Source organism: Bemisia tabaci, chromosome 9, assembly GCF_918797505.1.
Source record: "Bemisia tabaci chromosome 9, PGI_BMITA_v3".
Lineage (NCBI taxonomy): Eukaryota > Metazoa > Arthropoda > Insecta > Hemiptera > Aleyrodidae > Bemisia > Bemisia tabaci.
Genome location: NC_092801.1, coordinates 1,317,211 through 1,388,843, shown reverse-complemented (window position 1 = coordinate 1,388,843; position 71,633 = coordinate 1,317,211). Strand labels below are relative to the sequence as shown.

The 71,633-nt window shown below is 40.2% G+C and overlaps 2 protein-coding genes across 4 annotated transcripts; both read right to left on the bottom strand.

Annotated features, from left to right (window-relative positions):
* Positions 1–15,432: 15,432 nt before the first annotated feature.
* Positions 15,433–38,578, bottom strand: LOC109038242 (uncharacterized). 3 transcript variants are annotated; one of them, XM_019053241.2, is made up of 8 exons: positions 38,256–38,578; positions 37,074–37,281; positions 35,891–36,070; positions 33,885–34,033; positions 32,322–32,412; positions 28,562–28,744; positions 27,371–27,482; positions 15,433–17,526 (listed from the first exon to the last, which is right to left on the bottom strand). In XM_019053241.2, exon 8 carries the CDS (start codon positions 16,897–16,899, stop codon positions 15,802–15,804), a length of 1,098 nt encoding a protein of 365 aa, XP_018908786.2. In that variant the 5' UTR covers positions 16,900–17,526; positions 27,371–27,482; positions 28,562–28,744; positions 32,322–32,412; positions 33,885–34,033; positions 35,891–36,070; positions 37,074–37,281; positions 38,256–38,578; the 3' UTR covers positions 15,433–15,801. The 3 variants fall into 3 exon arrangements, with proteins under 3 accessions (XP_018908786.2, XP_018908785.2, XP_072160738.1); XM_019053240.2 differs by lacking the exons at positions 27,371–27,482; positions 28,562–28,744; positions 32,322–32,412; ... (2 more) ...; positions 37,074–37,281; positions 38,256–38,578 and adding an exon at positions 18,949–19,347; XM_072304637.1 differs by lacking the exons at positions 27,371–27,482; positions 28,562–28,744; positions 32,322–32,412; ... (2 more) ...; positions 37,074–37,281; positions 38,256–38,578 and adding an exon at positions 19,155–19,347.
* Positions 38,579–40,398: 1,820 nt separating this feature from the next.
* LOC109038942 (uncharacterized) lies at positions 40,399–54,560 on the bottom strand. Its single transcript, XM_072304374.1, has 5 exons — positions 53,142–54,560; positions 49,306–49,527; positions 45,944–46,226; positions 44,417–44,854; positions 40,399–43,639 (listed from the first exon to the last, which is right to left on the bottom strand). Exons 1-5 carry the CDS (start codon positions 53,638–53,640, stop codon positions 43,279–43,281), a joined length of 1,803 nt encoding a protein of 600 aa, XP_072160475.1. The 5' UTR covers positions 53,641–54,560; the 3' UTR covers positions 40,399–43,278.
* Between the last annotated feature and the right edge of the window lie 17,073 nt (positions 54,561–71,633).

Below are 71,633 nucleotides of genomic sequence, written 5' to 3'. Positions count from 1 at the left end.
CAAATAGAGGCGTTTCTTAAGAAACTAGCTCCGCTTCAGATAAGCGGTTATTGTTGATGCGCCGCAAAACATTTTTGTTTCAACAGTTTACAGTTCCGTATCGTAGCTAACCTAAGCTAACCCAACATTGTGGTTTTGTGTAAATTGTGCACTGAGTTAGGCACTATGACGGAAAATTGGAGTCCCGCGTGTGAGGGGCGCCGTGCAGGTCTCGCGCCCGGAAAATCGTCCGGACTCGCTACTTTACGTGACGCAGCGTGCCGCATCCGGCGGACTCTTGCGAGGTGACATCACTAGACAAGGCCGTTGTCAGATAGCCCGAGGAATCTTTCAATTTCGTACATCCTAGCCTCGGGAGTCGAACGGCCGAAATCCAAAGAACGGCGACAGAGCCTGCACTTTCCTGGATTTCGATATTTTGATGCCACCACGACGGATGCGACATGCTGAACTCAGGCAGGAGGTTTCTGGCGAGCGAACCGTGGGAAATGACGCCAAGTTCGCAGGCCTGAGGACCCTCGGAGAACCCGCTGAATCCTCCTGAAGTCGGTCGTTTTGCCTCCTTTGCCAGTGATCTGTGTGATAGTTGTAAGTTGTTGTAACCCGTGTGAGAGTTATTATTATTTGCTATATTTTAACCACTCAATACATCAAGTGGCTACCTCCTAGCTCTGGAGATATCTTTCCCTTAGGATACTACTCTGAGGTAGGTGACCGCTTGGTGCGAGGTTTTCGCTTGCGTAGAGGTTACGTGATCAAAGAAGTGGCCGCGGTGGGATGTGACGGTTCTACTATTCACACGTGGGTGTTTCGACCACCGCAGCCATGGACGAGTCTAACTGATGAAGATAAATCATCGGTCAGACGAAGTGAAATCGGTCTCGTTCGGAACGATGGAACGCTTCCCCATTCATCGGTGGAGAGAGTCTTCAAGATATTGGCTCGACAGTATACGGTGTAGGTTGTCGGATCGCAGACCACCAGAGATTTATTTTTACCCCTTCGACGAGTCATCTTTTAATTACAACCTGTTTCAGCTAGGCTAATATGAATAACGCCCCGGAGACTCTCTTATGCACTACCATCATCTCGTTAGACCCATGGGAACTCCTCCGTATTACGAAAACGTACGACCTTAATCTAAAAGTCATAATAAAGTTCATGCAAAAATAATGTTAATGTTTTTCGGGGCAACCGGTTATTTCAGTGTAAAATATTTTCAAAATTCCACCCCCAGAGATCCAATGTACGAATTCAGATTCGGTCACTATATCCCCACAAAGAAATGGTTGAATTTCTTGAAAGCGTAATGCATCGACACGATTTTCGTATTTTCTTTTAGCAATGCTCGATTCTTTCGCCCCTCAGAGAGTGGGCCATTTGTTGGACGAACGAGCATTTCGATTCCAAAAATTTGTAGTACACCAAATTTTGCTAAGAAAACACCCCGACTATCCGTATCGGCTATACGAGGATATCGTGGATAATACTCCGTGGACCGATTCAAATTTTGAAAATCCTGGTAAGACGTTCGATACATATCTATGCGAGCTGAGGAAGGAACCATGGTATAGAGAGCTGTGATATCGAAACGTCCAAAATACCCTTTTATTCGGACAAAAAACTTTTCAAAAATTACAAATAAAAAGTTGAACATTCCATCTAAAGCTACCGGAGTCGACTACCGCTCAAAAAAGGCCAGTTTATCGACTGAAGAAAGCCTACCTATACCTATAAATTACCTTATTCCCATAGCATCCAAACCAAACCTAGGAAAGGGATCATACTTTTTTACATTAAAAAAAGCACTTTATAAATCACGTATATTCAGTGTACACATGCCCACGTTTTCCATAGGGGGCTTCATTAGTGATGGTCAGTCTCATCTATTGAACCACCATCAAATTTCATCGTTTACCGAGCCTTTATACCAATGGACTAATTATCATGGCAAAAATATCATGCACGAATATTGTAATAGCCCGTCAAAAGATTCATTTTCATTCCAAACTCTAGTCCAATTGTCAACGAGGACGAAATGTAGAAGGATGATGGCAAAGAAGACGCGGTAAGACAACGATTCCAGAGAATAGAGAGCTCACTAAAAGAGCTCGAATATTATTTCCGTCTAGTTGATTTAGCGCGCAACAAAATAGCCCCATCCTCTAGGAAGCAAACAAATTCTCGGTACGATTATATTCATATTTTAGATTCATTATGCTTGTTCGCTATATTCGTTATGTTTGTGTTTTTTAGAGTTCGCTAAAAGAGCTCAAATATTATGCTCCCTTGTCCCAATTAACGCGTAATGAAATAGCGCAATACTCAAAAAGACAAACAACTTCTGAGTATGATTATATTCACAGGTGTTATGCTAGAAATAAATATTTAATGCATATAATACTAATACCCTGAATTTATTAAAACAGGATAGCAGGATATCTAGTCTAAATTTTATTAAATCAGAAATATGAAATGGAGTCAAAGAACAACTATGAAACCTATACTTTATTATGTATGGCGGGAGAAAATGATCTAGTAAGACAAAGGTTTAACAAATTAAAGAGTTCGCTAAAAGAACTTAAATATTATACCCCCTTATTGCAATTAGTGCGCGATAAAATTACGCAATATTCAAAAACGCGAACGACTTCAGAGTACGATTATATACATAGGTGCTATGCTAGAAATAAAAATTTAACAAAAATTACTGATCCGCTGAACTTATTAAAAACAGGATAGAAGGAAATCTAGTCACCACAAAAAACTTGATTCTTCGATGAATCAACTAAGAAGACCGACACGCCTCACTCCTCTTGGAAGATACAAAAAAGAGTAATATGGCTGAAGAGACGAGCACCAGAACACACCCGACTGGCGGAGATGATGCTCAAGTCCACCATGATTATTATATAAGAGATAGATTATTATATAAGAGATTATTTCTTCTGTTGTGTCTTGACATGTTTCGATTTCAGGTGTATTCCTGGACACTGATTCATTCCTGATCCACCTGTTTTCACTCCCATGAAGACAAGTGAAATTCAAACGTCCAGAATACCCTCTCTTTCGGACAAAAAACTTTTCAGTGCAAGAGTCACAATTACAAAATTGAACTTGCCGTCCAGCGCTATAGGAATCAATTATCGCTCAAGCAAACCAATTTACCGTCTGAGGAACGCTACGTATAAATCACCCTTTTCCAGTCTTTTCCGAACTTTCATAAAGAAAGGGATCATAGTGATCATAACATTGGTGAGTTTGGGGAGCATAAATTAGTATACCCTGTTTCAGTTAAGGAATTTGATTTTTTGAAGACTGTTGAAAATACCTACAATAATGTTAAAAATTATATAATAGAATATATTTCATATTGGAAGTACTTATTTTTCATTGGTTGTGCAATGTTTTTTCTTATTGTAATCTTGTATATAAAAGGGGCTATATCTTCTAATTATAAGTATCATATTATATAATCAATTGTAGTTATAAGTATAGTATATAATCATAGATATGTGCCGAAAGTTCTAATCAGGCTTGCTTGCTTAGGTTCCCCAAAGCCGCGGTAAGCATTTTTGTGTGGAGTAGGCCCAAAAAAATTGTGAAATCACGCTTATTCGCCCGTTACATGCCCATATTTTCGCTCGAAGGCTCGATTGGCAGTGGTATATCATAACTATTGAATTTATTGAACCGTCAACAAATTTCATCCTTCACTGAACCTTTAGAGGACTGGACTAATTATCACGGCGAAAATATCTTACATTGATATTATAATAACCCGTCAAAATATTCATTTTCGTTTCAAACTTTAGTCCAATTGTCTATTGTAAAAATTTACACTAATTTAAAGAATCTAGACAGCAGTAAAACCTTTGTCGTCGAAAGACCTTTAGATTCTGCAATTTTTGTGTTTAATGAATTAAATTACAAGTATAATAATTTAAAAAAAGTTGAATACTTTTTATTGCAAGATTTGTATAAAACGTAAACAGCTACTTTACCTCAATTAAAACCTGATTTTTACATTTACTTGAAAACAGAACCAGAAGTCTGTTTCACAAGGATCAGGAATCGGGGACGACCGGAAGAAAGGTACACAACTCTTAACTTTTTAGATCAAATCTCAGAACTTCACAATCGCTGGTTGGAAAATCAAAAAAACGTTTTTGTAATCACCAACAATACAGACAAAGAATTGGAGAACGGTCTAAATTTTATTAAATCAAAAATATAAAATGGAGTCAAAGAACAACTATCAAACATATACTCTATTATGTGTGGCGGGAGAAAATGATATAGTACGACAAAGGTTTAACAAATTAAAGAGTTCGCTAAAAGAACTTAAATATTATACCCCCTTATTGCAATTAGTGCGCGATAAAATTACGCAATATTCAAAAACGCGAACGACTTCAGAGTACGATTATATACATAGGTGCTATGCTAGAAATAAAAATTTAAGAAAAAAATACTGATCCCCTGAATTTATTAAAAACAGGATAGAAGGAAATCTAGTCACCACAAAAGACTTGATTCTTCGACGAATCAACTAAGAAGACCCACACGCCTTACTCCTCTTAGAAGATACAAAAAAGAGTAATATGGCTGAAGAGACGAGCACCAGAACACACCCGACTGGCGAACATGATGCTCAAGTCCACCAATACTTGAATGCTCACAAAAAACCAGCTCATCCGGACTTTATTGACTACGAGAAACGGTTGGAGTCATTCAACTTTTGGCTACCAGGACTCAATCAAACAGCAGAGGAAATGGCTGCGTCAGGCTTTTTTTATGCAAATTTTCAGGACATGGTGATTTGCTATTCGTGTGGGATTTATCTCGGAGAATTTGAACGTTGTGACGTGCCAATCATTGAGAATACACGTTACTCTAAAGACTGCTATTTTCTACAAACAGATATAGTAGCGAGTGTATAGAGAAAATACTAAAAAGCTTAAAAGAAATCAAACCGCTACCGAAAATAAACAATGAAATAAAAATAACGGAAAACGGAATGATTTGTGCGGTGTGTATGGATAGAGAGGAAAACATTATTTTTTATCCGTGTAAGCATTTGGCTACTTGTGCAGAGTGCACAATGACTCTACAAGACTGCGTATTTTGTCAGAGAAAAATTGAATTGACTTCTAAATAGTATTTATCTTAGTGAAATTTTACCAAAAGACATTACCGTCGGAGTGAATCGTCTGTATAAATTCGAACTCTCGAAAAGTAAACATTTCAAACAGCACGTAAGAATGAGCTATATCCGCTTGGATTTTGTCTCAAACATTTCTTCCCAATTCGGGCAATGTAGCACTTCAATGTAGCACTCCCGCAGAACATAAGCTCTGATTTGCCGAAGTTGATGAAGGGTTGCAACTTGCATGATGGGGATATAGCCAAAACGTTAAAGGCGTTAAATGATAAACTTGGAGTATACTTACAACATTTACCCCGGTTATTCAATCACTTGGACGATCATCACTGCGCAAATGAACAGTTGGATTGTCATCCTCCTAGAACCAGAACTACCGCATTGAGGCAGAGACGTTTTATTCCGCTAATGTATGTAGTAGGAGGAATTGCAGCATCTGGTTACCTTATCTATTCGGAATTCGAACGTAGACGGATAGAAGAACATTAGAGAGAAGCAGATCAAGCTAGCTCTGCTAATCAGGAATGGTTGTCTTTAGTTTCAGACTCCACTAATAGATTCAAACAATTGAGCTCTAGTGTTTTCCAAAAGCTGTATCATGGCGAACTGAATGATGAATTGATATTCGCTGAAACCATCAGCAAGGAGGCAGATACATCTATGAAAAGGAGCGAATATTATCACTTTTCTCAATGGTTGGATCGAACCAGATATTCTATTGATCAGTGTATTCAGGGTAGAGTAACGGATTTCGGATGAGAATGACCTATATCTGCTTGGATATTGACTCAAAAACTTCTTTCCATTTCGAGCGTTCACGTCGTCAGTGAATGCTTCAAAGTTGTATTTTTAATTTCAATAAAAAATGAGCGAGGTAAAAAAAGTACTCAGACTCGTTTAACATTATTTAAGGACGCATCAAAATTTTCCATACATAAAAGTGAATACGAGTTTTCTGTAATGTGATGATATGGTTTTCGCAACACGGAAGGGCATAAGACTCGTCACCACCGTGGTCCAAACAAAGAGCATATCGGGTGAGACAAGGACGGCTGCAGCCTGGCCGAGCGTGAGAGGGAGATAGGTGATCACTCGCTTCACAGGCCAAACCACCCCAATTCCTCTCGCAACAACCCGGCCGAGATCCGCGTCTCACCTCCGGCAAGTTTTATGGGTCGTTATCGCCGCCCCCTACACCGAGCATTCTCGCTTCCAGGGCCACGGGGGGTCTCAAGGAGCCTTTTTCTTGGCTCCTTCGAGCTACGGGGCCCGCACGGGTCAGTCTAGACTGACCAGTCACAAACCGTGTCCTTGCGGTGTCCCCAAATCAGCCTGTCGGCCAAGGGCCAACTTGTTTAGCCCGCGGCAACAGCCACACCGAGTTGCAACGCCATTAGGAAGTCGTTAGGTGTTCAGGTGATGATTGGGAGACTACGAGGCAAACTCTTTTCGAGATATACGGTGAGAAAAAGTCAATAACCGAAATAGAGAGGAGCCTCATAGAGGCCCGGCAAGATCCTGGAGAGCAGGTCGATGCCTTCGCCACCAGGATGCGCGAGGTAGGTATAAAGTATTTAACGTTGCTTAAGAAAACCTATAAATCAGTGGATAGGAGGATGATAATGGACCGAGTGAAAGATAATTTTGTCAGGGGGCTTAATTTTAGATTATACCAGACACTTGCTAATAGCAAATTTGCAGATTTGTCTGAAGCTAAGGCCGCTGCTTCGCGAACAGAGCGGGACCTGATGGCCAGAGCTGACCTTTATGCCATGTCTGATGGCTCGACCCAACCAAATTCTCGAAATTCGGGGGCACCAAGATTGGGCATAGGGAGAGCGCGACAATTTTCGAAACAGGAGGAACAGGGGGCCAGCTCGAGCCCAGATTATAGACAATCCGCGCCAGGTTATCGCCGCATGAAACCCGGCATGCATCGCGATCCTGACGCAGATGTTAGATGTTATTTTTGCAATGAACTTGGACATATTTTCGCAGTTTGCCGTTACAAGGGGCAACGTCGCCCTTTCGAATCGCGATTTTCGCTGCCATCAGCGAAATTGTTCAAAGGTGACGTGGGCTCCCCCCTTTTCCTTTTTGCAATTCATCGTTCTCACTATGTCTGCCAGTAAGGGAGAAGTTGTTTCTGAAACTACTTCTGAACCACCTGCAAAGGTGTTTCGCGGCGGCCGATCAGGCCGTGGAGGTAGAGGGGCTCGTAATCGTCGTCAAGACGAGTACAGAGTCAAAGCAAATGAGGCCTTTCTTAAAGGTCCCAACGCCACGCGTGGTCGCGTGGGAATGGAAAAGAAATGGAACATCTCTGATCTCCCAGAAATCAGCCAAGGTGAGGTGGTTAGGCAACCTGCACCAGTAATACTACGACGCTACGCAGTATTAAAAACCGCATCCTCACGAAGGACGCACTAAAGTAAAATGAGATGGGAGTGAGACCACCTAACACGCGTCTGCGCTGGAGCGGGGGGAAGGGGGGAGGCTGCGGCGACGCTAAAGAGAGCCATCTGATCTCCTCGCTGCGAGCCAAAAAGTGACCTGCTGTTTTTTTACGAGGCTCTACAAAAACACGTTTTGACGTCACAACTAGCCCTTGAGGAGCGTACGAAGACGCTATAAATACGCGAACTGAGCAGTAGCAAAGAAGAGGCTGCAGGTTGTTGACTTTTTACCGCAGGAAAAACGAAGGAGAGTACAAAACAAACTGGGATTGCACCTGGCATTATTATGCAAAGTGACCGGCGCCTAGAACACAACGCAGTACGTTCAACAACGCAACAGCTTGCCTAGACAAGCTACCTCGCACCCTCAAAACAGCTGTGCATACATCTGCGTTCGCCGAACTGGTTTCTGCGATGCACCTTCCGCACCCATAAAGACCTTGACCGTACTGAGCAGTTCATACCCTCGGAACAACATTTTAACCCACCAAAGTAAAGAGCAAATACCTACGTTGCCGAACTGCAAGTTAGATAAAGTTTAGTGATTTAATTATTTCTATTTCCCATTCCAGGATGTCGGATTCGAAGCCTGAGGGGCCGAGTATGCCGAGTGCCTCGAGTACCTTAAGCCCAAACCTGTCAAGATACGAGGACAACCTCACGAAGGCAATCTGCCTGCAGCCAGACGCTTACAAGAGGGGGGACGTGTCCCTGGGGGACTCCTTATCCCCCACAATTGCAATGCTGTTGGAAGCGTCTACCGAGCGGGCGAAAGCCCTGAAGCGGAACTCATCGACGAGCAGTGAACCTAACTCGACGCCTGGAACGTAAGTTGAATACATAGTTTTGTGCACGTAGAGACTTCGGCGAACGTAGTCGGTAAAGGGACAGGATAAGGTTGCGTGACTGTCGAGAGAATTATCCCTTATTAATCGATCCTTATTATAATATAAGATTATTATATAAGGGATTATTTCTTCTGTTGTGTCTTGACATGTTTCGATTTCAGGTGTATTCCTGGACACTGATTCATTCCTTGAAGGAGCCGGGCATCAAGTCGGAGTTTTTGTTTTTTCTTTCTCGCTCGCTCCGCTCGGATTCGGGGTGTGTCGGCCCCTCGCTCCGCTCGGTTCCTCGGATAGGGGTGGGATTTTTAGAAAGTGGTCACTGCCGGTATCCGCGCTGCACCCATACGAAAGGTATTATTGTGAATCCGGTATTGCAAAAAATGGATTAATTTCTCTGATTTTTGATGAGAGGAGTTATTCAATTGGATATCGACAAGTGAGGAAGACTCGACAACCACCCAGCATCCTGCTTCCGAGTTCAACGAAATTCATCAAACCCACGCTATCTGAGAGGAGACCCACGCCATCCGCTGATATAAATACTCCGCTTGCGTCCCTACGAAATCATAGTCCTGCCGCAGAAGTCCTTAAGTCTCCATTGTGTCCACCTCTTTTCATTGCTACGCTTAAGCTTCTACAAGCTAACTAGTCTTGGTGTGAAAAAACCTCTCGGGTAGTGCGAATCTCTGATCCACCTGTTTTCACTCCCGTGAAGACAAGTGAAATTCAAACGTCCAGAATACCCTCTCTTTCGGACAAAACACTTTTCAGTGCAAGAGTCACAATTACAAAATTGAACTTGCCGTCCAGCGCTATATGAATCAATTATCGCTCAAGCATACCAATATACCGTCTGAGAAACGCTACGTATAAATCACCCTTTTCCAGTCTTTTCCGAACTTCCATAAAGAAAGGGATCATAGTTTTATAAAATTTGTGAAATCACGCTTATTCGCCCGTTACATGCCCATATTTTCGCTCGAAGGCTCGATTGGCAGTGGTATATCATAACTATTGAATTTATTGAACCGTCAACAAATTTCATCCTTCACTGAACCTTTAGAGGACTGGACTAATTATCACGGCGAAAATATCTTACATTGATATTATAATAACCTGTCAAAATATTCATTTTCGTTTCAAACTTTAGTCCAATTGTCTATTGTAAAAATTTACACTAATTTAAAAAATCTCGACAGCAGTAAATCCTTTGTCGTCGAAAGACCTTTAGATTCTGCAATTTTTGTGTTTAATGAATTAAATTACAAGTATAATAATTTAAAAAAAGTTGAATACTTTTTATTGCAAGATTTGTATAAAACGTTAACAGCTACTTTACCTCAATTAAAACCTGATTTTTACATTTACTTGAAAACAGAACCAGAAGTCTGTTTCACAAGGATCAGGAATCGGGGACTACCGGAAGAAAGGTACACAACTCTTAACTTTTTAGATCAAATCTCAGAACTTAACAATCGCTGGTTGGAAAATCAAACTAACGTTTTTATAATCACCAACAATACAGACAAAGAATTGGAGAACTGTCTAAATGTTATTAAATCAAAAATATAAAACGGAACCAAAGAGCAACTATGAAACATATACTCTATTATGTGTGGCGGGAGAAAATGATATAGTAAGACAAAGGTTTAACAAATTAAAGAGTTCGCTAAAAGAACTTAAATATTATACCCCCTTATTGCAATTAGTGCGCGATAAAATTACGTAATATTCAAAAACGCGAACGACTTCAAAGTACGATTATATACATAGGTGCTATGCTAGAAATAAAAATTTAACAAAAAATACTGATCCGCTGAACATATTAAAAACAGGATAGAAGGAAGTCTAGTCACCACAAAAGACTTGATTCTTCGACGAATCAACTAAGAAGACCCACACGCCTCACTCCTCTTAGAAGATACAAAAAAGAGTAATATGGCTGAAGAGACGAGCACCAGAACACACCCGACTGGCGAACATGATGCTCAAGTCCACCAATACTTGAATGCTCACAAAAAACCAGCTCATCCGGACTTTATTGACTACGAGAAACGGTTGGAGTCATTCAACTTTTGGCTACCAGGACTCAATCAAACAGCAGAGGAAATGGCTGCGTCAGGCTTTTTTTATGCAAATTTTCAGGACATGGTGATTTGCTTTTCGTGTGGGATTTATCTCGGAGAATTTGAACGTTGTGACGTGTCAATCATTGAGCATACACGTTACTCAAATGACTGCTATTTTCTACAAACAGATATAGTAGCGAGTGTATAGAGAAAACACTAGAAAGCTTAAAAGAAATCAAACCGCTACCGAAAAAAAACAATGAAATAAAAATAACGGAAAACGGAATGATTTGTGCAGTGTGTATGGAAAAAGAGGGACACATTATTTTTTAATCCGTGTAAGCATTTGGCTACTTGTACAGAGTGCGCGATGACTGTACAAGACTGCGTGATTTGTCAGAGAAAAATTGAATTGACTTCTAAAATGTATTTATCTTAGTGAAATTTTACCAAAAGACATTATCTTCGGAGTGAATCGTCTATATAAATTCGAACTCTCGAAAAGTAAACATTTCAACTAGCACGTAAGAATGAGCTATATCCGCTTGGATATTGTCTCAAAAATTTCTTCCCATTTCGGGCGTTCACGCTGTCTGTGAACGTTCTAAAGTTGTATTTTAAATTTAATGAAAATGAGTTAGGAAAAAAAAAAAATTACTGCGACTCGCTTAACATTATACAGAGACGCGTCAAAGATTACCTTACCAAAAAAACTGAACGTGAATTGGATTATCGGAATATTCACGAAAGAGTTAGCCAAGCGCCCTACTTGGGATTACGTGGGCAATTGCCCGGAGCATATCAAATTCGTTCAATGCTTTGCCTCGTTTATTGTGGTCTAGTTTACTGCCGAGCATCGCTGGAGATGGAGGAAGAACGCCGAAACTTCGGCGAATACGAGGTAGCCGAGATCAGAAACAGATAGATCTGAGGCACAGGGGTTTTACGACACTCACTAAACCGCTAGCCAGAACAATTGCAGATCTAGTTGCTTCTTGGACACTAGAAAAAGCCAATATACTTTTATTGACCAAAAAACCAACTCTACGTGCCACAATCTTGGAAATGCTTAGAGATGGAGAAAACCCCGGTCTAGGAGCCCTCGAACAGATGGAAGCTGCGGATGGAGAGGTTCTTTCAAAATTGGTGGAAAGGTAAAGACACTCCTTCAGCGAAAGTTGTCCTCAAACATTGAACAAGAGCAACGGTTAGTAAACACAATTGCCGATGCTATGGAAAATCGTCGATTAGGTATAGAGCTGTTGAATTGGGCAGCCGAAATAGGGCGGTCTATAGAGAAAATTAGCCCTCTAGAGTCTCAACTGTCTCTGGTCCGAACCACGAGAGAAAAACTTATCAAGGCCAAATTGGTAATTATTAGTCATTTAGAAAAAATCTAAAATATAATATATCATAAAATATCTATATAAAAACGACGTAAGTGTGGCCGAGGAGTATTTGAACTCCTTCATACTATATTCTGCACTTTGACTGATTACATCAAAACTCATTATTACCATAATGATGAACCCATACAGTTTAGTAAAATGCAACGACCAGAAGTGAAGGTCTACGGGTCGATTGAAGGCCATCTATTCACTGTTCGTTGCTGGAGCAGCTGTTGGCGGTGCTATCGAAATATTAACCGATGGAATCGCCACCCCAGAAGCTGCTGACTAGCACAGCAGTTGAGCGGATGGTGGATGCCCAACCATTGGGCGAACTCATCGATGAAGCTGAAGGGATGGTCACGGGCCGCAAACCGTCGGGCAAAGCCCCTACCGTCCCGGACTTCCTCAAACATATTGAGGATAGGGAATCTAACCTGAAGTCCTTTCGGTAGAACTACCAGTACAACCCTCACACCCCCTCCGCCCCCCAACACTCGTCTACACCCTCTTCAGAGGATGACGACATCCGGATATTGCGCTCCGTTAAGCGCAACGACGTAAGTGTGGCCGAGGAGTATTTGAACTCCTCCATACTATATTGTGCACTTTGACTGATTACATCAAAACTCACTGTTACCATAATGATGAACCCATACAGTTTAGTAAAATGCAACGACCAGAAGTGAAGGTCTACGGGTCGATTTAAGGCCATCTATTCACTGTTGGTTGCTGGAGCAGCTGTTGGCGGTGCTATCGAAATGTTAACAGATGGAATCGCCACCCCAGAAGCTGCTGAAATCATCGAGTTGACTAGCACAGCAGTTGAGCGGATGGTGGATGCCCAAACATTGGGCGAAGTCATCGATGAAGCAGAAGGGATAGTCACGGGCCGCAACCCGTCGGGCAAAGCCCCTACCGTCCCGGACTTCCTCAAACATATTGAGGATAGGGAATCTAACCTGAAGTCCTTTCGGTAGAACTACCAGTACAACCCTCACACCCCCTCCGCCCCCCAACACTCGTCTACACCCTCTTCAGAGGATGACGACATCCGGATATTGCGCTCCGTTAAGCGCAACGACGTAAGTGTGACCGAGGAGTATTTGAACTCCTTCATACTATATTCTGCACTTTGACTGATTACATCAAAACTCATTGTTACCATAATGATGAACCCATACAGTTTAGTAAAATGCAACGACCAGAAGTGAAGGTCTACGGGTCGATTTAAGGCCATCTATTCACTGTTGGTTGCTGGAGCAGCTGTTGGCGGTGCTATCGAAATGTTAACCGATGGATCGAGTTGACTAGCACATTAGTTGAGCGGATGGTGGATGCCCAAACATTGGGCGAAGTCATCGATGAAGCTGAAGGGATAGTCACGGGCCGCAACCCGTCGGGCAAAGCCCCTACCGTCCCGGACTTCCTCAAACATATTGAGGATAGGGAATCTAACCTGAAGTCCTTTCGGGAGAACTACCAGTACAACCCTCACATCCCCTCCGCCCTCCAATACTCGTCTACACCCTCTTCAGAGGATGACGACATCCGGATATTGCGCTCCGTTAAGCGCAACGACGCAAGTGTGGCCCTACACCCACCTCTTGAGACCGTCTCCGCTGCTAGGGGCGGCAGGAAGAAGCAACCCCGCCCACAACCAATCTTGGCTGGGGAATCCGGGCCATCCCATAGCTCTGTAGGTGGCAGCTCACATTGTGCCCCCCCCCCCCCCCCCCCCCCCCCTCAGGCCTTCCTGCAGCCACCACCATCGCAGACCCAAGCGGGGGCCCCCACATATTCGGGTCGACCCCGATGGAAACCGTCCCCCTCCAGCGGGCAGGAGACAGCAACGAGCCGCCCCAGGCAGACTTCCCGCCATTCAAAGGGTGCCAGGCGGTCAGAACACGTGGGGCTGTATTCGCAGTCTCCTGCGAAACTGATCAAGTTTGGTGATAATAGTATTGTCACCGTTCTCATTTCAGATAAGCCTATCTATTCTCTCCCCCCGCAAATCTGTAATATTTTAATTATTTTTGTCTTTATTTTCTAGACTGAAAAGATGTATTTTCAAGGAGATCCTTGCCTGCCTCTCGTAATAAAACTGCATAAAGGCTTCCTTCCAGGAACTAAGGCACTGATTGAAGCAACAACAAGAAGAGAATACAGCTGGTAACAATGAATCCTCAGGGTTCCTCTTATTATTTCTGTAGATTTGAAAAGACTGTTGGGACGTTTTAAAAAATTACAGTACCAATTTTTCTGATGGACAACTCATATTCTTCATAGGTCAGAGCATCTGCCTTGTTACCTCCATTTTTCGATTTTTTGGCACTGAAAAGCCTACGAAAATATGTGACATAGGTAGTCCAGAAAATGTGCTTGTGATGGTGAAATGGACATACGTTTACCACTAAAAAGTGTTGCTTTTGCATCATTTGGTGCAAATAACACCTGCAAATTCCAAGAATTAACCATTTGACAGAAATTTCAATTTAGTGGGCGAGAAATTTAAAATTTGAGGAAAACGCAGCTAAAGTTTGCCGAAATTGTTAATATCCCTCGAAGTATTTAAGATCAAGCACTCATTAAATTGACATTAATAATGCAAATTATGGCTTGCTAATTTGTATCCGATGTTTCTCAGAGCACTGGAAAGGGCGTGGCATCAGAAACTGAAATCGATAGTTTTCATCAAAAACAGGTTTTTTTGCTGCACCAAACAATTTTAGTTTCACTTTAAGGTAAACTTTACCTGACTACGTCATGTATGAAGATAATGTTGGGGGCTTTGCATGGCGGTTGTCTTACAACCACCCGAAAAATATTTTTAGGTAGGACTTATTATCCTAATTGTAGACATCTGTTCGACAGAGGGTGAACTGGATGGGATTAGCTGATAGGCTACTTGAGAAAAAAAAAAAAAAAAAAAAAAAAATTGAATGCAAAAAATCGTGAGATGCAGAAGCAAACATCATTGCCAGCTTATATGTATAATTTTAAGTATTTAGTTTTGTTTCCCTCCTGTTTTTTCCCTCTTTTACTTGGATGTCACTTTCCATAAGCCCTGGATAGACGATCAAATTCCCGAACCAATTCCGATCAAAGTAGCATCAAAGTGTCGGCAGTCATCAGTCTTAAACTCATTAATTTGCTTCATTTGAAAATGAAAACTTGGCAGAAATGTTTCTCGTGGCAGGAAATTATGAATGGTGGCACTCCGTTCTGATCTTACTTTGAACAAAAAAGTGCGGCCCGTCAAAATTTGATGGTAGATGGTGACCACCAGTCATCAGCATGTCGACTTTGATCAGAATTGCTTTGGAATTTGATCGTCTATCCAGAGCTATACAAACTCGCTCTTGAATGTCAGTTGACTGATGAATCAAGGAGACACATGAGTAATTTATGGTAGGAAAAAAAATATTTGAGTTTTTTTTAGTCTAATTCTAAATGTCCTCAGCTGCGATTCAAAACTAATTATTTCAAAATCGTATTTCTATTGAATACATAATGCGATGCTTTGGGACGTATTTAATTGAACTTAATTGATTCTACTTAATTGAACGCTGCTTCCGAGAGCTAAATGCTATAATTTGATTACTTACGGGTTGGAGCTTTCATTTCACCACCATCACTCCTTCCAACATTTCAAAATTTCTTGTAGTTACTATCCATTCATATGAGCAGGCGTCTCGATGTACAAGAGCATGATGATTCCACTCCTTTTTGTTATGGCACATAATAATGACGATGAATTCTTCTTCAATAAAAGAGGCTGGTAGCTGACTGCAAGAGAATGGGTCCCTCTGCCGATGTGACTGAGTTATTTTTGCTCTCTCAAATGGCTTTTAGTAGCATCCAAGACAAATGACTTCAAGCCAATGTTTTTTTGCCGCAGTACTTGAGAATATGTCTTCTTAAACTTCTCTTTAAGGTGAAAAAGGTAGAGCACTGGGGGCAAGAGAAAGGCTTCCCCTCAGTGTCTTGTGGTTTTTTGTCAGTGTGCTGCAACATGTGCCGCTTCAAACTGTTCTTCCACGTGAAGGTTTGAGAGCAATGGTCGCATTTAAACATATTCTGACGTGTATGCGTTTCCTCGTGTTGCTTTAGATACCTTTTATATGAGAAAGAGGCTGAACAATAGCTGCAACTAAATGGCTTCTCGCCGGTGTGACTTCTTAAATGCTCCTCTAAATAGCTTTTAGTGGCATAAGAGGCTGGACATAGACTACAAGTAAATGGTTTTTCACCTCTATGCTTGAATAAATGTCGATTTAAACTATTTCTCCACTCAAAAGTAGCAGAGCAATAATCGCATTTCAATGGATACTTACGAGTATGCTCTTTTTCTACATGGTGGTTTAGATGTCTTTTACAAGAGAAAGAGGCAGAGCACTCGCTGCAAATAAACGGTTTCTCACCAGTGTGACTTCTTACATGCTCCTCCAAGTGGCTTTGAAAGACAAAAGAGGCAGAGCAATAACTACAAAAAAGTTTCTCGCCCGTGTGTTTGAGAAGATGCAGTTTTAAACTGCGTTTTCTGGCAAAACTGGCAGGGCAATAACTACATTTCAGTGCATTCTCGAGGGTATGCATTTCAATATGTTCCTTCAAATATCTTTTAACAGAAAAGGAAGCGGAACAATAGGAGCAAACGAATGGTTTTTCACCGCTATGCACGGCAATATGTCGTGTTAAATCTGATTTTTGAGTGAATGAGACAGGGCAAATACTGCAACTAAATGGTTTCTCACCCGTGTGTATCAGGATATGTTGCTTTAAACTTGATTTTTGAGTGAATGTGGAAGAACAATGGTCGCAACTAAATCGTTTGCTCCCCTTCTGAGATTTCTTTTTGGGAGATGCTGAGTTTTCTCTGAGATTAAGGAATGGTAGTTGTCGGTGCTCTGTGCTTGCACCAGTCTCTGCCTTTTTTTGTTCACTGCATGAATTATGAATATTACTTCTCATATTAATACTATAGTCTCCGCAGTCATAGAATCTCTATATTCGCTTGATTGCACGGGTAATTCGTTCCTAATTTCAACGATGGGATGTAACAAAGAGACAAAATGATCATCCTCTTCGCATACTTCGCGTTTTATTTGGTTGGGGAAGTTTAATGCCTGTCCCCTGGAAGGAATTGCTTCAGGAACTATCATCTCCCCCTCTTCCATAACCTCGTGGAGTCTGCTGAGCGATTGATTACTGTTTACTTCTGCTTCTGTGGTTGCGACATCAATATCATTCTGTAACGGGTCAACCATGTTGTAATCCTCCTCTTCTACTTCAATTTTTACTTGAGCGAGCACGCAACTAGATGAACTGGTGGATTCTGATTGGAGCTCTTGAGGAATACGAATTTCTTCTTGAGGAGTTCCATCTTCTAATTTCACTAGCGGGTCAAAATCAATGGATTCAATACCTGGGCCGGATGGTGGATCCGAATCTGGAAACTCCTCCTTCACGAAAACTGAGTGACTGACCTCCATGTTTTTGTCTACTTCATTCAGCTCAAGATTTGCACAGGAATTTTCCATCGACATTCCTTAAACTATGGCTGCTTCATCATTGCTCCCATTTTATCAGCTTCGACTCCTGAAGAAAAACAAATGTAAAAATGTGTAAGCATGTGTGTTGAAAACTGAAATAAGACAAAATTATAATTAAAGAGAAAGATACAGACATTCCGTGGGGTTGTCAGCAAGTAGGGGAGACGGTTCAATTTGTAGTCCACGCATTTACCGCAGCATGACTGCATGTTCCGAAGAGTTTTTCCAAATTGAGTATTCCGTCATTGAGACACGGGTGCATCTTTAATTTTAGGTGAAAATATCAATTATTTCCTGAGTTTTCTTGCAAACCCCCCCCCCCCCCCACTCTCACCAATAAAAAGTATAAATAGCCCTCCTACAAAACTTTTGAGCCAATCTTGTTGAAATTCGATAGGCAACCAGTCGAAGTACACACATGAAGTGGTCAGTAGGTAAAAAGGCGGGGAGTGGAGCTGTCCAATTACTATTTACATCATAACTTCCATAACATGGGATCTCACTGGAATTTTTACAATAGATGATCTACTTGGTAGCGAAATTTTTCCAGTAAACTTCCTTGAGAAATGGCTAGGTCTCATATCTGGACGCAGATTTTCAAACAGTTGGTTCAGAATTTGATGCAAGTCCTTGATCAGCAATAGTCCCATAGGAAACCGAATATCCTCATTGTATCCTTATTATTGCTCCTGCTATGTTATGAAATTTACCAATAGCATAGCACAGAATCACCCAATTTATAGTTCCAAGATCATGGGTGCCACTACAGAAACAGGTGCGCTCGTCATAGACAGTAGGCATGAATAGAAACTACCTGGTAAGAGCATTGCAATCTTGTCGATTGTTTTTGAAACTCCGGTGAGACAATGTTTTATACTCCATGATTGCATTGGCATTTCAATGCTCACCACAACAGCATAGCACCTTCAGTGGCTGGTGAATGGAGCATTGAGCGTTCAGTAAGGGTAAACAAAGAGACGTCACGGTAACTCAGCCTCAGTTGGGCAATTCACCGAAAAGATCTCCGTTGACTATCAAAGACACACCTACTGTAGATGCAGCATCTCCATTTAAGTAGGTGACATCCTAACGTCACTTTTGCTCCTTGTGGCACGGGTACACAACATGACGTTCACGGAGTATAGGATTACCTGATCTGAAGTTTATGCAAAGTTGCTTTCCTCACAACATGCGTTAGCCAGCTCTAACACCAGTTCTCAAGCCAAACTACTATCTTCAGTAACATATTTGATTTTGTGAGAGACGAAAAATCCAATTCATCTGCTTTCAAAACGGTTAGGACATTGCGCAGCGATGGATGTCCTCCAAGTTTCATTCAAAGTACAAAAACCAATCAAGATTTCCCATGATTGCGAAAGGGTGTATCTTACTGAGGGAGAAAGATCTACTTTCATGAGTTCAAGTGGAGAAGGTAGAAATTTGGTGGAGTGAGGCAGTTGGTACTTACAGCGAAGTAGATAAGCGAGATCGACGATGGGACATCATGGTTTCTACATTACTAAGATTGGCTGGACGAGGAGACACTGGAGGCAATTACTAATGTTTGATACGAATATCTTTGAAAGAGTACATATTTGAATCGCTTATTCAAAGGGTCGTGCGGAGGTTGGAAGGCCTAGCGAGAATGCACTTATGAATTTGACAGCAGATTACCTCTCGTAATCTCGTTCAGATTTTGTGAAACAGTGAATGCATTATTCCAACAAAGTCTCGAGAAGAATCGATTACTAGCGGAAAAACACTTGAACAAGAAGATGAAGCCTGGAGAAACGAAATTTTACACAACACATCACAATAGGACGCTATGAAAATCTAGTTACTTACAAAGTTACATACTTGATTGCCAAGCCATATTTATCTTCACGTAGCTTGGGCAGGCGGGCTGGGGGGCATCACACACAAAGGATCGTATTCGATACATCGAACAGGTGGAATTATATCGATATCGATTGCGTCAAATATCAATTTAGAAATCTGAGGTAACGGGTCTTTCATGATTGACTTCTTATTCTTTCGAGTACTAGATGGCTAAAGAGTGAAATTGTGAGGAATTTTCCCATTGTCAATTTCTCCACTGAAGATCCATGAACTGAGTATGAGGTTATGTTCTATTGGTTTGAACCAAACAATACATCGAACCACTATCGAATACGATTTGTCTCTGCGATTTATAGCCGGCCTACCCTCTGGCCAATCACAACGCCACACCACAACCAGCAACTAGCGCCCCTAGATATGTTACTGGCCAATCGTATTCATTGGCGGTAATCTCAGAATGATTTGAATTTGCGCTATGCCCACTCGACTGCCGCTACCCCTCTCCATTGTAAGTCATTTAGGTAAAATTAGTGCGATAAAACCATACAATTGATCAGCTCACGAAGGCTCGTTTAAAAAATAAACTTTGGCCCCTCTTTTCACAAATTACCTAATGCCTGTTTCTCAACTTTCAGTTTTTAGCAGGAGAAAATATAACCGGCTAGTGGATCTCAAAACGATTCTCGACTCAATTGTTTCGAAAATATGGGTTGGTTCCTTTCTGATAAACTCGGTCCAATTCTGTTTCCTGAAGATTACAAACTGACTTTTTGCAAAGATATGGGATTTTACTGATAATACATGTCCGTAAATTTTTCATCAGAAAAATACTGGCTTTATATGCGCTGGAAATGAGGCATTACTGGGTTAAATAGATGTATTTGCTCCACATATTTAGGAAACTGAGCTTGATTTGAGAAGAAGAAGAAAAGACTAATAGGCTGAGGGACGAAATCTTCATGAAATTTCTCACATGCCCTACTGAGAAACTCCTCTCCTTACAAACGAGATTTTAGGCATACTATTTGGTAATGCTGCGAATAATGTGGGTAGCTTAACAGCTTTGTGAATTTGTTGTAATAATGATAAAATTATCGAATCGAAATTAGGTTTAAGTATCTAGTTCTAAATTGGATCACACGTGGAATAAAAAAAAAAAAACTTCAATTTGAGAAAAATGAATAATTTATTAATAATTTTAATTTTATTTATTAATTTTTTTTTAATCTGCTCCAGCTTCCGCATGATTCATCTACCTTTCTCGTGAAGTAAATGGTCCCTTTTAATTTTTTCTCCAACTCAGTGTACAATACCTAAGTAGATTTCAATGAAGAACAATCGTTTTTCCATCTTAAACACATGCATTTGAAAATATACGACCGTCTACAGAATAGGGACCCTGGCACCAAAAGACACAAAGTGAAAAATTGATAACACGGCTTGGGGTGGATCACGACTTTTTCAGTACACAAATTTCAAGCCAAGCCAGGCTTAATTTCTTCTAACTGAATTTGCAATTTATATCTATCGATGAAACTGGGTTAAGATAAAAGAAATACTTTCCCGCCTCCAGCCAAATAACTTTTCTGCACCAAGGCCCCGTTTCCTAGAGACGATCAGATATGCACATGAAAATATTACAATTTAAATGTTGGGCTAAAGCTACATTACTCGGTCATTTTACAACTACATTGTTGCTCTAATTGAAAGTTCCTTAAAATAGGCCTTTTTTTACTTGACCTTAGCCATGTCAGAATAGTTTTTAATCACTGTGCCCTTCTGCAGCCTGATTCTTGAAATTTTTTGTTTGTCAGGACGACATAGATGACATAAGTTAAAAGGCAGAGCGTGATTGGTCGGCTATGTCTTATCACTGCTTTGTCGTGCCTTTGTCAGGTGGAATGGACGACGTACTGTCAGAAACTTAAAAGGTGCCGTTAACTTGTCGCGAGTTCAACCCGACATAGGCCCGACAGAGCAGCGATAAGACATAGCCGACCAATCACGCTCCACATTTTAACCTATGTCATCTATGTCGTCCCAACAAACAAAAAATTTCAACAATCAGGCTGCAGGCCATTGCATATTACATGAGTTTAAAAGAGTTAATTTTAGGTCTATGAACTTCTGCCTCTTTATATTTTATTTGAAAATTAGAGATATGACGTAACTTTGGATGAGAAATGGCGGTACCTATGTGGGTTGATAAAGTAGGTACAAGACTCTTGACCTGTCGGTGGTTGAACATTAAGAGATTAGAAAAATTATAGGAGACCCAGATAGCTGCAAAGTATTGTGAATATTCACTCAATGTTCCATGCTTTTTGACACAAGCCGATTATTGGCAGAATGTTCTCAGACCATTCCGAGTTTTTCTTCCATTTTTGAATTTTCCAGAATATTCTAGGATCTGAGAATATCCAAAAATTTGAATTGCAATGTAGAAATAGGTATCGACAATTTCTGACATTAATTTTTCCCACAACTTTATAACCTATCTACAATTTACGGATTGCTGTAGCCCCTTTGTTACAGTAAAACCTCGCTAAGTCGGTTTCCGGATAAGCCGGTAACCCGCTTTAGTCGGTAGAATCGCCCGGTCCCGTTTATCACCCATATAACACAATGCTAAATAAGTCTCGGTATCTCGGTTTGGTCAGATTCTGAACCCGCTTAACTCGGTGAAATTTTTCCATCTCGACCTGTTTTTCTTCGATCGTCACCCGAGATCAAGCGTAGGTAGTGTTTCCGTGCGCGGTGCGGGTCGGGTCAAGTTACGCCACGAAGGGTGAGCGAATCTCCGAGAGAGCGCAGCCTGCGCAGCGCAGTGCGAGAGACGACATCAGCTCCCCCTCTCCTCCTCCCTCCCATCCCCACTCAGCCCGCTCGTATCGGCACGAGCCCCTCTCCTCCTCCCTCCGATCCCCACTCAGCCCGCTCGTATCGGCACGCGCCCCTCTCCCCCTACCATCTTGCATTGCCGTTCCCCGCTCCCCCGAGGAGTTTTTCGAGGATTTTAGCGAGTGCCGAGTATTGTTTACGTTGCATTTTCAGTGCAACGACCCGCCACTCAGCGGGCGGCCGCGGCGCATCACCGCGCGGCACCCCAACAAACGACTAACCCGATGACTTCATGATGCCCTGACACTTACAACACGCAATTTCAAGTGCATCTCATGAAATTTTACTCTTTAGTACCATTTTCTTCGATCAAATGGCTCTCCTAAACACTCCTACAAGTCACTCTACACGCACGTTTGCGTTTGTCCAATTTAGGGCGCGAAATTTGAAAAAGCGCGGCAGGAAAAGTGGCAGTCCGCGTAAGTCGGTAACCCGCTTAACTCGGTAAATTTCCTCGGTCCCGATGAAAACCGACTTAGCGAGGTTTTACTGTACTACCAAATCCGACAATCCGGTCGTGCATGTGGAATGAGTCCGCTAACCATCATTGGGAAATGTCTGCCTGGGCGCGTGCTTTCTCGTATTATCCGAATTCTTGGTCTTGAGTGAAACTAGAGGGTTTTATTCAGTGCTAAGCAGAAAAAGGCACAACATAAGTTTTCTTTCTCCCCCAGTGAAGGGACTCGTCGGTTCGGTGCGGTTTAGAGTTCAAAACTACACTGTTCCTCAGGAATCACTTTGACCATAACGTTCATTTTTTTTTCACTCAATGAAAATGATGAAAAATCAATCATCCGAAAGATTGAAGAGGGGATACGACCACTACACAACCTCCTCTTCCACCAACAATTGAGCCAGGTTGAACAGCAATTCTGCCACAAGCAGCATTACTGCCTCCCCCGGCACCATTTTTCGACCATGGTTCCACCAACTGGAGATACCCAGCAGTAGGGTTTTGCGGACCGGCATACTGGGGGTTCTCTAGACCCTATCAGTATGGGTATCCCTTTCCAGCAGTGCCCTCACAGGTGCCAAGTACCTCACAGGCACCAGTAGGGGAGGTCCCGCAAGTAAAGAATGAAGCTCCTGCGGCACTAGCTAACATGGATTTGTTGAGAGATTGGGCTTTAAGAAATGCAATCACTTCAGTTGTCCTCGCGGATTTAAGCAAGACTCTTAAACAAATACACGGATGTTTCAAGGATCTTCCCTCACAAGGTCGTACTTCACTGAAGACGGATGTTAAAACTAAGCCGACCAAATGCGATCCCGGTGAATGCATTCATGTTGGCCTTAAAAACAGTTCTTATTCATCATTTCAATTCTACTCCATTACGTAGATGTCCTACCTTTAATGTTCCACATTGATGGCTTTCCAATTCTTAAAAAGATTAGAAACTCATTGTGGCAAATTTTCATGTCTATTCTGACCATTGAGCAAATTTCGTCTGTAAATAGACAAAGCCTAAGTTTCATATCTTTATCACTAGGAAGCCCTTCTGACCTAAACACTCCAAGGAAAACCCAAGAGGAGAACCCGAAATTCTCACCGAATCCAAGCCCTAAAGTAGACTCGATGAAAAAACAGGTGTTCAATAAGAAATACTCTCAACTTCAAGGTAGCCTTTCTGACCACGACACCCCAATAACTCAATTAATGCAAGCCCTCGATAGAACCACGAAGAATCAGCTGTTCTAGATTCTTGTGAGGATGCATCGAGGTTCGAAAAAAGGCAATCAAAACTTCCGATCTGAGCGCGGCAGAGGACGAAAAAAGGACAAATTCTAAACCGCTTCAGTGCGAGACCTCGAGTTCTGAGGGAGAACAGTTACCCTAACTGGCAGTTCCAACGACGTTGATCAAGCCTCCGAAATTGGTAAAACAAAAATTATTTGAAGTTGAAATGCAGGATAACTCCACTGACTCTTTGTTATGATTTCAAAATTGCTATGACGTCAACGAGCGTCAAGGACGCTTCAAGGTAGTGAAAACACTGGACACTCAATTGTTTGTACTTTACTTATGACGCACGCAGTGCAAAAATCTGTACGCGATTTTGAAGAATAAATCTCACTCGGTTCCAGGTTATCAAGGTGTAACTTTCTTTCTCCCTCTTTTTCAAGCAACAGACGAATCTCGAATTTAAAAATAGTTGGAGAGATCAAGTAAAATTTTTGCAAAATGATGCGTTCAAGGAGTTTTTTTTTCGGTCCAAACCAAAAAAATTAGTTGACTTAAGCGGGTTCTGAATTACGCAATTATCGCTAATGCAGGTTTTTTAAGCAAAGAATCATATGGGTGACAAACAGGACCGAGTGATTCTGCTGACTTAGGCTGGTTTCTCGCTTATCCAATGAATGAGATAGCGAGGTTTGACTGTATCCTCAGAATATATGCCTAAAAACGGAGCACTGCTCCATTCTTAGGCAAATCTTGGCATATTTCTTTGACTTAGTGCATAAACGTGAGAGCAGTCTTTGTATTTCTCTTTTTTTTTTCAAGAAACAACATGATTTCACAAATGAATTATTAGTTTTATTTCTTCACGATTGTTCATAGAATAACCTACAAGAAGTCATTTTCAAAGCAAGGGTAAGCGCTGCAATTGAGTCATTTGAAGCTGTGTATGATAGTGACGCAGCCATTAATTGGACTATAATTGATAAATCACGGAAGGTTGTGAGCTTCGAAAAAGGCCGGCAAATTTAGAGTGGCCAAACCACTTATTTTTATTTCATATCTTATTTTATTCCTGTTAGTTCGACCACAATGGCAACAACATCAATCGTAACTGTGATAAGCGCTCAAATATTCAAGGTCTCTTTGGCTGTGATTATGATGAATTGGAACCGATAAATCCCAACAATAAATAACTTCTCATAAAAATGTTTGTCCGCTGTTTTGTACCAAATTTAATTATTTTTTAAGAGTATTTCAAGGATTTTAAAAGACTGTTTACCTGCCTAAGAGTATTCATTTATTTTGTTTCTATGTTTAATACTGATGGATACTGCTTGATGGATTCTTGGAAACCCGATATTGTTCCATTTTTAATCGAAAAATACCTATTCTCTGAAGCGCTTTCTTATTTTAAATTGTTAAAAGCTAAGTTCCCGAAATTAAATTTTAGGACTTTTAAAACTAGTTTTCTTTCTCAATTTAAGGACGAAGTTAAAGCTTCAATTACAGCAAATAAAGCAAAACATGAAAGCTTCAATTACGAAATTTAAAATTGTCAGATCACACAAAATTAATGGATCACATTTATACAGTAAAAACCATTTGTTCCAAAATGATTCCGTGTGCCTCAGACACAAATATTATTTTTTACGTTCTATCGTCTTTACCTAGAAAAATTTCGCAAACTGTCATGTTACTGCCCCATAACACTATGGCTGAATTTGATTCCTTGGTAAAATCTTTCATTTCTCATGAATCTCTATTAAACTTATTAACTCCTCCAAAGGAAGTTTCAGAACCAACTCCCCAAATTTTCCCTGTTCAAGATTGGCAGAAAAAAGGATTTAAGGCAAAATCTCGTAATAAATTTTTTGCCAAACAACCGGAAAATCCTACATCGTCATCATTTAGTTCTAATGGTATATGTCCCATTCCACCAATGACAGATGATGCTTAATCACACAAAAGTCTCACCAAATACTCTGCGCATTAATGCAGGGCAGTTGTTGAGAATTGCCTGCGAAACCCAATGAAAAGGTTGCTGATAGATAAGAAGTGGAGGCCTTTAGCTCTTGCGAGGGATGCGGATTACCTAAAGTACTAAAAAATGATTGTTGATAGCGCACGTATGTGTAGTCTTCAATATTCCCGCTAATCAAATGATAGCGCGCCTTTGTTTTTCTCATTCCCCTAAATTTATGTGTCTCACACAACCGGCCACACGCTGGCGTTAAAAAAAACCAGTTCCGCTACTGGTTATCATCCCATTTATAGCAAGCGGTCACTTATATTTACAAACTCTCTGAAGTTAGCACCATCCATTTACGACTATGCGTAGTTTTAGCCCTCATCGTTCCTGCTGGACTTTACTTTCTTTGGAGGAGATACAAAGAAGGCATACATCTCGCGCGGTACATAACGTAAGCCGAATGCTTTACGTTAACTCGCCTTAAGTTCCGGCCCTACCACCCATGCAAATGGTCCAGCCTTCCCAGATGGTCCACTCACCGCCTTGGGAAGAATTCAAGTTCAAGAAACCTGACGCATAAATCGAAAACCCCCGCCCTTTTGTGGATCTCTCCCCCCCCCCCCCTCAAATTTGAGAAAAAATCGTACCGCCAGAGATTTTTCTCACGAAAAACCTATGTACTTAAACCTTCTGATGTAGTGTTGCAAATATATTCCATGTATTCCAATCATCATTAGCAAATATTATGCAAAAAATTTTTCAAATGAAACCACATCTAAATGCCAAGAAGTGGAATTCAGCTATTGACGATGATGAGCGTTCCAACAACATTTTAGAGGTGGATTGGATCTGGTTCAAATGTAAAACTCTTAGAAGTGTTGTGAGCTCCTTTTTAAAACAAGCTCGACTCTCGATCTTATTCAATCCGGAGTTAAGAGAATCCTATATTTTCTTTTGATGAGAGTAACTTTGTTGTCTTGGAAATTGTTAGCTTTCAATTTGGAACTAGCATAATGAAACACAATTCAGAGTCTATAATTCAACGAGAATTAAGACCTGGCAGGAGCTTCTAACCTTTCTTTACTTCACGACCTTTCCTCTTTGATTTTGATGTTGATGGTGCACCTATTAAACCTAATAAACATGGTCAAGGCAGAGAATCGTTTTTCTGGATATTAAAATAATAAAGAGATGAATGAGAAAATGGAACTGTATGCCAACCACCAACATGCAGAGGGACTTGTTGGAAATTGAGGACCCTCCGCATCAGATGCTTAGCCAATGCTGCAATATTCTAATTATTCCGCAAAATTTAAGTATTTAGCGCACTAGAGCGCAAGCACAAAGAGGCAGAGCATAGACTGGCGACTGACCTTTTCTAAATACTTTGACATGTGTTGATTCAAATAACATTGCTTCGTAAAATTGACAGAGCACTGTCTGCAAACCATTGGTTTCCGAGCTATAAATAGTGACAAATAACGTTTTTTTCATCTTTACCAGTGATGGCAGGAAGAGGACAGTCAAACAGAACATCATCAACTTCACCATTCTTGCAAACATTGTCTTTTTTTAGGAATTCCACAGAAGTAAAAAGACAACTAAAAGGCTGCTGGAAAATATAAAAGATAACACACAATATAAAAAACCAGGAAGTTTCAACCTAATTACTATCTCATTATTAACCAGAAAAATAAAAGAGAAAAAATCAAGTTGTCGATTCACTTTTGTTGTAAGACTGATACTGATTACATAGTAAACAGATCTGGCCTATTGCGGCAAATCCCAGGCATGGCAAAACCAAGATTATCTGAAAGTTGGAACTATAATCACCGAAATGTTATTCAAAACATCCGGGTTTTTTTCGGTTCATCTTTTGAATTTTACAGCAGCCTTTTCCTGGATTCAGCTGTTTTTTTACCTTGTGCTTTATGAATGATTAATTTTTTCTTTGTATTACAGAAGATTCACTTTTAATTTTAATGTTGCTTTATATCGTAGGCAATTATCAATCGCCGGCAATTTGCAAGCCAGTGGTGAATAAATATAGAAAATCATGAAATTCAAAAACAAAAGAACAAGATTAGAGTGCTGATTATGTTGCCTATAATGTGAATAGATACTTTTCCATCCTTAAAAACATGGCAGAAATATGCACACTCAAGAGAGCGTGCAGTGAACTCCAAGACATTAGTCCGGTTGAGATCGGACAGGGAATAAAACTAACATTGTGACAAAGTGTAGAGTATCACAAAAAATGAAGGCGCATTACTCACCGAGCTTATACTTTTGAAGACTATAACCCTTGAAAATTGCATTGCGCTGATGCGCATTATTGCGATATATTGAAACAACATGTGAACCGCTTGCAAATTGCCAGCGAATGCTAATTGCCTGCGACATATATAGCATAACGACAAAAGTACAATAACTTTCGTCAAGTTCAGTTTTAATTCCGCAGAAGAGTTCTTTCTTGAGGAGTGTGGTAGAGGGTTCATTCTTTAATTCTCATGCTGCAGTAATAAAAGCTAAGTTCATTTTTCTTCATTTCAGTTTTGATTTGCAAGAGTGAGTCAACAAGAGAGCTCCCTAAATTTGTTTGGACAGGGAATTTCTGATGCACAGGTAAACTAGGAACTTTACACAAAGAACTCCTTTCTCCATGTTTTTTGAGCTGAAAGGAAGATCTACATTTTAAACCTGATGATCGATCCAATCCAGTAAATTCATGCTTCAGAGGAGTTGTCTGACGGTGTACAGCAAATTCATTTCTCCTGCAGTCTTCTCCATACTTGAATAGATAACCCTTGGAGGAAGGTTGGTTGTGTCTTAATATTCGATTGTTCCGCTCTCATATGGGGGAGGGATCTGGACCTAGGTAAAAATAAGATGAGGTGAGTGAAAGCAAAAGAAACATTTAAATCTGTCAGAATGATAACACACAAACTTGGAAACTTAAGAATGCCCAAATTTCATTATAGATGTCCCATTCTTGGGGAAGTCATGGGAGATGGTGCAGAAAATGTCTCGAAGTACATGTCCTATGGCATCAGAAAGCTTTTCTTGGACAGACTTCTTCACCTACTCTGCCGTGTTGGGGAAGAATGCCTCATGAACATTCGAGATTTGCCAAATTTCTCTCAATAAAATGTTTATTGTTGAGGAAATTTATGAATATTTTTGCCTGAAATTTTCAGGAACTTTAGGTGAAATTGCAAACAAAATTATCTGGGAAATTGCGGAAAAATATTCATTGTTTTCCCAGGAAAGTCTTGTCTTATCAAAGAAAATTTGGCAACACCTGAAGGTTCATACGGCGTTTTTCCTTAGCACGGCAGTACTGCACAGTTTTTTGTGCGTAATAAAATTGAAACGATTGAATATTTTCGCATAAGGGGTTGACTTTAAATCATTTGCCACAATGAACACTAAGAAATTCCTAAAATTGACTCTGTTGGAGTATTTCAAACTTTGAGAACAAAAAAAGATGTTCTGGCGATAAACGCAGTTGCAATTTTGAAACAATTTTACTCATAGAATTTGGCCTCTTTGCGCCATTGAAAATGCATTCCTGCTCATGTAATTACCTCAGTATGATTTGATAAACTAACCTTCATTCGACCCCCTCTATACTTACCATCATCTTTGTTGCAGGCAAATAATCAAATCAGGCATTTTGTCAAATGCTCGGGCAAAGTGTCTGACATTCTCACTCAGATTGAAATCCTGACGCTTCTGCTAATTTTGAACAAAATAATTATTCGTCTTCACAAACAGCAATTGCTTTTAAAAATTTGCATCAAAATATGGAGTTTTTAAAATTTTGACAGTTGAAAGTATGTGAAGAACATTTTGAAAGAGGAATTATAATAATACATAGGCTGTCCCAAAACAACTGAGAGTAAGTCTGTATTTCAAAAACAATAATAGATATTGAAACGCGGTTTGTGGGAGGTTGTAGCTCATATCCTTAGGTATCCAACGAGCCCAAGATTAGCTCATTTGGTCAAAATTTCGCTGAGTTACAGCAATTTTTTGGAGCCGTGTAAAAAATAACCCTACAGGATTTTTGAGTATTTTTTTCCTTGTCTGAACTGTTGTTCCGAGAGTCGTGCAGTTGATTGCAACTTTGCGGATCCTGTTGGCACTGGTCTAGATGCAAGTTCTAACATGTTTGCATGTGTTTTCATTGCATACCAGAGTTTTCTTCAACTTCCCAGCTCAGTGAAGCCAACATTGTCCAGCGTTAATGACACTTTCCTCCGCCGCAGAAGTTGACGGCCAGCCGCCATGCGGAATCAAAGCTGCCGACTCGCGACCCTCGGAAAAAGCCGCATGCCACCGATAAATGGTGCTCTCCCCAAGTCGATTTTCTCCATAAGCAACTAACATCTCTTTCACGGTATCAGAGACAGTTTAATCTTGGCGAACACAGTAACGGATGGCATAGCGTTGCTCTTGTTTCAGCTCCGCGGGCAAACTCATTGCACCAAACGAGAACACGTGTCATTAACGCTGGACAATGTTGGCTTCACTGAGTTGGGAAGTTGAAGAAAACTTTGATATGCAATGAAAGCACATGCAAACATGTTAGAACTTGCATCTAGACCAGTGCCAACGGGATCCGCAAAGTTGCAATCTCGGAACAACAGTTCAGAAAAGGAAAAAAATACTCAAAAATCCTGCAGGGTTATTTTTTATTCGGCTCCAAAAAATTGCTGTAACTCAGCGAAATTTTGACCAAATGAGCTAATCTTGAGCTTGTTGGATAGCTAAGGGTATGAGCTACAACCTCCCACAAACCGCGTTTCAATATATATTATTGTTTCTGAAATACAGACTTACTCTCAGTTGTTTTGGGACAGCCTATGTGGTTGGTAATAAGATAAATTCTTACTACAGTAAAACCTCGCTAAGTCGGTTTTCATCGGGACCGAGGAAATTTACCGAGTTAAGCGGGTTACCGACTTACGCGGACTGCCACTTTTCCTGCCGCGCTTTTTCAAATTTCGCGCCCTAAATTGGACAAACGCAAACGTGCGTGTAGAGTGACTTGTAGGAGTGTTTAGGAGAGCCATTTGATCGAAGAAAATGGTACTAAAGAGTAAAATTTCATGAGATGCACTTGAAATTGCGTGTTGTAAGTGTCAGGGCATCATGAAGTCATCGGGTTAGTCGTTTGTTGGGGTGCCGCGCGGTGATGCGCCGCGGCCGCCCGCTGAGTGGCGGGTCGTTGCACTGAAAATGCAACGTAAACAATACTCGGCACTCGCTAAAATCCTCGAAAAACTCCTCGGGGAGAGCGGGGAACGGCAATGCAAGATGGTAGGGGGAGAGGGGCGCGTGCCGATACGAGCGGGCTGAGTGGGGATCGGAGGGAGGAGGAGAGGGGCTCGTGCCGATACGAGCGGGCTGAGTGGGGATGGGAGGGAGGAGGAGAGGGGGAGCTGATGTCGTCTCTCGCACTGCGCTGCGCAGGCTGCGCTCTCTCGGAGATTCGCTCACCCTTCGTGGCGTAACTTGACCCGACCCGCACCGCGCACGGAAACACTACCTACGCTTGATCTCGGGTGACGATCGAAGAAAAACAGGTCGAGATGGAAAAATTTCACCGAGTTAAGCGGGTTCAGAATCTGACCAAACCGAGATACCGAGACTTATTTAGCATTGTGTTATATGGGTGATAAACGGGACCGGGCGATTCTACCGACTAAAGCGGGTTACCGGCTTATCCGGAAACCGACTTAGCGAGGTTTTACTGTATCAAAATACTGAAATTTCGAGAGCTTTTTATAAAAACACACGAATCTTCTGAAATGTTTAATATTTGGCTATTTGCCAAGGAACTAATAAAATGCCTGATTTGGCTATTTGCCTGCAACTCTAACTTAAATTTGAGCTTTCAAGGATCAACTTACACTAAGATTATCAGATTTTCTCCCTCCACGCATTTGCTAAAAGTTCAAGAGAAGTTTTTTCCGGACAATAAGGTCCCTTTATACAGATCTTCACACATATTCATCGTAGTGCAATTCTACAGTAGTTTCACTTTTAATTTCGATGCTGCAATGAAAAGAGCCAACCAAGACAATAAAATCTCTATTTACATCAATTTTTATTCCCAGAGAATTTTAGTTTTTGTGGCATGTCATAGAGGGTTCAGTTTTAAAGCCGCTGTGTGCAGGCCAAGCAAAGTAAAGCCATCTTTGTCTATTTCAGTTCTTTTTGTTCTTTGAGCGAGAGAAAGAGTCAAGGGGAGAACTCCACAAATTTGTTTAAAGTTGCACAGGTTGACCGGGTTTTGTACAACAAAGAGTCTTATCTCTATATACCTTGAGCTGAAAGACAGATTCACAATCTAAACCTAACGGTGGATTCAGCTTAATGAATTCATCCTTGAAATAAACGATGTGACTGGTCTTTCGGGATATATCCAGCAAATTCATCTTACCTGCAGACCTTCTCACACTTTAATTCAGCCTTGCAACGAGGTTAGTCGCGGCTTGTTTTTCAATTGCTTCACTCTCGTAACTGTCGAGGACCTGAACATAGGAAATCAAACAAGGTAAGAGTAAAGCATAAAATGTAAATATTTATGAGTATGGAAACACAGTGGGGCAGCGTTCGAATCTTACGGAGAAATTTATAGGCCTGCTTGTATTTAAGGGCCAATAGGGTTTACAAAATGTTTTTTTTCTGAAATAATATATGATGAGAACTGGATGTCTTTAGGTGCCTCAGAATCATTCGTTTTGAAACTATTTGCACATTTTCTTCCCTTTCCATTACCCAAAGTACTTAATCCTGCTTGAAGGGTTCTTAATAGATTTTAGTATTGATCCTAAGAGTTTGTTGCAGTTTCAGCATTTACATAGCTGGCTGATCATGAATACTTGGGCGCCAACTTTAGCCACAATTTCAATTATTTGCGCAGATTTTGCGCATTTCAAACACTGCAGTAGAAAGGAAGGTCAATGGTCTAAAGTAAGGAAAATTTAAAGATTAATCCTGTAGTGAGCCCTCCTGCCAGTGCTATATTTCAGGGGAAGATTAGTATAACATAGCCCAACTATGGGCATGGCTATGCTCCGAAAAATTTCACACTCCAGAGCGTTTGCTACAGTTGTCGATACTATCCACCATTGCCTTATTTGAAAGCTGGGTTGCGTTCCAGAATTCATCGCGATGCAAACCGGTTGAATCGGTTGTGCATCAAAGTATTTTCGGGACCGGTGAATAGTAGACCAGTTTGTGTCATTTCAAGAGTCAAAGAACATGGTCCAACATCGGAGTGCACGATGGCGGTTCTGCCATTGCCTGGGTCAGATGAAGATGCCTCCATAGTCACATCAGCCCTTGCTCCAAATACTACTACAAAGATATTTTTTAATTTCTGGTCGATGCATACTTTTGAAAAGGTGTCTACACACCTGGGGGGAAAAATTCTCCAAATTTCCAGGATTTTCCTGACCACATGATCAAAATTTCCTGACTTTTTTTCAACCCAAATTGCCATGCATCTAACTAAAAATGAACAATTTTTGGCATTAATTTCACTGCAACTGGTTCATACATGCGGACCTTTTGTCTTCAGGTATTAATCATTCAATAAAATATAACTGCAATTTCTAGGAGAAAATTATTTTTCTACTCATAATCCAGAATGTGGCGCAGAGAATTTAATCCTGACTTGACTGCAGCTTAGGTTGAGTGTAGGGACACTGCTGAAGTTTTTCGGATTTCAAGTTTTGAGATATTTCGAAATTCCTGTTTTAGGTTTCTTAAATTTCCAGTTTTATTCATAAAATTCCTTAATTTTTCCTAGACCTGATGAAATTTCCAGAAAATTGGAGGAAATCTGTGCAGCAAAACTTATGGTCTTGGATGAGTACAGGAGGCTTCTTCTTTACACCTTTGATTCTGAGTACTTTGCAAAATGAAGGATTTTAAAAGGGTTCTAAAATAATTTCAAAGACATTCAAGAGCGTTAAAATAAAAAATGGTACGTACATACCTTAAGGAATACCTTAAAGCAAAAGATTCCTACTTCACTTCAAATCGATACTCTGCTACCTTTACATGAAGAGGTGAGTGTGAGTTGTACAGATGATACCGCACGGCATTCCAGAGGTTGTCACACAGATAGAAGAGCGGTCCAATTTTCTGGAAAAAAAAACCCACATGATAAAAAATTCAATGACTCTCGATTCATCACCTCCCACTCCTCCCAGCTACAGTATTACAAACGCAATTTATGCTTATGCATAATGTTGCCAGACATCTCTATTTTGTTTCAATTTTATCTTCCAACCATTTTTATGCACTTTCATGAAAATTTCAGGGACTAATCTTGATGTCAAAAGAAGTATTTGGTAAAATTTTTGAGTGATTCTGTTCATTAGTTTTTCCATTAAAAATTTGACATGTTTCTGAAGTTCAGCAGTAAGACACTTGGGCACAAGTAGAGCTAGCGTTCCTTTGGCCAGACCGTGATGTATTACAATTGAAGAATGATTGGACAGATTTGACTAGAATTGGCCTAATTGCATTTCACATTACCTAATTCATTCTCAAGATTCAGTTTTTAACAGAGCTAGCAGAGGTTTTCACTTACCTAATTCCTTTCAGATTTTTGTAGACTGTGAGAAATATACTCACAAAATTTCAAGTCCTAGAGTAGCTTGGTTTTTTGTTTAAAAAAATTTCAGAGGTAATTAGGCAACATTTGATGTAGTAAGGCCAACTACAGTTGTATTTAGCCACTAGACCTCTTGCATGTGACAGGAATTTACAATTTAAGTACTGATTCCTATGTAAAATTTAACGATAATCACAATATTGATACTGGTTTTCTCTAAATTGAACTTCAAAACTTACAAAAAGCTCTCGAAGTAGAGGGGGGATATCCCACACTATCCTGAGAGTCAACCTCCATATCAAGTCAAACTCTAAATGCAAAAATAGGGAACGAATACATTAAAAGCTAGTTGACACTTTGCTTAGGTAATCCAAATCTGAAAACATCGCAACCTTGCAAATGTATTTGCTCCTTATCTTTGCATGGAGAGTTCGCCCCCTAGCGTAGCGTGGGGAATCCCCTCCATTACCGTCTCTACCTCTACAGCTTTTTTTGCGCTTCGAAGTTCGTTTCGGAGAAAACCAGCGGCACCATCGTGTTTCTCAAGAAATTTTGCAAAGAAATAAGAATGTAAATTGTACATTCCTGACACATGCAAGAGCTCCATGCACCTGCTTGGTAGAAGTTAATAATTGTTTTGTTATCCTTTTTGGAGTAAAAATGCAACTTCTAGTTTCATCTGTAGATGTTTTTCATTCTTGAACTGAGTACTCTAGGACTGCTTGGAATATCATGAACCATGAAAGTAGATGATGCGGATTGCATTTTGCAAAAAGAAACCAAGAGCATACCAATGTTGCTAGGATTCTGCAACTTACAGTCTTTGCGATGAAATTACTGGAATCAACGAAAAATTAAATATACGAAGACATTTTTTGTCTTGAATGTATAGTTTATTGAGGATAAAAATAAAACTAGTTTAAATGATTAATTTATATTTACAAGGTGAGAAAAGTTGCACAATCTTAGGGACATTGGAATGTCCTTGGTTCCTTCTTGCTAAATACAATCCATGTCATCAAATTACTTTTCAAACACAAATAATCCGAGTAGAGGCTATGTCTTTGAACTGGATTGCATTTAGCAACAGGAACCGGCGCGATTACCTACATTGTTTTTAAAATGGTGCAACTACTTCTTTTCTTTTGAAAATACTTTAGATGCGCACAATTTTCAAAGCTATACAATTCTTTTTCTTTAAAGTTCACAATTTGTTGGTGCGAAGAAAAAACTAGGTATTTGCTATTCTGGGAGATTTTTTAGATAATTATGAAGAAGCAGCATTTTTACAACACTGTAATCTTGCAGGTTCCTTTTTGCTAAATGCAATCCAACTGACATCACCTTTGGGGGTAGGGGGGTACTCATCATTCTTTGCTTACCTCTAAGCTTCAACAACTCGAACACAATTCTGCGTTCAGAATAACCATTTCAAATTTTTCCCGATAACAACACTGGGGAGTACCATTCCTTTCTAAGAAACTCCACTGAATAATCCATAATATGGCAGAGGTAAGGAATTTTGACAGGCTTGTAGTCAAGTTTTTCCTGAGTAAAATGTCCTGAAAAAACCAAAAACATCATTGAACAGTTCAAAAAATGAACAAAAAGCTGATCAAAATCAGACTATTCAAAAACTGGCAGTCAAGTTGACATAGCAAGGCAAAACCTGAAGCTGAATTCAGCCAATCAGCAAACGCCAATTCCCTTTCTTGTTTACGTCATTAGAGCCAGCCAAAAGTGTTTTTTCAACCCGGTCTTATTATTAACATTTTCAAAACAGGGTTTCATGTCATTTACGGTTTACAACAGTCTGAAAAAATTCTTAGAAGCTCAGTTCACTCCATACTTTCAGAAAATGAATTATTAAAAATGGGTGCCACTGACCCATTAAAAATAATAATGAGGGAAACATAAGATAAAACTTGTGTTCACTGTTAATACAAATTTAAAACTTTGCAAAAAAGATAGACAACTTTGTCACTTAAACATTTTTTTCCAATACTCACGAGTCAAACTTTCCAAGCTGCCGCCTTCAATGTAGGCTGCTGCAGTATACAGCAAAACAAAATGAACTCCAAGGTTTAGCGTACACAGGGCTCAGAAAAGCTACTTTTCAAGGACTCACCTCATTGAAAGTGCAGCAGAAAAATGCCATGTTAACAATTGGGCATTGCCATACCTCATCTAACAAATCACGGAGACCTTGTCAGATTTTGTACTAAAATTTTCAGGCAGTTTTACTGTGCACAGTTTTCTAGCGAGTCTGAAACTTTTAGGGGAAAATAATCAAATTTTTCTCAAAAATATAAATTTTCTTGAAAGAAATTTGGCAACATTAGAATGTTCCAATAGCTTAGTAGAGTAAAATATTTTTGCCTCCATGATTCACTTGATGAATGGAGAGGGGGAGAGGGCTGAATGCAGTCCATATCATTTTCTATTTTCTCCAGGACAAAGTACTCAAGGAAAAAATAGGGAGGGGGGGGGGCAAATAAAAAAAGGGGATTAATTTTAATCCCAATAATAAACTACTTAATTTGAAATTAAAATCAAGATTCTCACCATTGCGAAGAGTAAAAGGGAACTATCATGTCTGTGGGGCAACACAGTCCTGTCATCCATTTTGTTCTTGTCAACGCCTGTTTGTCAATGAAAGGAAACAAGGTTTTTTTATCTGCTGAAAGCAATATTGCTGTTTTGTCCACCCATGTCCATTTGTTGCAGTTTTCCTGTCCTTGTTGGGTACAGACATTCTTGATTTGTGATCATTCTGAAATAAAAGGTATGTTTTTTTCGATTATTAGAACATTATGAAAAACAAAGAAAACAAAATGCACCGTAAGAAAAGGCTAACCAGTGTGGATGCGGATGACCGGCTAAAGAACATCTCGCAAACGGACTGACCTGGGTCTATCGCCCTTGGGCGAATCTTGCAACCCAGTGCTCAATAATTTGTTTAAGTTGTTGGACACTTGAGGTTGCGTTCAATGGACAGTTATACTGGACAGTATGAGCCAAATTAACTCCGAGGACAATATCTTGTCTATACATCACTTTGAATTGGATGAGCCATAAAATTATGTCAAAAAGTATTGCTTTGAATGAAAACGAATTGATTTATAATGAGTGTTGAAGGTGATTCGTCAAGCTCAAATGACAAGGTTGAACTGGCATGCTATGTACTTGGAGCATCGATAAGGTAAAAAATCTTGGCTGATTCTGAATTTTTAGCCAAACAAAGGATGATAGCCTTTAAGCATAAGCCTGCAGAATCATTCTAGACCCAGAAATTGGCAGAATTCTGAGAAATTAAGGCAGAAGAGCGTTAGGAAAAAAACCTTGCATTCGATGTATCAAAATAGAATGCGTGGTTCTTTTCCTGTCACTATTCTGCTTCCATTTCTCATATGCATGGGCTGTTGTCCTTGTTTGACTGAAAATTCAAAATCTGCCGAGATTTTCTACTCAATCCATGCGATATATCACCATCCAGTTGTCACTTGAGCTTGACGAATCACCTTAATTGTGACAATACGACTGACGGAGTCTCATTCGCTCAGCTGGGCTGAGTGTCTAAAGAATGGAAAACAAGTGGAATGTTATAGTTTCCAATAGCTAAGGCCTTGAAGATGTATTACCTTAAAGGCTAAAAATCCTGGCAAAAGCATGGGTTCTTCTAATTTCATACGCTCATTCCGGTACTTACAGAGATTTGAGAGGTAGGTGATAGAAGATTGTACTTACTACACGAGCCAAGCATCAAGTCAAGGATGTTATGGTACATAATTGAAATTGGATTAGATTGGCAATCGGACGCAAAAGAAGCCTCGTGGAATTCGAGCAGTCGGGAAATCGCAGAGTCAGAATCAGCGGACGGCGAGATGAAAACAAAATCGTAGGTAGCACCATTTTGTACCTTCGAAGAGCTCCGATTCTGCTGATTATGAATTATGAAGCAATACTATTCACATACATCTCAAGACTATACTGAGTACTGAATTGAAATAACACAAAAAATAATTCGGTAAAATAATATAATTTTGGGATGAGCTATAGGGACTCTAGGATGAACAAACACTAGCGCCTCTACAGTTTGTTGAACAAACTACTCTTCCCGCTCCTTTTGTAGCTATTTGATACTGACCAATCACACGTTTTGGCGGCAATCTGGGGATAATTTGAATGCGCGCACCGGCTGCGAACCACCCCCCTCCTACCTGTAATCGGTGAAATCGGCATTGACGGGCTGTAAGAAGTCTCGAATACCGCGAAATCGCCGAACCATTGACACATCCAAAGTCGAAACACATGACGTATTTCATAAAAATTATTCTCCATGGGTTCGCTGTGTAATTCTTATAATTATTGCATTTTTGCGAAATAGAGACAGCACTTGTTCACGAGAATTTTTCCGGCTCTTAATAAAGATTTTTTATTTTAATTTTTTGTATTTTTTTAAAAAAAGAAGAATAACGACTTACGAGAAACAAGTTCAAATTGAGAGCTTCCATTTAGACACACGTCACCGAAGAAGCAAAAATGACGCCTAAAAATACACGCCCTCGAATGTACGTGTACGTAGACAGGTGGACAGTCCATAACAACCTCTTTCAGAGTGTTGGAGGCAAGAGGTTTTGTTCATCCCTTTGGTTACAGTAGAATTTTAATTTCATGCAAAGGTTGTGTAAAAAGAAACGGAGTACCGCGTTATTTTCTCTGAAATGAATTAAATAAACCTCAGAAAATATTTAGCCGTAGGCATCGTGATGATATGAGCCTACAATACCTGCATGCACATTATTAGCATCAAAGGTTATTTGGTCGCTTTGGTCCAAAGATTACTAAGGACTCCAGATACCGCACGCCGTGTACTTGCTGTAGGAAAGAAGCGCCCCCCCCCCAGTCGCCTGCAGCGCCAGGGTAGGCAACCTGTGTAGCGGTATGCCATACTTTAGCCCACCTGTAATGGAAGTGCATGGGAAATTGCACTTCGAATGTGCAGATTATGAACGGCAAATTGCGGAAATTGTTCATTTTAGTCACTAGTCATGGTAAATAGACTCAGAAAATTGAGCATAAATATTTGCATTAATTTCTTTTTTTTTTTTTTTTTTTTTTTTTTTTTTTTTTTTTTTTTTCCCCGGCATTTTTCGGCATTTTTTAACGATTTAAAACATAAGAAAATTTAATACAGTGAATCTTTAACCAAACTTAGCACAGCACGGCGAAACCGGTCAAACACACGGCAAACAGGCAAATAGTATATTCGTTAGCTCGAAGTATGGCATACCGCTAAACAGGTTGCCTACCCTGGAGCTGCAGGGGACTAGGGGGCCGTTTTTTATTCCAATGCGGTATCTGGAGTCCTTGGTAATCTTTGATTTGGTCATGTAATCCTTGGAAATCGCATTTTGAGTCATGCAGATGACGGGACTCATCGGAAGTGTTCAGGAAAAGTGCCGTATGAACCTTCAAGCGTTGCCAAATATCCTTTGATAAAACACGAATTCCCTGGTAAATATATGCATATTTTCTTCCCATTGTTCATATAATTTTGTTCGCAATTTCACCCAAAGTAGCTGAAAATACCAAGGAAAAATACTCATAACCTCCTTCAAAAATAAACAATTTATCGAAGGAAATTTGGCAGCTCTCGAATGTTTATACGGCGTTCTTCCTCAGCACGGCAGAAATGCCGCTACTTATACCCTACGCATGTTTATTCGTCGTGTTTTCCCCTTTTTAGATTTTATTTCACTCACGATTATCAATGGAAAGCGTGACTTTTTCACCTCGGAACATCTGGCACATCGAGAGACGTCAGCGCTGAAATATTTTCGCGGCTTCCATTTTTTTTTTTTTTTTTTTTTTTTTTTGGAGTCTATTATTCTGGGGACGGGAAGAACACGTCCTTTTTAATTTTTAGTAAAAATGTTTTACCTTAGTGTCTGCATCGCATACGCATGTGGTATTTCAGTTTTCTGCTTGATTCATGAACCAGTGCTCTCAAATCATGTTTTATTCTTTGCTTTAGAAAACCACGTAAAAATTTTCGCACGTGAATTTTCCATAAATTTTCCATGGCGTTCGTACGCAAACGCACGAAACTCGCATTTTTCGCCGCAATCGGCCCTCAGACCCATATTTAAACCAGTATTCTGCCGCGCTAGGGAAAAACGCCGTATGAGCATTCGAGGGTTGCCGAATTTCCTTCTATAAAATACTTATTTTTTATGAAAGTTATGAATATATTTCCTTTAAATTTTCAGAATCTTTAGGTAAAATTGTGAACTGAATTATCTAAAGAATTGGGAGGAAAATATACATACATTTACCAGGAAATTCTCGTTTTATGAAAGGAAATTTGGCAACGACTGAAGGTTCATACTTCGTTCTTCCCTAGTACGGCAGTATTAAACTTGAAAAAATACCAAAAATGACAAAATCATGATGAATTCCGTAAAATATCGACCTTCAATGAACAAAAGTCGGTCTCCTATGGTGTAGTGGTTGTAGCGCTTGCTCTATGATCGGGAGGTCCCGGGTTCGATTCCCGGCCAGGCGACCCGAGTTTGATGGTCTCAAACAATGGTTGCCTGGGACTGGTTCAGTAGGGACGGAGGGGGGATGGGACTTAAAGCGTGGGATTAACCCGTGAGGGCTATTTGAAGTAGTAGTAAAAAAAAAAATCGGAGAGTATAGAGAAAATTCAGGGATGGCCCAAAAACGGTCCTTATCGATACTCCTCTTTTATTCATTTTCAACTATAACAGCATAATTCTGTATATTATTTGAGGATCGTTTTAGTAGGGTATTTTGAAATTTTACATTTTCCATTACTTCACCGTAAGTAGCTTAGTTTCAGATTATCCGCGATTTTCTATTATCCACTGTGGCTTTGGTCCTCCCAATCATCGAGGATAATTGAGGCGCTATACTATAATTTTATTTTTTATTTCATTTTCCTTTGGGGGAAGGAAAATTGGGAAAAAATTAAAATCCTAGATTATTTGGAAAGAAAAAAGGAATGGTGGCGTAAAGTTTATTTAGGATGTTTTTCTTTATTTGCACCAAAACTATCTTTTAAAAGCTTATTCAACTGGTAATTTATATACATAATAAAATTGCATATCATAACTGGACGCATTTCTGTCAAACGGAACTAAACACCAACGGAGGAGGGAGGTAGAGGGGGCTTTGATTGGCGGCGGAACCGGGCGTCGGGCTCATTCCGTCCTATACTCGCAATGCTTTTCCATGGCGCTTGGTTCCGTTTGACAGAACGCGCTATCCGGCATTCTAAATTCCTCAAAAGCAACTCAAAGTGCGCTTAGTTCCGTTTGACAAAAATACGTCCAACTTACAGTACTACCTTTGATAATAAGGAGGAAAAAGTGACGCAGATTATTCCAAAATAAATTGTATTTTTGTTTTAGCGTTTTGTTGCGGACGGCCCCAACTAGCCTAAGGTCAAAGAGCCTCCTGATAACATGCTAGGAGTGAGGCACGTAGTTATTTTTCAGTTGTTCAAACATTCAAATATTCTTGGTCGAGCAGTACCATACACAGGCCCGCCACATCCAGTCTCGCGCCTTGGTACCAGTTTTAAGGTCCGGGCCCCAAACACGGAGGGGGATGAGATGTCCGAGGGGAATTCCCCGAGAAATTTTAGAATTTTTATGAATATCGGACGCATTTTGAAGCTTCCATAAATATTTTTTCCATCCATTTCTGCGGAATAATTATGTTTTTTTTCTACTTTCAGCACAAAATACTTGCGAATTGTTGCATTCAAAACATCTGGAAAATTTTTATTTTTTTTTTTTTGGGGGGGGGGGCATATGATACTATTGTCAGTTCTAAGAGGGCCAGGCCCCCCTGGACTCCCCCCTCGTTTGTCTATGGCAAATGAGTTGAGCCATGAGCCATTGAAGTCGAGGATGCCCAGACTGGAGACTCTTAGTATCTGACGACGGAAGAAAATGAAACGCAGTTACTAAAAATATCCCTCTGTACTGAAAATCTTGAAAATAGATAGAAATTTTCCAGGAAGTATACATCTTTGAAAATTTAAGAAGAATTCTACAGTGCTCCAGTGTGTTTCTGAAAATCTATTCACCTTTTGCGAAATTTTTAGGGTAAATTTTTCACTTTTTCTTACGAAACAAGGGTTGCATGTGAATTCGTAGTGGTTCTTCACGGGTAACACGGGCCCCCTCGGGGGCCCAGGCACCGGTACCAGGGACCCAGTATCCCCCTTGTGGCGGGCCTGACCGTATATTAAAATGATCAAAATAGGAATCGTGGTTCTATACATTTTATTAATTATTTACTTGCACAGATAGGTAATGGGTACAGCTGAAAGCCTTTTCGGCTTGTCTTAGAGCTATCCTCAGAGCAAATGGAAAAGCCAACTATACATATACTGGTATCATTTTGATCATTTTTAGTTCTAGTTCAACAAGTTAATAAACTTTGGTCGGAGTCTCTACCCCCCACCGAAAAAAATGGATTGCTGATTTAACAATTCAGTTGTTAAAAAAAATGACTGCAACGTTTCAAATGTGCATTTTACAAAAGTGGAAAGCTAATTTAACCATGAGGGTGGTTGAAGTAGCATTTTCTTGTTGTTAAAGTACCATTTTTTTGTTGCAAAATCAACATTGAAACATTGCAGTCACTTCTTCGAACAACAACATTGTTAGGAAAATCAGCAATTCGCTTTTTTCAGTGCCCTTAAAATCTGACATTTTTGGGAGATTTCTCCTCAATCACGCACATCCTCTTCCTTTTCATCATCTTTAGCTTCCTTTGCAATGGCCTCAACTTCCTCCGCCGTAGGAGAAGGGTCCTCAGCGATGAGGTCTCCGAGCGTTTTGCCGCGGGCAATACTCTTGAAGAACTCCGGATTTGCGTGGTAGACGAGGTAGGTGCTGAAATAGAAATGTGCCAGTTTCTGTTGCAGTTTTCGCCAGACTTTCGCGTCGAAGTCGACGACCTCCGAGTGCAAGATTTCTTTCTCTTTTGTGCCCAGCTTCCCCAGGATGAAAAGACACTTCTTCACGCGGCTAATCGCCATGGAGCCTTGCACTTTGTAGTAGAACCTGGAGTCTCTCTTTAACAAGGTCCTGTTGGTATCGAAAGTTTCATAAGAGTAAGTGTTGAGAGAAACGTTGAGAAAAACAAAGCCAACGAGGCTTGCTCTCATTCTGCCGTGCTAAGGAAGAACGCCGTATGAGCCTTCAGACGTTGCCAAGGTTCCTGCGATAAAAACAGAATTTACTGGAAAAATTGCGAACAGTATTTTCCAAAATTTCCAGACGATTTTGTACGCAATTTAATTTAAAATATCTGAAATTTTCAAGGAAAAATATGCATGAATGTCGTCAAAAATACATGGTTTATCAAGGGAAATTTGGCAACTCTCGAATGTTCATCCGGCGTTCTTTCATCGTTCTCGTTTTAGTAGAAATGATAATCACTCGAATTTTTTCGCATAAATTTTTAAAAAGTTGCGTATTATAACGCTTTCTTATCATCTATTGCTCTACTTCTCAATTAATAGTGTGTAAATTCCGAAAATGTGCTGTCTGTTACGCGGTAAAAAGTTAGCGTAACAGACTGCACATTTTCGGTCATTTATATATTAAAAATGAAAAGTAGAGCGATAAATCTTTGAAAAACGTTATAACACTTAGGTAACCCTGTGTAGATTAATGAAAAAAAAATCGAATGATTATCATTTCTACTAAAAATATGACCGAAAAATGTGTTGTCTGTTACGGTGACAAAACTATTCCAATTATCGTGAAACCACCCACATATGTATGACATGAAATTAAACCAAAGGAATTAGTTTATCACCTGTAGTATAGATTTAATTTGGAATATTCCGTAACCATTACCTTCCTTTATCAACATATAGGTCATTCAACTGGTATGCGTCTGCGACACTCGGGATGAATGCAACAACTTCGTAAATGACTTGCAGTCTCGTCTTGGTTCTCGGCGGCGAACTACCAGCTTCATCAACATCAACTTTCGATCCACTTGTACTCTTGGATTTGAAGCCATTTTTCGGAACTTCTGGCGGCTGCGGTGCTTCCAGAGCTAAGACAGCGTGTCCTCTGGATGATGGACGCTTCAAGGGTTTACGCTTCGGGGGTGACGAAGGTTGATGCTTCGAGGGTGACGAAGGTTGACGCTTCGGGGGTGACTGAGGTTGATCTTGAAGGGAGCCATACCCATAAGCGGTAGGAAACGTGGCCAGGTACGGAAAGGCCGGGTCAATTATCAACCCACCGTCCTCTTTGATCGTCCATTCCGGATGCATATCTATGTACCTGTTCAAAAATGGAACGTAGAAAAAATGTTAACTAGGAGTCGTTCAAACAAGCCTTGATAAGACAATATAATCCTCAATTATAAGAACCTAAAAATCAATTGAATTAATATCCTGCTAAAAATGACGAGTAGGCTATTCAGAATTCGCCAACTCACATGGAAAGAACTTCCTACTTATGAGTAAAAATCCTACTCGTATGAGAAGAAATTCTACTCATATCACTAGAATATTCCACTCATAAGAGTCGAAAAGTTCAATTCACATGTATTCAATTTTTTTCATTTTTCAGAAGTGCTGTTTGTGACTAGGAGACTTCGACATATTTTGTAAATTTTAAAAATAGAAACATTTTGTTTTTATGATTTTTTTGATGCGGTGAATAGTTTCTGAGATATCGGATACGGTAGATTCGACGCTGAACTCATGCGAGTTGGAATCTCTAGTCATAGAAGTTGACGAAAACTGGATGGAGAAATTCTGCTCATATGAGTTAAATTCTATTCATATGACTTTGATTTTCTACTCAATTGTACTCACCATTTTTAGCAGGGTAAGAGATAAATAAATAAGGGTTCCTCGAGGTTGAAATTAATTAGTCTATTACTTACTTCCTCTATCCATTGAAACCACCCGCTTCTACCGATAGGATCGCTTCATTTTCTGCTTGCGCACTATGTCTACCGCTTTCTCAATCAATTGCAACAATCAACCCGCTGGCTGGCTACTTAAGAGATGAGTTAATTTTGGAAGAAAACAGTGGCTTTATTTTGTCTTCAGAGTAAATTTTAGGGGGAACTTTGATTCACTCGCAAAATCTTGCTGAAAGTAACATTGAAAAAAAGCATGGTAACATTCAGTATAAGTCTACTTAATTTTTTAGTCAGTTATACTGTTCAGTAAAAATAACCAGATACAGTAGTATTTACTACAATTCTGGTGATAATAATATATGGTGATTTATACCAAATATGGTAAATACTATCACAGAGTCTGGTGTGTATAACCATACTTGGAGCACCGCCAGAGTGTGGTAAAATCTACCATATTTTTTTTTCAGTGAAGAACTTTAAGCGATCTTGACCGGTACCTATTGAGGAGAGACTTTCTGGAGCTCTGCTGCCAATTCCATCTTTCCCTGGACGTGTAATACCCTTTCAAGATTTGATTCACTTTTTCTTTCGTTGAGATATTAGGATGCATAACAAGGTGATAATGTTGTGGCATTATCCGAATTCGAGACTCGTCCCACAAGACGTTGTACGCTTCTGAACCATCTTGTGTTCTTCTATAAATATCGAGAGCTTTTTTCTCATCCAATTCGCTGATGGCACCGTAAGCAATATTTGCTGCAACTTGAAGGTCCCGAATACCTGAAAAATAATGAGAAAACCTTAATATTAGAGTACCCATATAGCGAGAGTATAGACAGATGTGAAACTCCGAAAATCCATCAGGCCTTTACTGATGCCTCTGCGAACAAATTTAGGGCCCAGAAATGCAGCCAACCTGTGAATTTCAATCATCCAGAGCGATTAACTAATACAGTTTTCAGGAACTGTCGTTTAAAAAGCACGTATTTGACTTAGTTTTTGCAAAAATTCACTCATTTTTGCGGAAGAACGCCCAATTATGTACATTCTCGGCCATCTTGGTTGGAATTGAAATCTGCAGACTCTGCAGACTCTGCAGACTAGCAGTATTTGTGTGTCAGAAGTTGGTTAGAAGAATGGCTGCACTTTTGGGCCCTAAGCTCTCCATGAAGCGATCTGTCCATACTCTCGCTATTTATAGGTAGGCACTCTACATAATATTATCGGTGCTCCAGAGCCCAAAGGTATCTAACTCACATTTTTGGAAAAATCGAGTCAGTAGCGATTTCGAAATCTCAATTAAAGGTTCCGTGTGTGTGGAATAGTTGGTAGTCCTATCTTGCGCCGGTTACGAAGTGCGGAGTTTCAAAAATTGCGACTAATTGGAATCAGTGGAGCCGACGTACGATTTCCCTCTGATATCTCGAAAAGACTAAAATCAAGTTAGGTATCTTTTTCCTCTATGGGGTACTGTTATAATCATCCAGAAACAACTCAAAAATCTGCTAAAAAACGATCGCGTTGGCATCATCTTGAGCTGATGTTGTGACCCACAACATGGTATCAACTTGGTCAAAGTGACCACGGTTATGTTACCATTGTTAGTTGGATTTTGCACCAAGTATTCTAATTGACAAGCGCTGCTATTTAGATAAAAAATAAGTAATTAATAATGTATACTCTTTTCCATTAGGGTGCATCACAATAATAGTGTCGATACTCATTTTCTCATAGATCTTTTATCAGATCGCTAAATCCCATTTTCCTTGAGTACAGTCCGTACTCTACAATTTATAATGTTTGCAATTTCGGCTCGTAAATACTATTTCAATTTTTTTGTTTATGCTTGATGCTTTGTACTTTTGTAGCATGCACCGTGTAGTTCTGTAACTATGCATGTGTTCTGATTTCGCAGTGCTTTGGTACTGTGCCTGTTGATGATCCTGCGAATCGAAAAGCTTCGCACAGCAAAATGTATAGGTAAAAAAAAAATTAAAAAAAATAAATAAAAATAAAACGAAATATATCAAGGCTATGCATACCTATTCATGACCGTATTTTCGGTTAGATTAACCAGAAGGACTTGGTTGGTCGATCAAATTTTTTTTATCAAATCGACCAAAACCGAGGTTACTCGGAGACATGTGCTGCCGTGCTAAGGAAGAACGCCGTATGAACCTTCAGACGTTGCCAAATTTCCTTCGAGAAAAACCGATTTTACAGGGAAAATTGTAAATATTTGTTTTTTCAAAATTTTCAGACAATTTCGTACGCAATTTCATCTGAAACATTTGCAAATTTTGAGAAACAACATACATAGACTTTATTACAAATACATGTTTTATATTTGGCAACTCTCGAATGTTCATGCGGCGTTCTTCTTTAGCACGGCAGTGTAGGGATGAAGAAAGTGCCCTGTTGAACGAATACACTTTTGTTTCTCCCGGTGCCTCTCAGAGGTTGCGGCCATGGCATTTACGGTACAAGAGAGTAAAAAAAAACAGAACTTCCTGCTCACATAGGCAAAGCATGCAATGATGTTGGTAATAACACCGTGATACAATATTATTCACACTTAATGGACGTGCGGTTTGCATGTCTCCAAATTGAAGGCGCTTCGTCATTCAACCAGAGACCGTGGTCGAATGCAGCTACGCGCCCTCACAAATGGGCGATTCACGTTAAAAATCTCCGCATATATATTCACTTTCGGTTACTTTGAATCCCTTTTTTTCGGTCGGAGCGACTAAAAGGATTCAGTTTATCGACTAAATTTTTTTTTAAATCGACCAAAATCGTAAGTTGTCCTGAGATCTGGGGATCATTGAGAAAGTGTCCTGCTAAATTAATGAACTCTTATTTGGACGTATCTCTATCAAGCGGAACTATGTGCATTATGACGTGAGCCCTGTTATGCATATATTATTATGGATTTCAGGGCTCATGTCTTAATGCACATAGTTTGACAGAAGTAGTAGTAGTTTGACGTAGTAGTTTGACAGAAATACGTCCAGTTTCTCTTGATGTCACTCAGAGGTTGCAACTTGCGAGTCGCTAGCTCACCGGACAGCTACTAATGTGATCTAGGTGCAATTTTGGCGGCTCACTCTTGATTTTTGACGAGGTTATAAATTTTCAACCCAAGGATTTTGCCAATTTAATACAAAGATTTGATCAATATAATCCAAAGAAAAACTAATCAGATAATATTAACTGCACGTTCAGGTTACTTTGTCTTCTACATTTTGTATTACCACAAAATGTGCACTGAAGAAAAAGATTGGTAGAATTTACCATTCCTTCACGCTGTATTTGACACAGCGTGAACTCAAAGTCGATTTTGCCAGAGGAATGGTTACCTGTACCAGTATATAGTAGCCTTTACCTTTTTTCTGGCAGAATTGACGCTGCGTGAAATACAGCGTGAAGGAATGGTAGATTCTACCAATCTTCTTTTTCAGTGTGGGTTGCTTCTTTTCACTGTGAAGGAAAAATCAATAGAGGAGAGATCTTTATCTAATGGAATCAAGACGTCGGAATTGGAGGTTTTTACGGATAACTCTCTCTGGTGTTTTGAAAAAAAAGTTACTAGCGATTCGGTTAATTTTTTTCAGTCAATAAAGGCTATAAGAGTACCCCATAAACTGGCAAGTTTGTGCCCTAATTTTCGATAGGTAGCTTTTTCTGGGAACTACGTCTTCTGCACTGCAAAATTTAAATTGCCAACACCTACATTTAGTCTAAAACTACGCAGCATTTTTAAAATTAACTCTTTCTGAGTAGATTACGGTGAAGTTGGATAAAGCTACGGAGATTGCTGGAGGATTTCAGGAAGTCTGCCCCCCGGGAAGAAACTTACGCGGCAACATGTCGGCCGACAATTTGGGTGCCAGTGTGCCCTCGTAGAATTTGACAATTTTTCCCAGCATTTCATCTCTCCAGAAGCTTTCGTCTCTCTTAACCGTGAAAGGTGTCACGTATTTGCGACTGACGACAAGAAGGATACATTTCTTGCGGTTCATGATGTTCAGAAGCCCTTGGACTTCGTAAAATAATGGATTGTCCATCGGTAGCGCTTCCTCTGGAAAAAAAAAAAAAAAAAAATACCAAAAATGACATATAAATCACTACGCGCCTGCACCTGCTAGAAACGACCATGTCGCGGTGAGTGAAACATGACACTATGTTAACAGCAACTTTGTTGTAACTTTGCATCAATATTTTACCAAATTGGTCAAATTGCTCATCAGTGACGAATAGAAAAATATTGAGACCAACATTGGAATACCATGCTAATACCATGTTCTTGTCAACTCGGTGCCAGGCTGCACCCACCAATATGCTTTGAAACAGACCCTGTCGGTAACAACACGGGACCAACGTGCCATATTCTTTAGCTTTTGGCCTTCGTTGCGTATCAGGGACTTACCGGCATGTGCAAAATATGTGTAAATGCTCGAAATGCGCCATGACTTGATATGTCACAAGTCAGGGGGATTCAGTCCCTATTTTAAAGGTTGATATTTGAGCCTCCTCCCCCCAGGTTTTTTCTCGATGCTTTTATCACCTTCCGGCCGAAGTATCACAAGCTCCACGTGACGCCCCATTTCCGCCGCCATTTATTTTTTTCAGAGAAATCGCTCAACGAGGCTGTCCACAAATTCCACTGAATTCCTTTGAGCTGCCGATGAAATTCAGTGAAATTTTCGAACAGATTCAACCAACAATTTCTTTGTATAAGAAAGAAGTGCTGCATAAGAAACAACATAAAAGTGGATACAGTTCCTCTTGAGGAAATAAAAGAGCGGGATTTTCAATTAAATCTAAAGCCATTCTCTAAGGGCCTGCCTTCATGCACGCTGGGCGTGTCGATTGCCTTTGATGTTTTTGCAGTGGTGAATGCATAGCTGAAGTGCGCTCCAGCTCGAATTGTATTTAGCAAATGGTCGGTTTTTCTACGAGGATTAAAAATAAATAAGTGGCAAGGAATGTAACAAAAGAACACAAACTATGCAAAACGATAATCCGGGTATCGGAACTTGGTTGATTTGAAAACGACTTCAAATGCGGCGTGATACCTCACGCATTCCGGAGAGTTCAAATAGTTGTTTCATTGCGCCTTCGAAATGAGATGGAAGATTGCAATTGAAATAGCCTCCATGCACGCTGGCCTTTTCGATTTCCGTTAACATTTTTGCAGTCATGAATGCGCCTAAGTGCGCTTCAGCTAGAATTGTATTTAGCAAATGGGTGGTTTTTATAGGAGAATTAGAAATACAGTGGATATCGGATATAACGACATCGGTTATAACGACATATCGGGCATAACGACGTAAACTGGTCGGTCCCGGCTGAAATCCCATTCATTCAATGTATTTATGTATCGGTTATAACGACATCGCATGTAACGACATATCGGTCATAGCGACGGAGTTTTCGCGTCCCAACAGATGTGGTCATCGGTTATAACGACCTGAGCGACAGCAACAGAGGCCGAAGAGGAGAGGATCTCGTTTCCAGACGCCCTAGAAGTCATCACAACTGTTCAAAAATTCCTAATTTTGAACCCAGAATGGAACGATTCCACTTTATCACACTTTACGCTCGGCCCATAGAACGTTACAAAAAGGGTACGCGAACACAATTGTGAAGCAAAAAAAAAAAAAAATCACGGACTATTATTCAAATTAGAAGTTTTATACTTCTTCGGTATTGCGCATATGTATAGTAAACATAATGTAGTGTGTAGTGCATGTAATCTCAATATTATAAAATACCTTGTTTTTACAAATTCAAACAAAGTGTTTTAATTAAAATTAGTCCTAGAATAAAAAAATAAATGAATTTAATAAATATTCAATTCAAATAAAAGTAGATAAAGCTAATAAACAAAGGTGTTACTGAAGAGATAATGAATCAGCAGCAAAATTCACCGGGCTCTGGAATCCCACCTACAGCACAGCCTTGTTCTCAGCTCTTTAACATAGGATACGTGCGTAAAAATTCCACTATCGGTTATAACGACTATCGGCTATAACGACCGAATATGGCTGGTCCCATCAAGGTCGTTATATCCGATATCCACTGTAAACAAGTGGTTAGAAATGGAAACATAATAATGGGAACTACGCAAAACGATTATTCCGATAACGGAACTTGGCTGTTTTGAAAACGCCTTCAAATGCGGCGTGATACCTCACGCATTCCGGAGAGTTCAAATAGTTGTATCATTGCGCCGTAAGAATGTGACGGCAGATTACAATTGAAATAGTCTCCATGCACTCTGGGCGTGTCGATTTCCTCTGAAATTTTTGCAGTGGTGCTTGCATAGCTGATGTGCGCTTCAGCTAGAATTGTATTTAGCAAATGGTTGGTTTTTCCACGAGGATTAAAATAAAAGAGTGGCACGGAATATAACAAAAGAATATGAACTATATGCAAAACGATAATCCGGGTATCGGAACTTGGCTGTTTTGAAAACGCCTTCAAATGCGGCGTGATAACTCACGCATTCCGGAGGGTTCAAATAGTTGTATCATTGCGCCGTATGAATGTGACGGAAGATTTAAATGGAAATAGCCTTTATGCAGGCTCGCCACATCCCATCTCGGGTCCTTGTACCAGTTTTAAGGTCCGGGGCCCAAGCACGGGGGGGGGGGGGGTCCGAGGGGCATCCCCCGAGAAATTTTAGAATTTATACGACTAATTGGACGCATTTTGAAGCTACCATAGATAATTTTTCCACCCATTTCTGCGGAATAATTATGTTTTTTTTTCTACTTTCAGCACAAAATACTTGCGAATTTTTGCATTAAAAAAATCTGGAAAATTTTTATTTTCTTTTTTTTTTTTGGGGGGGGGGGCATATGATACTATTTTCAGTTCTATGATGTTCAGGCCCCCCTGGACTCCCCCTTCGTTTGTCTATGGCAAGGTAGTTGAGCAATGAGCCATTGAAGTCGAGGATGCCCAGACTGGAGACTCCTAGCATCTGACGACGGAAGAAAATGAAACGCAGTGACTAAAAATATCCCTCCGTACTGAAAATCTTGAAAATAGATAGAAATTTTCCAAGAAGTATACTTTTTTGAAAATTTAAGAAGAATTCTACAGTACCCCAGCGTGTGTCTGAATCTCTATTCACCTTTTGCGAAATTTTTAGGGTAAATTTTTCACTGTTTCTTACGAAACAAGGGATGCATGTGAATTCGTAGTGGTTCTTCACGGGTAACACGGGCCCCGGTACCAGGGATCCAGTATTCCGCTCCCCTTGTGGCGGGCCTGTTGCTACCTATCTTCGCATGGAGAGTTTGTCTTGATGTAGACGTGGACGCTCAGGATAGCGTGGGATATCCCCTCTATTTTGGCCTCAACCTGAGAGACTTTTTTAGCTTTGGAGTTGATTTCAGAGAAAACCAGTGGCACCATCGTGTTTCTCGCAAACTTTTACGTGAGAATCAATGGTCAAATCGCAAATTCCTCACACATTCAACATCTCCATTAGACGTATTCATGGTAAATGGAGCTTTGTGCAAGTGGAAAGAAAGTGAAGCAAGTGGAAAGAAAGTGAAACAAGTGAAGTTTCTCGCAAACTTTTAAATAAGAATCAATGATCAAATCGGAAATTCCTCACACGTGCAACATCTCCATTTGTGGCCGGCTTTAAAGAAAGACTGAGGCAGGACGAAAGCTTACCCTTGCTCATTATGAGGCGTCCCTTGCTGCGCGGGCGCTGTAAGACGTGGACCTTGATAATGGCATCGTCTTTCTCGACAACGCCGTCGGGAACGGCAGCCAAGTAGCCGAGATCTCGGTCGACGACGAGGCCGGACATGGTGATCTCCATCTCCCTCCGACTCTGGAGCAAATCAAACGCCGCAGCGTGGTCCCCGAAATCCGCGGGCACGCGCGGCGACGTCAGGAAAATCGCCAGCGCCTCCGAGGCCGACGACGTGCAGATCGGGTAGAAGACGTCCGGGGTGATCCGTATCCTGATCTCCTCGCTCAGCCGCGGGCTGTGGAATCGGGTTTCCTCTTCCAGCTTGGTGATCTGCTCCTGGCTCAGTTTCATCGTTTGGATGATGAGCGTTGGGCTCATCGGCACCGACTCATCTGGAAGGAGCAGTTCAAGTAAAATTTCGCCCCTCGATAATGGATCACTAGACAAGGTACGAATTTCAGCATTCTGATACATGTTTCTCAACCAAAATTTCACGTAGAACACGATAAGCACAACGAAAATTACCAAAATCAACTCCTAACAAAGATATTTAATGATTCTTGATGCGTGAATTCAAACCACCCGCTCATGAAAACTCAATGCTCTACGTGATTCACATCGCGCGCTAAATGTTTATCATGACAGTCTCTGCGATGTAAAAATCTTCAACTTCAATCTTGACGCTTTGGCTCAGCTATAGCAAATTACCAATAGTTTGAACAACACATGGTGGCAAATGAGCATTGCTCGATTGAGAAGCTTGCTGAAACTGTTGTAGTGCGCGATTTGACTCACGTAGAGCTTTGAGTTTCTTGTGAGCGGGCAGTTCAAATTCCTCGTAATCAGTGCGAAATAAAAACGTTAATATCTTCGTTAGAAGTTGATTTCGGTAATTTCCGTAGTGTGAATCGTGTTCTACGTAAAATTCTGGTTAAGAAACATGTATCAGATTGCTTAAATTCGTACCTTGTCTAGTGGTCCATTCGAACATATTTAATTAGAAAACCTCGATAATTCAAAAGGTGGACTTGTCCTGTGAAAGACTCTCTCTAATTCGAAGTATTAAATGTATTTTGATTCCTTCGGTAATTCAAATTTTTCCATACAGACTTTCTAATTCGAACGCTCTTCAAGGTGATTTGTCAAGCTCAAAAGAAGCGGTTGAACTGGCATGCGATATATCTCATTTTCTAGGTCAAAAACCCGGCAGATTTTGAATTTTTAGCAAAACGTAGGACGATAGCCCCTCTGCACTACTCGCAGACGCGGGAAACATGAAAGACTGCTCGCAGACGCGGGAAACTTGAAAAAGCGTGTTACAAACTACGCTGATTGCGGATTTCAGACTTTTTTTTATGTGAAAGAAGACCGTTTGAGGGGCTTGGAAGACAAGGCGCATATTGCAGTTTTTGAAAAATTGAGTCATTCATGATTTCAAGTTAAACTTGTCTCAATGCATATTCTGTGAAAAATTCGCTCCTAAATTCAAATTCAAATTTTTAAGCATCAAAAAATCAGTTTAAACTTTCTTTTCGCCATAAGGATCCATCTGATTTTGAAACTTCAAACTCGTATTTCTCGAAATTACAAATACAGCACTTATGCGTCTTCTCCTTCTCCTCAAAGCCCCTCATTTGATGATTGTTGGTCACCATACAACATTCCTCTTTGAGTCATGGAGTACCGCCACTCATCATTTCTCACCTGCTGGCGTGACAACAGTTTCAGCGGGACAGGTGCTTTGCCCCCAACTTTATTTTATAAGCGACTTCTTTACTGCCGTGCTAAGGGAGAACCCCGTATGAACCCTCAGGCGTTGCCAAATTTCCTGCGGTAAGTCTCGAATTTTCTGGAAAATTTATAGATATTTTTCCTTCAATTTTTCAGATCATTTTGTTCGCAATTTCACCTGAGGATCCTGGAAATTTCAAGGAAAAATAGACCGCGTTAAACAGAAAGGAACCAAGCCACATCAGCCATTGCCAAATTTAACTCGGCAATTTAAATTTTTACGTGAGAACAAATTGTGCGGATTCCTTTGAAAATTTTACGGAATTTGCTTCGTACTTTGGAGAAAACTGACTGAAATTAGCGTCATAATCCGCATAACCGTTTTCATGTAAAAAATTAAATTGCCCAATTGACGTTGGCAATAGCTGATGTGGCTTGGTTCCTTCCTGTTTAACGTGGTCCGAACATTCATAACTTTCTTCAAAAATAACTTTTTTCTGAGAGGAAATTTGGTAACTCTCGGATGTTCATACGGCGTTCATCCTTAGCACGGCACTACTCACCCTGAAATATCGCTCGTATTTTTTAAAAAGATGTTTTCAAGTTTTAAAGTCCTATACACTATACCTCCTGGGACTGCAAGCTGGGGCTGGGGTTTCATTCGCTGAACCAAATTTTTTATATTTTGGATGATCGACGGACCGAAGTAAGATGCGATGTCTCCCATTCTCTCCTTGATTCCGACCCTCTGCAGGGTAGCCTCATCTTCAGGGTTGAGTCTGTAGCCGCCCGAGGGCGGGAGAGTATTTTTTGGGGGGCGGAAAATGTTGAGGAGTGAACTCCAACCGGACGAGTCCTTAAGCTTGAAGCCACGGCCGATTGACCCGATCGAACGCATCCAACGGAGCTTCTTGCTGCTTTTCCGCTGCATCGAGGGCACCTCTGACGTCATGAACATCAGCATCATGCAAGTTGCGACGATGAAGGTGTTTAAATTCATGGTGCAGGTTCGCTGCGCGGCTCATAAAACAGTTTCAGGCTCTGAGATAAAGGGAAGACATGCATTAGCATTTGTTCGGCGAGATCATAGAGCACGTAGATACAGATTTTTACGAAGCAATCCGAGACAATGGTAACGTGAAAAAATATAATTATTATTGTGTAAAATGGCGGCGGAAATTTTGAAACGTCGCATGTGCGCTTGTGATACTTTGGCCGGAAGGTGAGGAAATGATGATGTGTAACAGTTAACAATAGCCTTTTTGTTTACATCGGATGGACGGGCACCTGTGCATCGAAAACAATTGAAACGACCCGGCATCATTGTATGTAGCGCATCTTTATAAATGTGCACGCCTCATTTAAGATGACGCGTGCCATTTTTTTAAAGATACATTTAATCCCCCTCTTTTGAAATATATTTGCAAATTTTAACTAAATTATTTTAACTTAATTATTTGCAAACTATAACAAATGAGTGGATCCAAATTATAGGTTTTTGGACGTACCTCATTTTCTTGGATGCATGGTTGAGATTCGATCGTGAAAGCGCGAGGAACGTAACTGGAACGTAACCGATTGATACGTAACTGACTTAGCGTGGACAAGAACCGCGTCACAACCACGACAAAAAAATATATATAACCATTGTTACATTAGACAGAAACGCAAAAACTTTGCAGGATAAAAATTTTCGGAATTATTTTTCCCCTCTTTGATATCAAAATGAAAATCAAAACCATGTCGACTATTTTCACCAGGAGCACTTTGGCTGTCCTAAAAAGAGGCGCGTGTATGCATTTTTGTCATTTTAATTTAAAGCGCACCCCTGATTTGTTTAGCGATCCTTCAATCAGGTTGAAATTCGCATTGCAGGCCATTAATGACCGTTTAACCTATGCGTTACGGATCTTATTTCGTGTGGTATGCATGGTTGAGCTTTAATCAATGCGTGCATCTACAAGTCAGAGAAATTTTTCGCCATGTGAGTAAAACCCCAATACACACGGTTCACATGCTCATGAAAAAAAAACGTACGAAAAGTTGAATGGAAAGTGAGCGCATCAAAATTTGAGGCAATGGGTCACTAAACCTTGTTTTTCTTTATCCAATATTCTGGAAGTACTAGGTGAGCAAATTACGCGATGATTTATTGCGTATATTAATTTTTACAGCCAAAATCCTGGACAAGCCCGCTTTCAAAATGTCCAAAGACTCGAGGGAATTTCAAACGCACCGGAATGGCGGGAAATGAACGGAAGTGATGTACTATAGCAGTCAAGATTGTGCTTAGGGGAAAATTTCAGTAGCCGCCGCCCGCGGCGCACTATGGTCCGACACTCAAGAATAGGAAGAAATAAGTCAAATTGCCAAGATTTTAACACCCGGACCTATTACTTGTGGGCAAGTTAATGGCACGCTGCGGCGCGGCGCACATTGGCGCCTACAAACCTACGGGGATACTTCAAGCATAGCGCAATGCGTGAAGTAGCCCTGTAGGTTTGTCAGTGCGCGTCTCGCGCTGGCAGCACGCCGCGGCGCTCCCGGCGCACAGTGCGGCCCTCTGTGGACAAAAGTCAAAAATTCACAACTCGACATCTGAATATTTTTTTCGGAATTTGTTATTTTAAAGATATTTCTGACTCATTATGATGGTTCATTTTCAAATTTTCCGCTCAAAACTACCTCAAATGTGGGTAGAAAGTGGGCAGGAAATAGGTCGGGAATCTCTGGTCCGTAAGAAATACACGGGAAAAAGACGTCAACTTCAAATGGAGATTTCTCGCTTGAAACGCAAAATGCTCTGGGTGGTTGACATTTTCTCAATCCTCAGATATCCAACTTCAATTGTACGAAAAAGATCTTGCGACTTTTTGCGACTATCAGAGATATTTGAAGTTAAAGTTTGGGTGTTTCACGTTGCTTTTACATTGTTAACACAGGGCTAATTCGAGGTTGCCAACTTCGAATGAACTTTTCTTGAAAAATACGCAAAAAAACCTGAGGTATAACATTTTCTTATTCCTCGAGTGTTTTACTTTAATGGTGCCAAAGGGTTTTCCTATGTCGGTGCTGTTATCTTCATTATTTAAAGTTAAGTGTCTTTTGCCGATTTTTGTCCGCATCGTCCATGAGGGCGCCGCACTGTGCGGGCGGGCGGTGAACGATTTCTAGCGGGGAGAGCTCAGGTGGCAGAGAAACTCGTATATCGTTTACATTCTTTTTTTAATAAATTTTGACTTGTAAAATTACGCACTAGTCGTGTGAAGTAACAAGTGAACTCTCAACGGTAGATGAAGTGTAATAATGAACGGGAGGTCGTGCGCCATGCGCGCTGCGGACGGCGTAGGGCGGCTCATGAAATTCTCCCCTGTGCTCTGTCGCGGCAGTCAAAATGACATCTTTTCTCATTTTTCACACACATTCCGTCACATTCCAGGCAAAGTATCACAAGTGCCATGCGACGTTTAAAAATTTCCGCCGCCATTTTATTTCTTTACCTACTGAGAAATTGTTGGTTGAATCTGTTTGGAAATTTCACTAAATTTTATCGGTAGCACAAAGAAAATTCAGTGAAATTTTCGGACAGCTTCGTTGAAAAATTTCTCTGTAAGAAAATAAAATGGCGGCGGAAATTTTTAAACGTCGCATGGCGCTTGTGATACTTTGCCTGGAAGGTGACGATTTGTTCAAATATAACGTATTTTAGTGGAATTATGGGGCTTGGAGAACAAGGTGCATAACTGTAGTTTTTGCTTATCCTTATGGTGGTTGTATATCCTTATGGTGGAGAGAAAGTTCAAACTAACTTTATGATGCATAAAAATTGGAATTTGGGAGCGAATTTTCCACAGAATATGCATTAAGACTAGTTTTACTTGAAATCATTAATATCTCAGTTTTTTTTTAAAAAAAAAAAACTGCACTCATGCGCCCTGTCCACCAAGTCCCTCGATAATTCTTGCTTGTTAACTAGATATCATGGTTGAGATTCGATACTTTGATTCCGAAGATAGAGTTTCAATTCTCCAATTGAATCGAGGTATGCGAAAACGTCCGATGTCCATTTTTTTGGATTTTGAGTTTTTTGGCTTAACGTCATCTTCGAGGGTAGGCGCATCTATGTGTAGACGGATTTGACCTGTTTCTTGTTTTTTCGCCCCTATTTAGGGGGTCAAACCTCAAAAGTATGCGAAAACGTCCGATGTCCATTTACGAGGGTCATCCAATGAGGTTCCCTACCTCTTATCTTCCAAACGGAAAGAGATAAATCAAATCGGTAAAAAATTTCTTATAAGGCATACTCTAAGCTTTAAAAGAAGCTCAAGTTTTTGAAAATTGGTCGAGGGGTTCGCGAGGAAACTTAATTTTACTGCGACAACTTCTTGTCGCCGCGCGCCCACCTTTGGAGTCTGGATGCGCGGAGAGTCGATTATTTCAGACTTGGGTTTTCGCCGCTAAGCATCATATCAAAAAGAAATTTGAAGGTTTTTATTGAGTAGACCTTACCTTACTTTTTGACGTAGTCTCCGCCTCTGTTTTGACATTTCTGGTGTCAGTATTGCAGCTTCTTGATGCCTTCCGCGTAGAGGCTGGCTCTTGTCTTGGCACCGGAATCCGTCATTGACAGCGCTCTGTACTTCCGAATAATTCGTATTCCGCTTTCCACAAAGGAAGTTTTTCTGCTCAGTGAACAGACGAAAGTCACATGAGGCTGAATCGCAAGAGTACGGACGATGGAGGGAAATTTTCTTATGCAAAGCAACTGATTCGGAAGTGTAGAGGGCTTGTCAATGACTGGTTTCGGTGCCAAGACAAGAGCCAGCTTCTGCGCGGAAGGCATCAAGAAGCTGCAATATTGATACCAGAAATGTCAAAACAGAGGCAGGGACTTCGTCAAAAAGTAAGGTAAGGTCTACTCAATAAAAACCTTCAAATTTCTTTTTGATATGATGCTTAGCGGCGAAAACCCAAGTCTGAAATAATCGACTCTCCGCGCATCCAGACTCCGAAGGTGGGCGCGCGGCGATAGGAAGTTGTCGCAGTAAAATTAAGTTTCCTCGCGAACCCCTCAACCAATTTTCAAGAACTTGAGCTTCTTTTAAAGCTTAGAGTATGCCTTATAAGAAATTTTTTACCGATTTGATTTATCTCGTTCCGTTTGGAAGATAAGAGGTAGGGAACCTCATTGGATGACCCTCGTACTTTTTTCCACTCCATTATTTTTACTTCCAACCCCCCCCCCCCCCCGAAATCGACAAAATTGGGATCTGAAGTGTCTTAATTTTCCAAAAGTTTCCAAGGGAGATCCGTCGGACTCACCTAGTCCCTGGGATTCCATACCCCCCCCCCCCCCCAACACAGACACACACACCCTCTCACACAGATACTCCATCGCCTCTTACGTGTCGCGGCTGCGCGGGCCTTAAATTCATAACCGCCACTGCATGCATAAATACTTACACCTACCTAAATACAACATATCGACGGTGTAAGTGCGTAACCATTTATCTCGTTTGCGATGTCTCAAAATTTCCGCTGTTATTTTATTTATTGAATTAAAGGAGAACAAATCCACAAACTCTGTCTTAAAATCAACGGCTTTGGCGATAATAGCCGTAAAACGAGAGAATAACCTATTTTTGACCGTTTTTTTATCGGGGGGGGGGGGGCTTGGAGGGGTCCCCATGAATGTTCGAGGGGGCAATTTTGGATTCTCGTTAAGGTCCCCTATAGATGAGAAATTAAATGAGAAAAAAAGTTCTGCTCCCAAAACATGCGATGGTAGCCGAAAAACGAGAGAAAATAACCGATTTTTGACAGTTGTTTCGATTATGGAGGGGTTTTCGGGGGGGGGGGGGGTCCCCATGATTGGTCGAGGGGGCAAATTTGGATTCTCGTTAAGAACTCCCTATAGATGAGAAATTATATAAGAAAAAAATTTCTGCTCTCAAAACGTGCGCTAGTAGCAGAACAACGAGAGAAAATAACCAATTTCTGACTGTTTTTTTGATGTTGGGGGTTTCGGGGGGGGGTTCCCATGATTTGTCGAGGGGGCAAATTTGGATTCTCGTTCAGGACCCTCTGAAGATGAATAATTTCACCCTACTTTATATAATTCTAATCGATTTCATGCATTCTAGACAATCCTGAACACATATCTTGAGGGGCAATCTCAAAGTATGCGAAAACGTCCGATGTCCATTATTTTTTCTTCTTCCGCCGTCACGTAACTTTCACTGAAGCCTCGAAGAAAAAGAGAAATATTTTTTTTTATGTTACTGGAGGTCTGACATTATGTTTTACTCTAGTTTAAAGGTTTTTGGAGGGGTCAAAAATAATGGTTTCTGGGCAGATTTTTGCAAAGTATGCGAAAACGTCCGATGTCCAAAGCCCTTTTTTTAAAAATTACTCAGCACTGAATGGGAGTTGGAATGGGACACAGTTGTGTGCCTTTTCTACAACCCTTTACTGAGAAACACATGCCTTGATTTTCTTCAAAACGCCGATTCTAAAGGCCTCCACAATTTTTTGCGGTTTACCAAAAGTTGATTTTTTGGACATCGGACGTTTTCGCATACCTCGATTCAATTGTTTTCAAACGCGTTGAATAGAGACGTTTGACGAAGGTCGTAGAAACCCGTACTCGCTTTTCATTGGTGCCGGATGATGTCATTCGGCACCAATTCCGTTCAACTTTCCAACCGATTGTTGCGTTCTCGCGTCAGTATCATGCACACGATCCAGATTTTCATTCGACAAAGAAAGAAGAACAGTTGAATAGAAAACCGGGTGAGTCGAGCTTCAGAGTAAAAACTAACTTTACACGAGGATTTAGTATAGCCTAACACTTAAAGGGCACCTGATGACGTTGGATAGTTGGTCGGATGGTTGAAATTTCGTTACTGCTTCTCTGAATTTTTGCACATTTTTTTTTTTTTTTTTTTTTTTTTTTTTTTTTTTTTTTTTTTTGGAACGAATGATTCTTTGGACTTATACTCAGGGGCTTTGTGCGAGTAAGTTTTTTCTTCTTTTTCGCTCTTTTCTTCTTCAATTCCTCCTATTTGCTCTTCAGGCCGCCCGTTCATCTTGCGTCATACATCTAACTCCGCGTGGTACGGATTTAGTTTGAAGTGCGTGCATACACAGGTCAGAACAAATTTTCTGCCACCTGAGCGATAGAAAAAATAAACTTAACACGAGAAGTGAGCAGTGAGCACCCTAAAACTGAAAGGCCCCCAATGACGTGGGTTGGTTGGCTGGCTGGCTGAAATCTTGGATTTGCCTCTCGGAATTTTGCTCCTTTTTCCGTGGTGAATGATTTTTTGGACTCGCGCACACTGTGACGAAATGGGTAAAAGGTCGGACATGGGGGTGTCTCTAATTTTGGATCCGGAGTGGGCATGAAGTGTTCCCTAAGGGTTCATACTATACGAATCTAGCATGTATTTTCAATTTTTTTCCTCCAATTTTTTCCTAGAGCTCCTCAAATATGGCAGATTCCGCTGTTCCTGAAATTGTCACACTTCGTCAAAATCTCTTCGACCCTTATATTTTGTTGTGATGTTATTGCATGTAAATTTTAATACCTGGAACTTATTGTTGAGACTCCAAGGAATATTTTTCACTGGTAATAATTGAAATTATGTCAAATCTGAAGGCTGCCACGTAACTCTAAAGTTACCTACTTCAAAAAGATGAAAATTGAACTTTAAGCAAGCTTTCAAAAAATTCGCCGCATTTCGCCGAAAAAGTAAGCATATAGCGTGCTCAAGTAATCCTTCGAGAATGATAATCAGCCATATTTGGCTGCAGATAGGCGCAGATTCGTGAGATTCTTTGATTTTCGTCTGAAAAGGCCAGACGGCACGAGCGGGTCTCTCTCCGTCAAACTCAATTCGACCCTTATATTTTGTTGCGAGATTAACCCATGTAAATTTTGATGCTTGAAACTTATTTTTAAGACTCTACGGAACATTTTTCACTGGCCACTTTTGAAATTATCTCGACACTGAAGGCTACCACGTATCTCTAAAGTTATTCGCTTCAGAAACATGAAAATTGAACTTTAAGCAAGCTTTTAAAAATTGTGCCGCATTTTGCCAAAAAAGTAAGCATATGGCGTGCTCCAGTAATCTTTTGAGGATGATAATCAGCCATATTTGCTTGCAGATAGCTGCACATTCGCGAAATTTATTGAATTTTGCAGACGGCACAAGGCATCCTGCAAAAGCGTACGTAGGGACGTCCCTCCTAAAAAATTGGAAAATGTACAATTGTTCATATATTTTGTATGGTTCTAAGACCAGCATTCCTCTGCCCAAGATACCTAAATTATAACAACCCCCCCCCCCCCCCCCCGGTGTCAGCTTAGAGGTATTTGCCTCTCTCGAAAGCAAATATCGCAAGTTGCTAAATGCGCTTAATCTAATTATTAGACCCTGCGAAGTAAGGCGTAGCAGTTTCATCTAAGTAATATTGTGAACATAATAATGACTACGCATAGTAGTGTTAAACATCAGCAAATATGGTTACATTTCATCCGCTTAAGACGCGACGTACAGCGTAACTGGCCAATGCGGATATCCCATCGTAGGATTAGAGGTAAATTGATCGACGAGGGGACTTTATCCTAACTGTTACTAGACCATTTATTGATGACTGTTATGCCACCTGAATCTGGTATTCAAAACAATCGAGGGGATAAGAGGAAATGCATCAAATAATCAGTTTCACATTAAACAGTTGTATATGGTTGATAACAACAATAAAAACGCAATAATCTTAATCGCAAAATCTTAAAAATCATGAGGCCACTGCACTTCTAGTCCTTCATCATAGCAATAATGACATGCAGTGACATCAACTTCGAAGAGGACCCTCTTGAAGAGAGGTAAAGGAAGTAGAGGAATCGATGGACGATGGCGGAACGGACGACAGCGAATAAGATGATTACATAGGCCTTCCAACCGATTTTTTCTGTCACCTGTGTTCTAATAGCGAACCGTATACTGAATAAGTATAGAGTTTTTTTCATGAACTGACGGTTTACTTTAATTTCCTATTGTTTCAATACGTTCTAATTATTCCACTTTGAAATAACTGCACAATAATCAGATATATTAAAGCATAATTTTATTGTACCCGATACTTCTTCCTTAATGTTGATGTGATGCAATGTTGGCGTCGATGAATCGATAGAACTATGGTCAAAATCGAATTCTACGATAAAAATACTTCAAATTCTGTGAAATTTAACTTGAAATTTTGGAAAAGGGAGTGAAACAGTTGAGAGAAACTGGAGAGAAAATCTACGAAAACACCTTGGTTCCTACAATCCTGAGCAATACTTCATAAAAACCCCCGAAAACATGCATTTCCGTTTGAAAATCGGCAAAACTAAGGTCAAAATCGGATTCTGCGATGAAAATACTTCGGGGATGCATGATTCTGACCTGAAATTTCATGAAGATCGAAGAATATAGCGGAAAGAAGTTGCGGAGGAAGTCCATGACCGGGCAATCCTATGTTTCGTTACAGTGTGCATCGCTCCTGAAAATTCCCACGAGCCAAGAGGTCTCCTGGCTTCCGCATTAATTTCCTGGATCGACTCACCGCAGAGATCATTATGAGATTTTTCCGCTAAGTGAAACTGAAGGGTGAACGACCTTAATACGACTTAACCTCAGGGTCAGTAGGGCACAAGGGCGAAATTCATGAATTATGGGAAACTCTTGACCTATTATTCAGGTTGCACTTCGGTACATTGACCCATTGATCCGACCGTGACAATTATTATCAGTAAGTTACTGGATCGATCATATCTTAAAATTGTTTTTCAACAAAAACAGGAGGGTGAATGAACTCTAAACTCAGTCAGTGGGACACAAGGTGAAAGTACTTGAGTTTAAGGGATAGGGTCATTGACCTTTCCACCAGCGATCGATGCTAACATGTGGGTTGTTTGTTGCTGATAACCTGTTGATAAAAAAAAAATGGTCAGTGGGTCACCGCACCAATAACTCAACTTTTCTTCCAAGAGAAACTGAAAGGGAAACGGTCTTTGGGTCACGGGGTCAGTCCCGCTCGATAGGTCTTACGAAGCTCGATAGGTCTTACGCTAGTCACGAAGTATGAATTGGACCACATTTTGCAATTAGTAAAATCAAGCTCTAGCTCATTTCAGGAAGAACGTATATGCCATTAGTTTTCCAATGCAGATGGGCGTTTTTATGTATGAGCTAGAAATTGCAGTTCCTGATCGCAAAATACAGTCCAATTAAAAGACTACACAGCGTGTTTTCTTTCCGAAATTTGACGAAATGAACGAGTCACACCACTGGGAGTTTTGAAATAAACTAATTAAGTGTTTACAATAAAGTAATACCGCTCGCCTAGCAAGAGCACTGAAGAATTTCCCGTTGTCACATGACAAACTTTTTAAACCGTGTAAATGAAACATCTGTAAACATCCGTGTACATCTGTCAAATAATTAGAGTTGAACAGAGTAAAGTGCAAAGGGATAAAATAATAGTCTGCAGTGCCTGTATGTACCTCTAAAAGAAAAAAAGTTTACTCGTCAAAGCAGAATTCTCTCGACGCACAGTGTGGCATCCATATGGATGATGCAGACAAAAATCGGTGAAAGACACTCAACTTAAAATAAGACATATAGTTAGCCTTGCATTTATAAGAAATGAACGAAAACATTGTGAAAGAACAACCATTAATGGGGGTGCATACTTTCAACTTCGGCGCCGCGCTGACTGCACTGTGTTTGGCGCAATGCGTGAAGTATGCATGCAGTCTTGTAGGCGCTATGCGTTTCACGCCGACCGCTGCTGACCGCACTGTGTTCGACGCAATGCGTGAAGTATTCACGCAGTTTTGTAGGCGGTACTACGTATCTGTTACATGCCGACCGCCGCGCCGAGGGCTTCTTGGCTTCAATCTCAAGTCCTCGTCATCACTGCTCTCTTCGCCGCGCTGCGCTGTCTCTTGTATCACCGAAAGATGACAAAATAGAAATTACTACACACTCAGTAAATAAGAGATTTTGTTCATCACCAAACTTATGAAAACCCTTACTATTATACAATGTGAGGATACTTTTAAATCTTATTCGATAAGAGCATGCGCGGTTGCCATATTTTCGTTTTTTGAAATTGCAAAATTTGACCAGAAAATGTCAATTTGTTTTATTTGATTAAAAACAGTCAATGCTTATTTTTCACCGACATTATCAATTGATAGACTAGAATTGAAGAATTTTTACGTACAATGGGGCACTATGTCAAAGTCACTTGACTTCAATCAGGGAATGCAGCTGATCTATGAAATATGTACACACAAATCGACGAGCGGATTTGGTTCGAAAAAAATTCCCGCGGTTATTGTTCCTGACTCAAAGAGTAAAATTTGGAAACCTCCCCCCTCTTAATATCCAAAAAAAAATTAAGAAAAAATATTTTTCAATTCACAAGTAAGTGGTAAACAAGAACCATCTAGACATTTTACTGATGTTCGCAAAGAATGGAAGCCCTGACCGCTCGAAGTCCAATTAAAGAGAAAAAACTTTAAGGTTCACATATGATGTAAGTGTGTTTTATCTAATTGTTCCCGATTTCTAAACATTGGAAATAATAGCAAAAATATCGTAATGTGGGAAATGAACTTTCGAGGTTAATGACCAAGATACGTTTGCTTGTTTGTTCCTGTTTAATAACTGTGCGAGCGATTTTTTGAGGTTTTCAGAATTTGCCTCGGAATCAAAAAGTAAAATGTAAACAATTTTTCACTCAATTTTTGCGAAGAGAAGAAAAGAGGACTCCCATTTTGCTCGCTAGTAAGAAGAGCACATCACATATTAAATCTAGACCGCCCAAGATTCACCTCCCGCGCGGAGGGCATTTTCGTTGCTGCTTTACAGTTTATGGCAGACCTGCTTACAAGATAAAAAGCACTTTTTTCATTGATGAATCTTGAATTTCCTTTAAAGGTAATTAGAGCTTCGTATTATGATAATGTCGGTGAAAAATAAGCATTGACCGTTTTTAATCAAATAAAACAAATTGACATTTTCTGGTCAAATTTTGCAATTTCAAAAAACGAAAATATGGCAACCGCGCATGCTCTTATCGAATAAGATTTAAAAGTATCCTCACATTGTATAATGGTAAGGGTTTTCATAAGTTTTGGTGATGATCGCAACTCAAAATCTACATTGCCCCGTCAGTCGCGTCATTATCGGGTACGTAACTTGGCAACACCGCATAAGGGGGGCAGTTCTTTCAGGGAGGGTTTGAAACTTTTGAGGGCACCCATTTACAGTCAAGGACTAACATACATAAAATTTTAACTTAATTTGACTAGATGGCTGGGGGTTTTAGTGGTCATACATTGGCTTTTGCCGCCATTTTACCCTTAAAAATAGAAAAAGTCGAAAATAAAAAAAAAACTGACCCCACTTACGATTTTGCGGTTTTCAATACCTTAATCTAGAAACCCTCCTTGACAATTTTATAAAAAAAAAATCGCGGGTGGTCTTCAGAAAAATTAAAATTTTTTAAAACGAACCGTGTTGGGCTAGTGTTAGCTCATCATTATTCCCATTCGTGTAAAACAACCAAACGTTTCAGCAAATAGGATAGCTTCATTTTCCCTCGGCCCTCTTCATCTATAAGTGTTCTTATGCGTCGTCACCATAAAATCCTTAACCATCTAAATTTTCATTTTTGTTACAGTTCATTCTAGCACTCTACTGAGCCGGTTTCTATGATTTATATGGCTATCGAACGATGATAGCTCTTAGATGAGCCAGCTCTGTTCACATTTTGGAAATTTAAGGTAGAAGCTAGGAGGCGTATCCTCTTTACTGCCATGTTAAGGAAGAACGCCGTATGAACATTCGAGAGTTGCCAATTTCCCCACATGAAACATGTATTTTTGAGAACGATTATACGTATTTTTCCTTGAAATTTTCAGACATTTTATACAAAATTGCGAACAAAATTGTCTGAAAAAATTCAGGACAAAAATTCACGATTTTCACAGTAAATAAAGATTTTATAGAAGGAAATTCGGCAACGTCTGAAGGTTCATGCGACGTTCTTCCTTAACACGGCAGTTTAGTCCATTTTACGAAGCCTGAGACTTTTAATTAATTACTTCGGCATCAAAATCAGGACATGGCAACGCATCAGTTTTGGCCGCGATGACCGCCGCTCGCTTAGCAACCAACACTGAAAAAAAATTCTCGGCGTTTTTACCAAGGTCCGTTGGTACCTTTACCATCTCACTTTTTTTTACCAATTATTGGTAATTTTACCAAGACAGACTGGTAAGCTTACCTAAAAATCGGTATTTTTACTGTTTTTTTCAGGTATAAATACCACTTTTATTGGTAATCAATTCCCGGTAACTTTGCCATTTTATCTCGGTAATTCTACCACAGTCGATAAAAAATATTGGCGTTTTTACCAAGGTCCAGTAAAATTACCGAGAAAGTTCAGTAATTTTACCGAGATTTCTCGGTAAAATTACCAATTCCATAAATGGTAATTTTACCAAGAAAAAACTGGGATCAAATAGAACCCTGAATTCTTGGTAATTCTACCCTTTTCTTAGTAAATACACCGAGATATTTTTTTCAGTGAAGTGCTCCCATTCCACGTTCATCAAAAGTGCCGGGATTCGGAACTTTTTTGTTCCAATTTCTCCTACTCCATGACCGTTAAAAGTTCCGAAATTCCGTTTAGAGTTTTTCAAGTGTTCCGAGAAAGGGCCGGAAAATGCAAAAGATCCGGATAACATTTCGGGAATTTCAAAAGATCCGGAATTCGGTTCTAGTTCCGGGAAAGGGGGGCGGGGACATAATGAAAGCTCTCGAAAACTGAGCTTCACGAATGTCAATCGACAATTCTGTGCAGATTAATTGAAGGGTTAGAAGGACAATGCACATAAGTGTAGTTTTTGAAAAAATTGAGATATTGATGATTTCAAGTAAAACTAGTTTTAATACATAGCCTGAGGGAAATTCGCTCTCAAATTCCAATTTTTAAGAATTAAAATGTTAGTTTGAACTTTCTTTCCGCCATAAGGATCCATGTAATGTCGAAACATCAAACACATACCTCTCGAAATAGCAAAAACTGCACTTATGCGCCTTGTCCTCCGAGCCCCGCACAATTTAGGTAAAGAACGAAAAAATTTGGAAAGACTAATTTTTAAGAGGTTCAGAAATAAATTTCTTCCCGAATAAATTTGATTCTTAGATCTGCTCCTGGGAATATTAAACCTGAAAATTGAAAATGACACATACCTTTACTCCCGACTCTGTCCTCAGCAATCCCACACTGATTCTCGAAGGAAGGATACTGTTATCCGCCGATATTTCACTTATCCGCACTTTTGTAGTGTGTGCTTCTCTTCACGTGTGTTCATTTTCAGAGAGAGATAAAGGGAGAGAATGGGAGGAAAAGTACAATGCGTGGAAAGAAAAAAAAAACCAAAAAAAGATGGCCACATTCTGAAAAATGCACCCTGCTCATTCTGCCGTGCTTAGGAAAAACGCCGTATGAACATTCAGGTGTTGCCAAATTTTCTTTGATAAAACACGAATTCCATGGTAAACTTATGATTATTTTTCTACCAATCTTTCAGATAATTTTCGTCGCAATTTAACATCAAGTTCCTGAGAACTTCAAGGAAAAATATTCATAATTTTCCTCAAAAACGAACATTTCATCGAAGGAAATTTGGCAACTCTCGAATGTTTATACGGCGCTCTTCCTTAGCACGACAGCATTCGTCGTTCCCAGGACGTAAGAGCGTAACTCTGATCTAAGGCTCCAAAATCTACTTGCGCAATCTTTTTTTTTTCCTCACGAAACTGACAGCGCAATTTTTGTCAAAAATGCAGCCGATTTTTCACGATAATCCATGGCAAAATATGTGAAATTTTCTAGAAAAAATTTCGTGGCCTTTCCGAGTAAAAAAAAAAAAAAATAGGAATGATAGTTTGGCAACGTTGATAAGTACGTTGATAGTTACGTCCTTTCGTTTTAAGAATGACAAATTTTCATTCAGTGGCTATGAAATGCGCAATTCTGTCGGTACCTATACTTGATGGCATGGACAATGGTTTTTTTTTTTTTTTTTTTTTTTTTTTTTTTCTAGTCTGGCGTAGACTTGCGTGTGTATTTAAGTGCTCGTGTCTGGAAATAACTGGCGATTTTTGAATTGAGCATAAAAGAGGTAGAGTCACAGAGAAAGCACTTTGTTGCGAGGTCAAACTGCGGGGATTCTTTCAGTCTGCGGCGATAGAACTTTTCCGTCACTTTTTGACGTTCGAACCAAGGACGAACGTCAATCGGCGTTGTCTGTAAGGAAAAAGCGACGCGACATCAACGTGCCTTTAACAAAAGCGTATCGTAATAAAAATTTATCGATTATATCGATTGATTATCGATGGATACCATGAATCGGGGACGTAGACGTTTTCCCTCTCATATATTGTCGCCTGTCATATTCACTAGGGGTGTGGCGTGTTTTGCGATGTATCGATTGATCGGCCATTTAAATCTATGGAAAAGTATCGATAAACTGGGTGTTCGCAGCAAACACCTTAATAATCGATTATTTACCGCAGCTTCAAATGGGGTAATATCGATGGATCACAAAGCACGCCACGTCACTGATGCTCTCTGGTCGCTGCGTGGCCCAACCCCGATGGGGCCTTTGGGGGCCTTTGATTTCATGTGAATAGGAAGGCTCAGCTAAGGACTACTTTCTACGGATAGCCGTAAAAATCATTAAAATCGGCCCGGTAGGTCTTTAGAAAGGACTGTGACAAAAGAACCAACATTACAATACGGTATTTTATTAATTGATATTAGTTTTGTAATGGTTCAGCTTTCATTGCCGATGATGAGAAATTGCTCGAAATGCATTTATGCAATCAATAACTAAAATAAACGATGATAACTATAATACGCGCTTTACGATGTACGATTAACTTTCTTACATTTATATTGTTCAAATGAGAGAATTTAGAATTTTACCATGCATTGTAGAAAAACCTGGATCCTACTTTCAAAATCTGAAGAGAGCTGCCTTACTCGGGGATTTTTATCCGCCGACAACCACGAAAATCATGGAAATTGGCTGCTATGAGTAGAGCGGTAAACAGGAGTGTGACAAAAAATGACAATTCAGGGGAACAAAAACTCTCCTTGAATCCTCATGATTTTTTATGATATTTATTATTTATACCTAGTTTCATATTCATTGTCTTTTGACTAATATCTTGAACTGAGGACATTTTGTAAAATCGATCAAACTCTTGCTCCATTTTTTGAGTATGTGGGTGTGTGTTGTTTTCTAAATTTAAAATGGTCTTTATTTTAATTTTTTTTAAAACATGACCTACCATCAGTATTCTATTAATATTCAGTGCGAATTATGTTTGCATTTTCAAAAGAGATTGCCAAAAATTCCTCGGCAATAGTGTCAAAAGATGCTGCCTCTTTCTTTCTAAAGAATAAAGATAATGCAGCGCAAAGAGGCTTTTTTGACACTGGTAAACAGCGGACACGTGAAACACGCGGTTGCATCATCGAAATCTCTTGAAAGCACACGTGGCCATCAATGACGTCCGAAAATAAAAACCAAAAAAAAAAAAAAGAAAAAAAGAAATGCTTTAGGTTGAAGCAAATGGATGTAAGTACCTCACACG

Coding starts and splice junctions, on each gene's coding strand:
- LOC109038242 (XM_019053241.2), bottom strand. CDS start 16,899: ATGAGAAGTAATATTCATAATTCATGCAGTGAACAAAAAAAGGCAGAG.
- LOC109038942 (XM_072304374.1), bottom strand. CDS start 53,640: ATGTATCAGAATGCTGAAATTCGTACCTTGTCTAGTGATCCATTATCG. Junction 44,855..45,943: donor AGAAAGTCTCTCCTCAATAG/GTACCGGTCAAG, acceptor ATTTTTGAACAG/GTACATAGATATGCATCCGG. Junction 43,640..44,416: donor CTATATGTTGATAAAGGAAG/GTAATGGTTACG, acceptor CGATACCAACAG/GACCTTGTTAAAGAGAGACT.